At 42.3% G+C, this 72089-nt stretch overlaps 1 protein-coding gene across 1 annotated transcript; it reads left to right on the forward strand.

Annotated features, from left to right (window-relative positions):
* Nucleotides 1–24388: 24388 nt before the first annotated feature.
* Nucleotides 24389–54651, forward strand: LOC147899441 (biotin synthase, mitochondrial-like). The gene is made up of 6 exons (XM_087378015.1): nucleotides 24389–24918; nucleotides 25092–25271; nucleotides 25890–25996; nucleotides 35288–35493; nucleotides 53668–53807; nucleotides 53967–54651. The coding sequence occupies exons 1-6, from the start codon at nucleotides 24586–24588 to the stop codon at nucleotides 54285–54287; spliced, it is 1287 nt and encodes a 428-aa protein (XP_087234141.1). The 5' UTR covers nucleotides 24389–24585; the 3' UTR covers nucleotides 54288–54651.
* Nucleotides 54652–72089: the final 17438 nt, after the last annotated feature.

The following is a 72089-nucleotide window of genomic DNA, read 5'->3' on the forward strand; positions in this document are numbered from 1 at the left end:
TGACAGCGGCACCAAAAATGTAGCGGGTCTCAGTTGGTGACTTACGTTTCATGGGGTAGTTGAAGATATGCTGACGGAGTCTTCACTCCCGGCTATTCCTTGTGGGAGTAATGCATAGCACGAGCCGTTTGCAAGTGTCACTCAAGAGGCCTTCGGATTATTGCAATGTGGTTTCATGCGAGAAAGGGGGAAGAGGAAGAGGGGAGGGGAGAGGGGGAAGGAGGGAGGAGGAAGGGAAGAAGGAGAAGGGAGTGAAGGGGGATAGAGTGACAATGATAAAGGCACTACAATGGAAACAAGAGAACACCCAAAACACTCTCTTGGAAGAGAAGAGGGAGCTTGTATTCAAACTTGTGCAAACAACAATGAAGACCAAAGTCAACCATATGGCCTTTTATACAAGTCACCTTTTGAAGGGAGGGCCAACCCTTTTCCTTTTTAGCACTCTCCCTCACTTTGCAACCATGGGCTCTTGGGCTTGTAGGGCACTAAGGCATATTGCTATTCTTACCGACTCTCCCTACTAGTGAAAATAGCACTTGTATTAACCATATTAAAGCGCTTAGGACAAACCTGGTATTAGGAGGTGGTCCTAACCGGTTCCCAAATAGCGCTTGTGTTAGCCTCACCACTCCTAGGCTCGAGCGATTTGGGGCTCAAACTCCTTGAGTTTGAGCTATACTCCTTCCATGTGCACATTGCTTGTAATCATTGACCTTGGTGTATTTGGGTATCAAACTCCCTTGCGCTTGTCCTGTTGGAGTATATCATTCGGCTTGGTCACCTTTACTCATTGATTACCCTGTATTTGGCGGCTATACTCTGTGGATATTAACAATTAGGATATTTTATGAATGTATTCATTGAAGAGGTCCGCAATAACATGTTTCACTATGGGATTCTCACATCAAGGTCCTAATGAAATCTACAATTACCACTCTAGCTATGCAAGGCTTAAGTCAACATATTTTGACTTGCAAATTTTTCATGACAAAGAAAAACACCATATTGGTTTTCAAACACAGTTTGCCCTTCTCTAAAGTCTAAAAGTCCATGTAAAGGTATAAAAGAGATTTTCTCCTCCTTTGATTTCCATTAGCCAAGTACAAATAGATAGTCCATTCCATAAACATGTATTCTCTCTCACTCTCTCTCTCTCTCTCTCTCTCTCTCTCTCTCTCCCCCCCCACAAAGAAGGCTAGAAGACATGAAACGTGAATAACAATTCTAACACATACAATAGCATCAAAAATCGAATATGCACAGAAACTCATGAAAAGACAAGAGGCAATCACTGGGTACAATCTCCCCCCTCGAGGTGTGTGGCTCGTAATCCCACACCAAGAGTATTTATAATATTAAAATAAGAGCATGAGCCATTGATACTAAGTCACGTATTCATCTCTTGATCATCCCTTTTCCATACTTTTCTCTTGAGCATCCTTTTACCATACTTTTCTCTTTGTCACTGCTTTACTCATGTACTCATCGAAAATTACATGCCAAAAGTGGAGGGCTTTTAAGCACTCTCTCTTATCAAAAATGTAATGGCCCTTGGCCATTTAATACATTACATAGCACTAGCATAAAACCATGGCATTTGTCTTTATTCCCTAGAGCTTGTTTACTCCCATCCATCCATGTCATTTCTTGTACTCAATAAACTAATCCACCATTAGTCAAATACTTAGCGCAATGATATACATCAACCAATCTTGCTATAAGTAATGGTCTTTACAAACAACTATCCATTAATGTGAGTATTTCTAAATGGCATCACCCATGGTACTTATTAATGGCACATGTTTAGTTAGGCGTCCCTGACTAAACCAAAGTATTAAATAGTACCCCTACCATATCTGGTGCGATCTTATAAATACTTTACGTCAATTCAAATAAGAGCTTTGAAAAATACTTTCTCGTAACAAAACATGATTTACAAAAATTATGCCCACCACAGGGAGTTAACAGGGGCAGCTTCAAGAACTTCTTACAAACAAAGTTGTTCCAATTCAATTGAGACCGCCTGAATTGATACGCTTGTTTTCTTGAGCAATATGTGACATCTCGTACAACCATCAATATCATGCCCAAGGCAAGCCATAATTTATTTTCAAACACCCCTCATATGATTTTGATTTGTCTAAAATTTGAGTGACAGGTTGATCAACACCTCAACATAGATGTTTTCCTTCATGAAGTGCAAACAAGATCAAAATGTTATCATATTGCATTAATGACTTCCTTTTCATCATTGTTTGAAAATCATGCTAATAGATATTGCTTAAAGGAGTGAGAAAAGCTTAAGAGAATATGGCCATAGGGTTTGGATAGGCCAGATCCGTTAACATGGTCAATAATTGTTAACATGCCCCCCTTCCTGTTCACAATCCATCCGATCACAAACCAAGCTGATTAACCAATATGGAGATGAAAGTGTGTTTATATATGAAAGTTGTACTAGAACATAGAGTTTGCAAAAGTTATATTTGGCTGAAAAGTTTAGGCTCCCTAAAGAATACACATAACCAATGTCTTACCAAAGTAAAGGTACATAATGTGCTTGAACTAGGAAGCATGAATTAGGAATATGTGAGTAGCACCTCCCCTATCAATGACTCTATATTCTGAGTCACCTGCAGTAAAAGACCACAAGTACTAGCCTATATTTTATGTATCCTTGCATGCACATGTGAAGACAAGCATGTGCATGTGCACACAAGTTTGGCTACTTAAATGTGTGCAACACACACACATACGTATATAAGTCTGTATGTTTGTATGTAGCTATATCTAAGCTATACGTTAACATATACATGTATATACCTAGAAGCACCTCAATACAGATGTAATAACTTGTGGCACAAGTGCAAGTTGGATCAAATCAACCATCAAACATGTAGCATATAAATAGGACTAGTTTGTCTACTTTTTCAAGTGGGGGGTGGGACATCATTGTACAAAAATTGCCAATATCATGTGCATTCAAGGCAAATTAAAATACCTATACTTGGATATGGTCTTTCAAATATTTCACCCTAGAAAAGATAGATATTTTTTTAATGTGAATAAATATACCCCTTTTACCCTTTCTATGCAAGGGGTACTTTAAAAAACCTCTTGTTGATTACAAGTGTTATGATTACATATTTTTTAGTGACTGCCTTGCATTAGAAAAAGCGGTATTAAGAAAACCGTCTTGTTTACTGCAGGTGCTAAGGTTACATATTTTTCAGTGACCCCTCTGCATTTTTCACACATCTAAGAAAGCAACTTTTATGCTCTCAAAGTTTAAACCACCATATAGATCAACCCAAATAATGCAACAAGATCAAGCCAAGTCAATGCTAGCAAATGGCTATCTAGCTTTAAAAGGGTCATTAGTACAATCCTGATGAGTACGCTGATGGACTTGAAGAATAACATTCAAAGGTGCATTCATAGATTCAACTCTCAAAATGTACAAGGCCAAATTTGAGATCATTGAAAAGCTCAAGTTTATGCACAAAGGTCAAGAACCTAAGGACCAAGAAAGTCACCTTTATATCCAGAACACTTGAAGAATAACATTCAAAGGTGCATTCATAGATTCAACTCTCAAAATGTACAAGGCCAAATTTCAGATCCTTGAAAAGCTCAAGTTTATGCACAAAGGTCAAGAACCTAAGGACCAAGAAAGTTACCTTTATAGTCCGAACACCACCATAAGGCCATGAAATGAGGCAAAAAGAGAAGCAGACAAAGTCATAAAGTGGTAGGCAATAGTTTACTGGAGAAATAGGCCACAAGTCAGCAAGTTTAGTGCATAGTAGGAATCAAATATAATACATAGTAGAAATCAAGTTCAGTCCTCAGAGGATTTTACAATAAGGGAAAAGGCAATTTGTCATGGCATCCTTAAGGTGGCATGTAGCAATAGTTCCCCTCATTTGTAGTTATGTGTCAATGATCTTGTTAAAAGTCCCTCAAGTCTATAAAAGTAATCAAACTAGATGCTCCAATTTTTGCTTGCTTTTCTACTCTAGCCATGTTACCTATTGCTATGGTACAATTGGCCAGCATAATACATCACCTACGCAATCTTCTATTGCAACTATTGTATATAGGCTAAGGGAATAGCTGTTGCCTATGTCAAACCACTCTCACAATACAAATAGCATCATGGCAAAATGGAATCTCTTCAAGTTGACACCTACAAAGCAAACATAATCTTAATGAGCTAACATGAAGAGACTACGTACATGATGATTAGAAGGATTAACACTAGAGCTCACATATTATTCACAAAATTTATAAATTGACCTAAGCACGCATCCAGGAGGTGTTTGTGATGTACACTTTCAACTTATGCTACACTCCCCAACCACAAAGATTCCCTAGGTACAACTTATTAAAAGTTGCCATGCAACATGGTCAAGAATTTTGCTTTGGTATCTATTGTGTCAATCACATGACTACTAGCATAGCCTCAAATCTACCACATGAAAAATTTTGCAAATTTAGAACGTGCTATCTCAATATTGAGTTCATTTCTACATTAATGTGAGCCAATTAACCTCAAAAGGGTAACTTCTCAATCATGGTGTTTTATGCCATAGGACTCTAACTACTCTAGCTCCTTTGGAAGCTTCTCCATCCCAAAATTGTTACATCAACAACACTATGATGTGACATTATCCCTAGGGGGTGTCTTGGATAGGAAATTAGGAGACAAGAAAGTGATCATTACTAAGTGGGTTTAAGTAACCCTAGGGGCTAGTAGTGCCTACTTAGGACACTCAATTTAGCTAGCACTAGCCTAATATCACAAGTGTGCTAGTTTCCTAAGTGGACTAGTAGTTTGTGTGCCTCTGTGATGAACTATGGTAGTGCATGTCTTCAGGAATATAGGGTTTCAAACATAGACTTTGACACTTCTTAGCATGGGTTTAGCATAATGAGCGCGGCTTGATCATGCATTACAAGTGTGGGTTGTTCAAGCATACTGAGTGTAGAAGATGTGTAGCAATTTGTGTGGCACTAGGTGGATGCAATTTGGTCGACAAAATGTAAGCAAAAGTAGTGAATGTCAAACCACATGCTTGCGCATGGACTTCCTCAACAAACTGGACCAATAAGCAAACCAATTGCTTGATGACATCTGTGGAAAATTGCAGTTGCTGCTTTAATCACTAGTGACAGGTGGGCTTTGGCAAGTTTGCTCATGAGAAACACTTGGTTCTAGCTTTCTTCACATTTCTACTCCAGAGGATTCAATTGAAGATGTGTAGTCTAGAGGACTCATTTGAAACTTTTAAGTTTATTGCTTAATAAGGTTTTTTTAACTAAAAAAAGAATAAATGTTCAAAACATGACACCTGCACTTGTGCTCGTGTCTCCTCATGGTGAGGACACGTTTGTGTTAAGTAGTTGTACCAGAAGGATAGAAATAAAGATATGCTTTATACCTTTCTTACAAAGTTTCCCATAGGTTGAAATCTACCACTGTTGAGCTACAAGCTAATTCTTCAAGGGTACTCCGATTTATGGCAACTTAGGTTCATCTCGTGTAGTGATAGCGGCGGACTCGTACAAGGATCTTGGGTAGGTTCATGAGATCCTAGCGGTATCCCCTCACTTGTCCTTTCATAGATGCGTTCTTCCCATCTGTCCTCTGACGTTTTGGTAAGCTACGCGTCCAGTGCACGACCTCGTGCTGAGGTTTAACAAAGCATCTACATGATGGATGAACTTGCAAAATAATGATCAAGGTTCCAATATCTAGTTGGACTTTGAGAAAGTTTTTCCTCACAGATGCCCTTTCAGAGAATGAACAAATCCTGGGAGAGATGGGATTCTTTGAGTATGGGACTACCCCCACTGTCGGTATCATGAGGCCATTCTGAAGTAAGCAAACCTCACTGAGTTCCGCAACATTAGTGGTTTCATATGCAGTCAAAAATATGATTTTAAGGCTCAAGACATAGAAATGCCCCCAAGTCTTTGGAAAAGGCTATTAGATTTGCTCAAATCTATGATGAGTCTGCAGCAAAATCTAAAGTATTCTATAAAACGATACACACTAATTAGGGAAAGTGAATGGAGCAAGCATTAACACTAATTCTGGGATAACTATAGCTAGACATACCAAAAACTGATGCAGTTGTTTTGTTGTTTGTGGAAACAAGTAATCTGTCAAAGCTTGAACATTGGCCTAGTCAACTTGTACAACTCCATTCTTGGAAACGATGAGCCCCAAGTACTTGGGTTGTGTTTGTGTGAAGTGACACTTTGACTTGTTCAAGCAGAGATTGTACTTCTTGAATGATGTAACACTTCTTTTGTAAGCTGTATGTTGTACAGAACAAGTTTTTCCACTTATGAAATGGTTTTCTCTTGTTCTTAGATTGTATTTTGAGTTATTATTTCTTGTGAAGTTCCTTTAGGTGGAATCAGAGCTATGGAAATGGAGCCTAGAGATAAAGTGCCGAAACTCAATGGTGTCTGGAATAGAGAAAGAAGAGTTGGTGGATAGTAGCTCATCACAATGGGAGAATCAAAATCTACGTGCACTCGGAATAATTGACTGAGCTTTGGGAAATACCTATAATCATCATCTAGATCTATCAGAGAGCGTAGCAGAGAAGTGGGTGGCGATCGAGACACTATTTGGTCCACGTCTGAAGAATTCCAAAGTCCTACTTAAGAAATATGTTTTTGGCCTACGAAGGAAGAATGGAATCGCACGTGGTGAGCCCCTTAATAATATGCGAGCAATTCTTAATCATCTCCTTGATCATCTGAAAGTGGAAGTGGAAGATGAAAACATCAAAGCCACGCTCTTGTCTAGTATTTCCTCTGCATATAATAGTATTATGCAAATATTGTGTGTCAAAGGAGATGTCTCTCTCACAGAGATGATCGCAGTTCTCCTCGATAAAGAATGATGTCAAAAAGTGGAGCGTGATCGTGATGCAGATCGTGCTTATGCAACAACAAGCTTCAAGAGTCCTACTGGTAAAGATAGAGCATTGAAAAAGGATATTCATGCAGAATTCAAGTGTGGGTATTGTGGTAAGTCACGACATCGAGATGAGTATTGTTTCAAGAAGTGTGATGACACGGCAAAGAAAAATAGAGAGGCGACTATAGAAAAGGAATCAGCTCATGCAGGTCTATGCCTGATTGAAGAACTGACTACGTGTTCTAAGGTCATCAATAAGTCCCCAAAAATACCCTGTAGGGTTGAGGCGGAGTAGTTGCTTGTTGACAGTTGTCTTTTGAGTTTGTCAAGTAGTTTGTATTAGTCTTTATGGAGTCTTGTATTAGGTTTTCCATGCAGTTGTTTAGATCAATCATGAATAGTTTGGGTAGAATACTTTGAGTGTTTTTCACTTGGCTTTGTAGAAAACGTTGTGTATCTACTCGATTGGCTTCTGCATCAACTTGAACGCAAGCTCTTGGTTGTGAGCATTTGCAAATTTTGTTGACAGCAGATCTAGTTTGTCATTGTTGGTATTTGAAAGTCCCCATCCTCAGTGTTTAAGAGGGGGTGTTGGAGTGGACAACCTGAGGATAGAGTCCTCAGATTAGTTAGCCTCAACACGAGTCATACATGCATGAAGATCTTGGACAAAGGCATGCATGTTGTGGAGTCTACATTCAAAATTTGGATGATTCCCTCTGGTTGAGCCTCATCCATTTCCCAAGATTCCTAGCTGCACACTAACGTCTTGAGTCTTCTCTCTTCTTCTACATTAGATGGCACAAACACCATTACGTTGAACTCATTGAATGGTGTGCAAAATGCCATTTTAGAGTTGTCTTCTTCCTTCATTGGAATCTACCAATAACCCCACTGTAAATGTAGTGACATGAAGTACTTGGAATTGGCCAATGAGTACAAGGTATTCTCGATTCTTGGCAACGCATCACTGATTGTCGCCTAATTCAATGGTCTGAAATCCATACACTAAAGTTTTGTGTATCTATCAAGGTCACTAGTCGGCTGAGATTCAACCTCAGATGTCCATTGGCGACCCCCTACAACCAGGAATACCTAACTATAAATCTGGCGCCGATAGAAAAATACTAAACTAAGAGTGGACCACTCAACAGACCCAAAATTCCTAATTTAAAACCAACGCGACACCTCATCACAAAAATAGAGAAAGTCAACCTCCAAAAGATGGCGCCCACCATTGAGCACAGTTCAATCTGGGCCAAGATCTTACGGTGGAAAAGTGGCACTTATCGTGGGACATTAGATGCACTTCTAGTACTTTGGGCCATTAGATCTAAAAAGGTCTAATGGTCACGATTGATTGTACCGTAGGCAACAGTACATGTGGCATGTGAGCCCTCGCACATGGCTACGCATTCAAGACACCCCGTCGCATGAGCCACTAGGGTCGCAAAACCAGCCAATGAAAATTTGCCACACGTGCACAGGCCCGACTCCCAGGTGACCTTGATGGCTGGGAAGGGATAATCTGGTCTGGATTTGGCTCTTGATTCCTTCGGGGAAGGTCCTCCCCCTTTGTATAGTCATTGTGAGACTTGAGTCTCTTTCTCTTTTTTCCATGTATGGTTTTCTCACAAAATTCTCACCAAATGTGGCTCGCAAAACTTGCGGCTTTTAGAGTAACGAATGATGTTTTACTCTTGAGCATTGAATCTAGTTGTCTCCTCATTTCTTTCATTGCTCGAGTGATCGTCGACGTTGACCATGCAAGCATCCCCTGTTGTTAGACTTCATGAAGAATGTTGGCTGTTATCATCGTGGGACTTCCTTGAGCAAAAAGCTGTGGAATATTTTGAAAGAAGAGTGCACAAACCCACACATTTGGGACCATAGTTGCAACAAAGAACCGACGTGAAGAAATCCACCGAATGGGTTCTATGCCTGGCACAAAAGATTTCTATTTTTGAAATCTATTACAGGTCCATTTGCATCAATCCAATCATACTCTAAAGTTAGGAGAAAATTTTGGGGTCTCAACATGGTAGTCTATATGACAAATTGACTTGAACCGAATGAAAGCATCGCTAAAAATGGATGTATGGGCAGCGGTAGGAGACTGTCATCCACGAACTTCTGATGGGATATCATCAAAGAACTTCTAGAATCAATTAGAGAACTGATTTGATCACTCTCTGAATGAGATCACCAACTACCTGTGAACTCTTCATAGAAGCCAAAAATTATATGCAATATTTCTTCATGTGGCCATATTGTAACACACGGGACGCGCGGCAAGAATGCACAAAGCCAAGACTGAGAGGGAAACCAATTTGCCAAAACTTTTTTGCAAGTCCCTTTCTTCTTGTCGAGCAATAAAGCATTACTAAATCCCCCAACTAATACTCCATGTACTTGTGGCATTGGTCATAGTACCTTTTCTATCAAGCCTGTGCCTTCTTCAGATGAGTAGTTGCTTTTTGTCTTATGAATGCAAAGCTTGTTGCAAGAAATTCAACCACTGGATGGCGTCTCAATTTTTTATTTTTGAAACCTATGTCAAACCCATCTCTGCAAGGAAACGAGGAGGTCATCCGAACATTGATTCAAACAGACTTATCTATGTGGACTCTTGTAATGTTGTATTGTATGCTGCCAAAACATCGATAACAAAGCATCCCAATTTGTGTGATTTGGATCAATCTTCTTTCATAGTTTTCAAACCCCGATCATGAGTCCTTTGTGAAATATCAAATCTTAATGGAGGCCACAAGAAAAACAATTTAAGATCTTCTAATTGATGAGGACGCACATAAACAAGCTAAGCCAATAGAGCAAAACACTCACATACCATATTGCCAGAATCTGTAATCAGTCGAAGGTTACAAGCAGTTTTATAGTCTGTCGTAGGATCGTAATCCTTGCCTATGATTGAGGAATGCTAAGTGCATCTAAATCAATGTGTGCGGTGATCCAGCGACCTTCATGTGCTCCCATGCACTCAGGATTGACTTCCATGTGCTTCCATACAACAATTAAGGAAGGAGACGTGGTTGACGCTATAATCCCCCCTCAAACACGTCCCATGGGATGAAGAGAAACCTTGATTTGTTTATGTGATGCCTGTAGAGGAATGAGGAAGTACACCGAGAAGAGATCGGAGATATTCAATTCGAGGTCGAGGCAAAGGCTTAGTGAGAAGGCCAGCTAACATAGCATCTGTGGAAAGATATTGGACGTGAAGAAGCCCTTCTTGAACAAGTTGACAGATATAATGATAATATAAAACAAAATGCTTGGTACGTGCATGAAGAGTTACTGGATTTCTTGTTAGGGCAATGGCACTTTGGTTGTCACACCATAAAATCGTAGGGACAGAGGAGGGTAATTGAGATAGATCATGGAGAAGTCGTCATAACCATACTATCTCGCATGAAGCTGTAGAGGCTGCTATGTTCTCGGCCTTCATAGATGATAGAGCAACAGTGCGTTGAGGCTTACTAGACCAGCTAATGGCACAAGAAAACAACAGCTTGTGACTGACCGATCGGTGGTTTGATTGGTTCCCCAGTTATTAGCATCACAATAGCCTTCAAGAAGAATATGAGATGATGGTGTGCGTTTAAAGAAGAGGCCATGATCAGTGGTTCCCTGGAGATAACGAACGATTCGTTTGAGTAGTTGCCAATGAGTAGGACTGGGGTGAGAGCTATACTGAGAAAGAGAAATGACAGTAAAAGTGAGATCTGGTCTACAGCAAACCATTGTATAAAGTAGACTGCCAACAAACTGCGAAAAGGAAAAGATGGTGAGGCAGGGAGTGAAGGATCCAGAGGTTGATGAAGTAGAGAAAGGGTGCCAAGCTCCATAGGAGTGGCCACAGAATGACAATTGGCCATATTGAATTTTGCAAGGAGATCACATTGAGAAAGATGAAGAGTACCAGCAGTACGATCACGAGTGACCTCCATACCAAGACAGTAACCAAGAGGACCGAGATCCACCATATCAAATTGAGAGGAAAGGTGACTTTTAACTTGCTTCATAAGAGAAGAACTAGTTGCGAAGAGAAGGATGTCATCAACATATAGTGCCAGGAGAACAAAATCGGGAGGCTGAGATAATATATATAAATTGCAATCAGCAGAAGATGAAATGAACCCAAACCGTTGAAGGCAGGAGTCAATCTTTGAAAACCATGAGCGAGATGCCTGTTTCAAACCGTAGATGGATTTCTTCAATCGACATACATAATCAGGATGACCAGAACCAATGTAACCAGTGGGTTGTAGCATATGAATCTCCTCAGTGATTTCTCCATGAAGAAAGGCCGTCTTTACGTCCATTTGATCAATATCAAGATCAGCTTGAACGGCATAGGCTAGAAGGACCCGAATAGTAGTAAGCTTTACTATGGGAGAAAAAGTTTCAAAGTAATCAAGTCCAACCACTTGTGAATATCCTTTGGCAACCAAGCATGCCTTGTGTTTAGTCAGTGAACCATCAGCATGAAACTTACGTTTGAAAATCCATTTGCAAGGTATGGCAGTACGATTTGAAGGAAGAGGAGTTCAATTCCATGTGAAATTGTGAACAAGAGAGGCATATTCCTCAGACATGGCAGCATTCCATTTATCTACATCCGGGCTAGTAATAGCATCATGATAAGTAGAAGGATTAGGGCCATCGTGATTGATATTGCAAAATGCATGTGCTTGAAACCAAGGACATTCACTTGCATAATGAAGCTGAGCATTTTCAATAACTTTGAGAGATGGCTTGCGACGAGAGCCTGTTGGTAGAGGAGGAGATGGCTCTTCCAAATGAATTTCTTCAACATCTCAGTAGTCATCACAGAAAGTAATTGAGATAGGAGGAAAAACAGGGTCAAACAACCATGATATAGCACCTTGACCAAGGAAAAATGCATATCCCTATGTCAATCTCCTGGTCTCATGATCTCCGGCATAGTCACTGCTGTCACAGTATCCATGCAACCGTGGATGACTTCCTCTATATTCTATCCCAAACTGTCTTGTACCTCTGAGCAAAGAGCGATAGATCAAATGACTCAAACATCAAGGGAAGAGCAAATAATGACAAATCGATAGAGCAGGAGGGAGGCATAAGAAAGAAATGTGATTTGGGAAACTAGAAACATGCCTTGATTCTTGGAGCTTTAGTCATTTTATAGCTCAGTTGTGACAATTACAATCAACGGTTCTCTTTGCCATGTATGCATGCCGCCTTTACATCTAGTCTTAATATGAAGGACTTTTCATCTATACCAAACAAATAAGTATTAAGGAGTGTCCTTTTCCTAGGGTGACGGTAAATAAAGGAAGTTCCACATCTCTTATATGGGGCACACATGCTATGTACAATGGAAGATGCAACAGTGATGCACTCACGCCTAGTAGTGATATACGAATTCTAGCCATGTTGATAATTACAACCTAGCAGGTAACTTGTTGTGGTGTGCCATAAGCTCTCTTTCTAGGTCTAGCAAGTCACTCGTCATTGATCTTGTGCTACAAGCTCTTTTGCCAAGTGTTGCTAGGTCTAGGGAAGGTCCAATGTCACTTCCCTTTATCAACAATACCCCAAATAACATTATCATTGGATTTAAATTATTGATAAAGTTATTCTATCAAGGTTTCTAGATCTAGTGGTTTATTGTTATGGACCTTAAGCATTACCGAAATAGGAATAAAAGGTAGTCAAAATATTGCGAGCCAATGAGATCCAACGGTGTGCTGATTCTTCCAGGGCATATTCTTCCAAGAAGCCAACAGGGTGTATGAATGAGATATGGAAGAAATTGAGACATTCCTTGCTTTATGTTGAAGAACCCAAGGATGTTGTCTGAGAAATTAAAAGTAGGAGCACGACGTATAAGACTAAAGATGGCATCCCATTATGAGACTATGTTCATCCATGTAAGATGCAACCCAAACTAGAATATGATAGGGGAAGAATGGAGTAATTCCAGAAACAAGGTAGTCACCAGTTATCAAAGTGAGAAGACATACAAATCCTAGTCATTTTAAATACTATGTGAGACAAGATAACCATGGTGATGTAAAGAGCAATTATAAAGGAACACCTTGAGCCTCATGATAGGTCCATGGCATGCCACAATAGGTACTCGTTATTTTATGTCTGCCACGATATGTACTCGTTATTTTATGTATGCTCTTTTGAGCTACTTCAAATGCATGCATTTAAACACGTGCGATGAGGTTTTTTGAACAATGATTCACACCCTTCCATGGTAAATTTTTAGACATACTTCTTTGTAAGTCATCAATCACAAATATAATACGCACACTTAAGATCACATAAAGGTTCGTTATAAATGCCTAAGCCCAAAAAAGAAGGAGAATTATCATTCAAGAATTTCCAATTGTGTTCGCACCTTTTGGACTACCACTTGATCATCATTCATTCAAAGAATACATCAAGAAAGAAAGTACTATCACAAAGAGTCCAATAGGGTTCATATTGTATAAATCATGCATGTCAAAGAATTATCCAAGCAAACATCATCCATCATTTCACGTGGGCTCCTTTTTCAACCATAGATGCATGTAGAGAGCATACCAAATCTAGGGCTTGCAAAGAGGTGAAACATGGTCAAGGTTAATATGCTTCCAAATGAACACAAAGTATGCATTATGATGTGTTGTACTATGATGCAAATTTCCATGCTATTCAAGTCTCCCTTTGACTATCATTCAGCGTATCCAATGCTAATGTTGGCTTAATATTCCAAATAAGGGAGCTGTGGTCATATACACTTTAAGATGGCTAGGCCCCAATTTATATAGAGTAGTATTATACATCACCATTTCTAAAAGCATCAACTTTCATACCACTTAGGCCTCTTATCTCAAAGGAGCTTGTAAACAAAAACATTATAGCCTTTTGAAGGTCCCTCAAAATTAATTTAAAAACATAAAATTAGCCTCTATCCACCACCTTTGTTTTTAATTGCCATTTTGATCTTTCTTCATACCTAGTATTAGATATAGCTTTAAATTATTAGAACTTAAAAATCCTTCTTGCTCTTTTTTCAAGAAATAAACAAGAATAATTTTTTATAATTATCAGAGAGTTTTATGTAGTAAAATGAATAATGTGTGCCTTCATCTATGCTCTTCTTGCATATATTCCAATCCTCATATCTTAGGAGTGATATTTATTATAATGATCAGTGATCACAATCATATTTCCATTGATTAAAGGTTTCTTTGCATCTTTTTAATGATATTTTTGCTCCTCTATCAATCCTACTTTCTCCTTCTAAACTGTGCATATGGTAGGTATACTCTATTTTCTCACTTGTTTGTTGATGAACACATTAGGAAAAAAGGGAGCTCATTTTGGGGCCTTTTACGGTTTGGAAAAATAAGCTCTCAACCAATCAATAGAAGGCCAACGTAACGTTGAAAATTCACGAAAATAAGAGAAAATAGAAAAAAGAAACAATACTTTATGTAAGTACAAGCGTGCTACATTAATGAGGAGATTGGTTTTTTATTCTCAGAAGATCTTTGGACAAGAAGATAGAATCTGAACTGACATTTTATCTGACAAGATCCTTCCCGCTTCCACCTTCCTTTGAATTTTCAAATGTTGTGCCGCCTTTCGTGCGAAAGGTCTACCATTCTACACCATTGCCTCATTGTGCAACAGTCTTTCTTTTCCAAAACTTCTCCCTTGATCCTGTTTGGCGTAGAGTAAGATGTTTCTCGTCAACTGTCTATTTGCCCACTTTCTCTTTCTTGAAACTTCAAATTGTTATCTTAGTTACATTACTTTGCTATTGTTACAGATTCAGAAAATCTCCATGGTGAACCAAAACCACGGCCGTTCTTGTGGAAGACGCTCTGTGGATGATAATGCTATGAAGGCAGAATTATACCAAACATCCTTACCCCGTCGACCTGCTTCTTCTATTTCGTCGGTAGAGAATTCAAGTACAGTCAAAACGGAAGGAACTTGGGAAAGGTTTAGTGTTTTGAAAGGAGCATGGGTGCAGAAAAAGACCCCAGACAAAAAACATTTTCTTGGCATCGTGGAAGGGAAGAGTACGAGATTTTAAAATCACCAAAGGGAAGATATCCGTGAAAGAAGTTTTGATTCAGCACGTGTACATGCATAAAGAACTTGTCTTGCGAGACTATCCAAAAAATCTTCTGCAACACAGGCCTAATTGTATATTTTTCTATTGTGGTTTTTTTCTTCATGAGGTGTATGGATTTTTAAGATGAAGCTTTCTCTCTTAGCTTATTGACATTCTTGTGTTGTTTTATTTCAGATTTATATCCTTCATCGTATGAGACATGGCAAAACATCGATTGTATTCTGGGATTTATAGATGTTCTGCATGGATCGATAGGAGAACAACAATACCAAGGTCGATGTGCAACAGAGCTAGCTCAATCGGGTATATTTTTTACTGATCATTTTTATCAGTTGCTGGACAAAGCTAACACACATGGTGTATTAATAAAACAAGACCTTCCGGCGTGGAATTCGGTGGATTGGCCTCACCCACATTCTAGTGTTACAGAGGCATATAGGGCGAAGCTTTTTACAGAAGTACAGAAAGCTCTGAGGCCCAATATTGCCACTAGGATAGTAAAAATTTCTTTGTGCATGCCTCTCACAGTTTTTGTAGACTTGTTTAATACCTTTCCAGTGAAGGTTTCAAAAACAATGTTCACAGTTAAAGCAACAAATTCGGCATGCATGCCACAATTTTTGGATAAAGGTTGTGTATGTACAGTTTCATCCAGAGGCTGCTCTACATTTTCTGGAGGATCTTCTCTCTGCTGCTCCATCCTGTCCGTGCTCCATCCTGTCTCCTCCACTGCCCCAGAAGCCTCTCTTTGCTGCTTCTCCACCTTCTCCTCAACATCAGCAGCAGGTCTTTGCTCCTGTGTCTGCTCCTCCTCAGCACTCTGTGATTGCTCCTGTGGCTTCTGGTCCTCAGCATTAGGTGCTTCATCTGTGGGATCAAGGTGTATGACACCTTCTTGTACTTTAGAGCTTTCACCCAGCTCCACAGTAGCTGGTACAATAGGTTTGGGGGAGGCATAGCTCAAAAACCTCCAAATTGTATGAGCTCTAAAATTATGTACATAGTTGGGGCTGAAGCTATCCTCTTTCATCTGCAATGGTAGAGGATAATTTTGAACACTTTGTATCATTATGAATTATCTTCAAGCTAAATGAAAAGTATTTTTCCTTACCAGGTCTGGCTGTTCCTTCTCAAAGTAGCTTGAAAGTATATATTTTGCATTGATCAGCACCCTCCATCCACAGCTACTTGAATCATTTTGTTGTGGTGTCTGTACAGTTAGAAAAAAATGTTAGAAACTGTGAGCATCAGCACAAAACAAAATTATTCAATAAGATCAAAGACATAGCATTTAATAGACTTTTTACCTCTAGACTTATTGGCTCTATTGAATCCAAAAGAGAGACATTTGGAGGACAGTGATCCAATGCATCTAATAGCCTTCTAATACAACTGCAATATGTATAATTTAGTTAGTATGGTATCAAAATAATGAAGTTTTAAGTTCAAAAAGCACACACAGCACTTACAATTTCAGCTCTCTGTGTGTGTTTTTTAGAGAGTTGAATAGAAAGCATTGCTTGTGCTGGATGTCAATAGACACAAAACTCCAGTGGTCACTGCATAAGGAAAAAAGCATAAGAAAATGAAAGGCTACAAGAGTTCCCAATATTAAAGAAGAATCTTAAAAGAAGTAGTCACCCACATACCTGCTATGGTATGGAAGTAGCAAAACATCAATTACTTCAAAATTGCAGTGTTTGAACCAGCTGGAAATACTCATGGGAGTTCCTTTGCATCTCTTAATCTAGAAGAAATGGCTGGATCAACAATATGGACTGTATGCTGTACAGAGGGGTGAAGCCAGCTTCTCATCATGCTGCATAGGATCAGAAAATAATTAGGGTAGGTTATAAAGGAGTTACAAGGAGGATTGATTTGCAAAAAATGTAAAATTTATAGACACTTACTAGAGCATTGCAAGAATGATAGTATCTGAGCAATACTCATTCTTATTAGCCAATGCTGCTAAGCATTGTTTTGTCAAATCAAAATCATTGACTGAAACTTCATCCTCAATATGTACAACTACATCAGGGCCCAGCTCCTTCAACCTTCTATGTATCTGTAGCTCCTTCTTTCCAGTCTCCACATCTATAACAGATTTTGTTTCTTTTATTTGCTGCTTCAGTGAGTCCTCATAAGCAGCCTTCCCTCTGGTGTTCTTTGAGTGTGTTACCTCAACAACCTTTACCTCATCAACCTTCAACTTCCTTGTAGGTGGAATTAGCAATATATCTCTCATTTTGATGTCCTGCCATTCCACAGGATGAACCAGCTTGTCATACCTCCATCTCACTCTGGACAAAGTGTTGAAGTCTTTGGCCATCAAAGTCACCCTGTGAGCATGGGCTGCTACAAGCACTGCATCCTCAAAATATTTCTCCAGGTAATCCTCTGCCATTTCCTGTAAGGAAAGAATGGCAGTTCTATTCCACCTGAACCCAAGGTTCCAACTGTCACAAATTTCTCTCACCAGTCTTTGAAAGGGTGCTTTGGGTATTGCAAAGCCTATAGCTTTCTGTTGCCTCCTTATCTCCCTTAGCACACCTGCACCCTTATTCAATCTTTTGGCCTTTTGCTTGAGCAAGCTCATTGGCTTACCCTTCCTACCATGTGCAGCTCTTCCCTTTGGAGGCACACTAAACTTCTTGGTACCTGCCCCAACTGCTGTTGCTGCAAGACCTGGTCCTTTGCCAACTTTCCTTGCAGTTGACTTGGTTCTTGCCATCACTCTGAAAAACTCCATACAAAGGATTGGAAAGAGATCACAGACATGGAGAACATGTTCTAACAAAGAAAAGGCAATCACAGGGGTGGAAGAAGCCAAATAGAGAAATTTGCAATAAAATGCGATATGAGCAGTTTGGAATTTCAAACAGGTCCACATCGCATTTTGCTACAAATTTTTGAAATGACATGCTGGTGCACTCCTACAGTGATTTCTATGTCTCTCCAACCAAATACAGTATGAATGGAGTTTATGCAAGAAGATTACAGCTATGGAAGTCATAAAACCAGAACATGTTCTAACAAAGAAAAGGCAATCACAGGGGTGGAAGAAGCCAAATAGAGAAATTTGCAATAAAATGCGATATGAGCAGTTTGGAATTTCAAACAGGTCCACATCAGATTTTGCTGCAAATTTTTGAAATGACATGCTGGTGCACTCCTACAGTGATTTCTTTGTCTCTCCAACCAAATACAGTATGAATGGAGTTTATGCAAGAAGATTACAGCTATGGAAGTCACAAAACCAGAACATGTTCTAACAAAGAAAAGGCAATCACAGGGGTGAATGAAGCCAAATAGAGAAATTTGCAATAAAATGCGATATGAGCAGTTTGGAATTTCAAACAGGTCCACATCGCATTTTGCTGCAAATTTTTGAAATGACATGCTAGTGCACTCCTACAGTGATTTCTATGTTTCTCCAACCAAATACAGTATGAATGGAGTTTATGCAAGAAGATCACATGCAAATATCACACTTGAAGATCTGCATTCCTACAGTGATTTCTCTGTCTTGGTTTGAGTCTATGCATTTCCATGCAGGATGTATTTTTTCTATTTTAGGCAAGAAGATTGCAGAGACTAAGGGGAGAACCCATTGTTACTGACCTGGAATCTATCTGTGGATGTGCTGTGCTGCTGAGGAGTAATCTGTGCTGAGGATGAACCTGTGCTACTGGACAAGATGCTGATGCTGCAGAGTATGGAGGTAGGGAGGCAAGAGAGCAGAGACTGGAGGGCAAGAGGTCTAAAACAGGATACCACAAATAAGTGCAAATAGAATTAAAGAATCACTAAATCCCACACGTGTGGAATGTAGTCGTTTTTCACACGTGTGGATGGGACCCAGATCTCTTGGAGTTTGAAATTTGGCACGTGTGAAAGTACACTTTATTCCTTGGAACTTGTGCCATTCATGATTTCATCATCAATACCACAACCACTTTTCCCTCCTTTGGATCCCAATCTTTCATCCCTGCCACGACCCTCGCATCTTCCATTTCCTTCTCTCTGATCCTTTCCTACCCAGCACACTCCATCCAGACTGCAACCTGCCTGAAGACAGTACTGCCAGATCTCCAGGTTACCTAGAGTGCAAAGTTCAAGCTAGAGAAAGAGAAGGAGATTTACCAGTGCAACTCAATCAGCATGGAAAAGGAAAAAAAAGGTCAGAATTCTAGTTTGGTTTCAATGTTTTTCAACATTTATTTCTTCCATCCATTGGATTTTTGATGTCCCAATGTCTTCACTCAGCTCCATCCTTCTTCTTACATTTTCAATTAATACTGTTCAAGAATGTGATAAATCACCCAGAAATTAGATTGTAGGTTGATATGAATAGAAACAAGAAATTTGCAACAAAATGCGAGGAGAGTGGTTTATAATTCTCTAAACAGCCCATATCGCATTTTGCTGCAAATTCCTGTTGTTGACACCTTCCTCATGAAAAGTTTCACTCATTCCATTATTTCTCTTGCATATGAGATCATAGTGTCCAGGAATCACTGAGATGAACCAAGTGCTTGATTTGACATGCACATGAACAGAACTTGAGAATTTGCAACAAAATGCGAGGAGAGTGGTTTATAATTCTCTAAACAGCCCATATCGCATTTTGCTGCAAATTCCTGTTGTTGACACATTCCTCATGAATAGTTTCACTCATTCCATTATTTCTCTTGCATATGAGATCATAGTGTCCAGGAATCACTGAGATGAACCAAGTGCTTGATTTGACATGCACATGAACAGAATTTGAGAATTTGCAACAAAATGCGAGGAGAGTGGTTTATAATTCTCTAAACAGCCCATATCGCATTTTGCTACAAATTCCTGTGTATTATTTGTTTCTCACTTCTACCTCATTAATTTGCTATCTTTAGCCCTGTGGAAATCTTCCTTGATGATGAGAAATGTTTTTGTTTTGGAACAGCTGGCTCCCAGGCCCCACCTTTCAAGAGGAAGCTGGACTTTTCTGCTGCTATTATTAGACCACAGCAATCACCAGGTGAGTCATGAGATGTCATGAAGGAATTATCTGGTGATATACAATGCATTCACTGATTGCATATGTCAGCATATAGAATTCATAGTATATAAGTTTTTGAACAGGCAAAAAGAAGAGGCTGGAGCAGAGTGCTGATTCTTCCATCAAAAAACAAATGGAACCAGAAGAGGAAAATTCTCCAGATTTGCTCCTATTTGAGTTTCTTCACAAATGCAAGGCTCAGAGTAACTTCCATATATACCACAGTATTTTCAACATGGAGTTCACAATGAGCTCTGTACTGGAGCAGCACAAAGATTTTCTTTCAAACTATTGGGATGCCTTCAAAGAACTGACAGAGGCAAGAAGAATTGTGGGAGGAGAAAAGGTTTTTGTGCACCTAAATCATATTGTCTCCAATGACAGGCTGAGGTACCATGTGAACAGAAGATTTGACAGCCTGCCTGATCACTATAAATTCAACTGTACTTTGCACACCAGAAAGTGCAGAGTGCTGGAGGAGAGCATGGCATTTCTTATGTACATTGTCTTCAGTCAGGAGTCTTTGGATGAACAAGGGCAGGAAATAGAAGAAGAAGACACATCTGAAGCAGAGGAAAACGAGGATGTTTCTTTGGTCACAGAAATGGCAGAGCAAGAAGAAGATATCAACCTTCAGGATGAGGGGCTGCAAGTGGCTGCTCTTGACCTTGTTCAACTGAGGACAAAAACTCTGAGGGGAGCAGAGCCAGTTGAAGATTTTGATGTTCAGAGCAGCAACTATGTAGTGCCCATGCTTCCAGGTGTGTTGATTGGTGGAAAGGATTATGTTTTCCTCCATGATATAGAGTGTATGTTTGATTTGAGGGAGGACTATGCCATTTCCCTTATTGCCCAGGCTTCAAGGCTTGACAAGGAGGTTGGCATAGAGGATGACCATTCACTACTGGCTTTGGAAACAATGTTTGATCCTGTAGAGGCCCTTTCATTTTGTTTCAAAGACGCTGAAAAGTTCCAAGAGCCAGATGAAGCTGCCTTCCAGCTCACACAGAAAGCTATGAATCTCTCAGCACTATACACAGAAAAGCCTAAAGAAGAGGCTGGACAAGAAGGGAGAGGGATAAATCTTTGGAGAGATGAACTGCTTGTTGCTGATGAAAATGAGAAGGTACTTCAAATCATATACTTTGACTTCTGCTTAACTTTGTTTTTGTAGGTTGTGTATTGTCTCACTCCAATCCTTTGATATGTTGTAGCTACAAATTGAGGATGACACATTCCTCCAGAGATCAAGTGGAAGCAGGCAGGTTGGGTTTCGCAAAATGTCAGGCCTAGCTCATTATATTCATGATCTAGGCAGTGCCAAGATCTTGATTTACCATAGGCAGTTGAGCAACAATGGAGAAGCCATTGTTTACTTCCTAAAATGTTTGTCCAGGGCTTTAGGTGGACATGTTCTTTCATGGCAAAAGGAAAAGATCATTTTGATAGAGAGGTTGTCTGCCATAGATATATTTGGAGATTATGTGAATAAGCAGGCCTCTAGGGCCGCTTACTTTTTGTCTTACACTTCTTATGCATTAGCATGTGGTGTTAAGGAGCCCAAATATCTGGAGGGCTATGGAAAACACCAGCTCGTAAGGTTTCGAGAGCCACCCATGATTGCATCAGGCCACACAGTCCAAGAAGAGGAACAGGTGGAGAGAGCTGAAGAAAAGGATAAAGAGACAGTCGACATCAAGCCAATAAAGAAGAAAAAGACTCCAATCAAGATCAAAAAGAGAGTTCCGATCGGCAGGCCCTGGGAGAAATAGGATTTAGTCATCGAATATAGCACAAACATTATATTAAATTTGAACTGATTTGTATAAAGTCTTTGATATCTGGTATGATCTTGTATAAATGATTAATAAGTTGATGATGAAATGATTTGTACATTTACATAGAGTGGTGTCGTTAAATATTAAATGAACAATATATTGAAATTGTAAACAAATTGTATTAAGTTTAGATCATATGTTTCACATTGAAATACTTTTCATGCATAACACCAAGAGTCACTTGTTCCACTAAAAAAATTTCTATTGAATGAGTTTGAAAACATGTGGACATAACACCAATAAGTTACAAATGAGTCCTATTCATGTTTACTTGTCCATTTATGGTTTCTAAATATCTTCGATTCCCTCCATTGTCTATGTCTCTCTGCTGCAATTGAATTGTCTAGAGCTTGTCTTCGTCTTTGCTTTTGGGCTAGAAGAAAAGCAAGCTTGATTTTGGAGCTAGCAACTTTTCTTTTAGCATGCAGCCTCTGTAGTATGCCTCGGTAAAACCATTGGAAGACTTCCTTCAGACTATTCGCCTTCAGACTCCCTCCATAGTGTTGTGTGTGTCTAAAAAATGCATTACGTGCCATGTAGTGAGACTTCTCCATGCCTTGGGTAGACCAAATAGCTGGGCATCCATACTTTTTGACAAAATAGGGAAGGTGGTTGTATATGATATGCTGTAAGACATAAGAATGCATAGTAAGTAATAAAAAAAAAGAGGATCACACTTAAGTAAAAGAAAAAGAAATAACCTTACCATGTAGTGAGTTATATTGCAGGCTGTCCACGCATCTTTCATTGACTTTCCAAAATGTTTAATTGCCTCCTCAAAGTTCTTGTAATCACTCTTTGTCCATGTTACTTTGTCACAGAACATGAAGAGTTGATCAAGAGACCTCCACACCTCTGCCTTCCTATTTCGTGCTTCCCCATCTGCCTCATGATCTTTCACAGCATTATGGACTTGCTTCCACAATCCATAATTAATCTTTGAAACTGCTCTACCTTGCCTTACTTGCTTACTGTGTTTGGGTCGAGACAAGAATCTTCTTGCCTTAACACCACCAATAGAGGGCTTGATTGGTACCTCCTTGCCATTGGTAGACTTTTTAAAATCCTTTGTGATTTGAACATCTCCTCCATGCAGACCTATATCAGATAACACTTTTTCCAATGCTTGAAGAGCATCCTTTCTATTTTTTTCGGGACGGAGTTTCCAAGCAAATCCAATATATAAAAATACCAATTTCTCAATAATTCGACATAGACCATGCAATGTGCAGATGTGAACATTACATAATGGAATGTCCAGAATGGCCTTGAAGTCAGGGTCAACTTTATCTCTATTAGGTGCTCTCTTCCACTATTTTGAATCCATTACTTGAGCTGATTCTTTGCAGTAAAGACAAGGAGACTTTGAGTTGCCTCCTTTACTAATGTTATACATGCACTTAAGTGTTTTAAGATCCCCGGCCATGTGCCACTCTACTTGAAAATCACCTTTTCCAGCAACATGGAGATTCTCGCCTTGCACTTGTCTTTTGATTATTCTTGGTATTTCCGTGTGGTGAAACACCCAATCTAGTGTTTCATGGTCTTCGGTCTTCACTTGCGAGATTATAGAAAACAAAAGTATTACTATATCAGATTTGAAAACAATGACCAAAATCAAGTATAAAACAACCCATGATCATACCTGGAACGAGCCTAACCACCATATGTGTTTCTCTGACTGCCATATGCATGCAAACGCAATAAGGGTGAGATGCTCGTTTCCACCACAAGGCTTCTAGGCATGCTAGGCACATGTGTAGCATGAAGGCAAATTACTATGCTAACCTAAATGCATAGTTAATGACATAATTGAATCTCTTAGTTCTTAAAAGAGTGAAGGGAATGCAATGGCGTTGCGTAGTAGGTCGACAAAATACGCATTGCTTACATGTGCGGAGACGTCCACGTACACATGTAGGTGACCGAGCAAATGGACATGCAAGCAAGCAAACACAAGCAAGATATACATCTCTCTCTGTCTCTGTCTCTCTTGCACACGCGCTCGTGCGTACTTGACACTTACACATGTATGGAGTCATACACATGCCATGTACACACATACGTGCACATGTACATGCGCAAGACCTCCGGAGTCTGTCTCTGTCTCTCTTTCTCTCTCTCTCTCTCTCTCTCTCTTCTGAGTGCTCGTGCACACGCGCCCCCCTTGACACTTACACATCTACAGAGTCATATACACGCATGCGCACAAACGTGCACACACAAGCCCACGCGCATGCGCGTGCATGCATGTGGGGGAGCAACATGTGCACAAAACAGTCCCCTCACAAATGTGCACAAATAGTGCCCCCGTGGCAGGAAGCCAACAATGAGCGTTGTCGTCATGCCGCCCCTTAACGTCTAGTGAGCTACTCTTCTCTCTCTAGATATTCTCTCTCTTCGCGTTTTGTGTTTCTCTCTCTACAGATGCACTCTATTCTTCTTCTTCGTCGTCTTCGTTGTTTTTCTCTCTCTTCCTGTGTGAGCGTTTTGGAGCTCCACAGCTGAGTTTGGAAGCTCCATAGCTGAGTTTTGGAGCTCAGATATGCCTGCCTGCCTCGCCTCAGCTCCATAGCCACTCCCCTCCTCCCCTCCTCCCTCCTCCTCCTCCTCCTCCATGGCTCTCCGACGCTACCTCCTCAAATCCTCCCCCCTCCTCTCCCCTCCCCTCCGCCGCTCCTTCCCCCCTCTCCCACCATCTCGCACCACCTCCTCCTCCTCTTCCTCCTCCTCCTCCTCCTCCTCTTCCTCCTTTAATCCTTCTCCTCCTCCCATCCCTCCTTCTCCTTCCCCTTTTTCTTGCTCTCCATCCCCCTCTTCCCCCAATTGGCCCTCTCCTGCCGCTGCCGCCGCTGATCGAGCCATCCAGTCCGGACCCAGACATGACTGGCAACGGGAGGAGATCCAGGCGGTCTACGATTCTCCCCTTTTGGACCTCCTCTTTTATGGGGTACGTCATCATCCGCTTTTATGGAGCCTTTTTGCCCGTGCATTGCTGAGTTCGCAATTACGATCTGTACGCATTTGTAGCTCGAACAAACAGCTCTGCTTAAAGAAATTTCGGTGCATGCAATCTTGTGGTTGCCTTGCGTAATGTCGTCTACTCTCTCGATCCAAATTCAGGCTCAAGTACACAGGCATGCGCATAAGTTCAGGGAAGTGCAGCAGTGTACCCTTCTCTCCATCAAGACCGGAGGATGCTCCGAAGATTGCGCGTACTGTCCTCAGTCCTCTCGGTATAAGACAGAAGTCAAAGCTCATAAATTGCTTTCTCCCGAGGCTGTGCTTGAGGCTGCAACAAAGGTACGGTATCTGACTCTTGAGGACATTTTTAATAGTGCGTTTCACATCTGTGCCATTCAAAACCTGAAAATACAAGTCTTATTCCTTTCCCCCTCGAAAATACATATAGATATATTTTAGTCTGCCTCATACTATGAGTTGTGGCGATGCCCATGATTGGTTACATGCTACACTACAAATACTAAGGACGTAGCATGTGTTGTTACATTTCAGTCTTGAACAAAATAAACAAGTGAGTACAAGTACTCGTGAGCACTGCCTGAAGTTCTGCTAAATGCAAACGATTGTCAAGATGAATGGACGATGCAAACGGCTTGCAAATGCAAAGAGATTTGCAAAGTGTGTGTGCGAGAGAGAGAGAGATTCTTAAAAAAAGAAATTGTGTGAGTGAGTGTGTGTGTGTGGAAGAGAGAGAACCAAAATAGAAGGGGGCTACTTGGCAACAAAGTGTGTGTGGACACTTTTTAACAAAAGTGTAACTAGAGCTTCCAGGCAGCGCTAAACTGCGTTATTGGTTACTGGTGGGCTTTTTTATTGTTTAAAGAAGCATGCCTTTTATATTCCTGAGCTGTGGTGGTTTTTGAGTCTTTAACCCATATCATTTCCTCGTACTTCCAGGCAAAGGAGGCAGGAAGCACACGTTTCTGCATGGGCACAGCTTGGCGAGATACAGTTGGGAGAAAGTCAAACTTCAATCAAATCCTGGAGTATGTAAAGGAAATAAGGTACTATAGTCTATAACCCTGAAAGCTGAAGCGTCCACTTAGGGATAATGTAACTGTAAATAGTCGGGCTTTAATTCATTAAAGTGTGTGTGCGTGTCTGAGCAATGAAGTAAGCTGTAGTAGATTACTGCCCACCTGGCACAGCTACCTGCTTGGAAGCTGTGTCTGCAGGCTGAGCTGGGCCTCTAGGGCACACTGGTACCTGTCATCTGCCCCACAGTCACTTAGGCCAAGGCTGCAGCCCCAATTGGCAGCCTTGGCCTAAGTGACTGTTCCATGCCATAAAACCAGGCTCCATGCAAAAAACACATAAAAGAACTGGGCTTTTGCCATGTATGATGCAACGATGAGGTATTCTTTATGTGAGAAAGGTGAGGGGGGTTTCAGTGGTGACAAACCTTGGAATTGTTTTCTATGCATTCACATTTGTTGTCAGTAGGGTTTCAGCCAAAGTAACAAAGAGGAAAATTTACGAAGTAAACCAACACCTTTGTATTACTTGGGAATGTGAAGAGCCAAGGGGTGGCTAGGTGGTATGGGGGATTGCCTTAGGTAGTCTTGTGGCGTTTGTATATGCTGACCTTTAAATCTCTCACATGGTATTGGAGGTACAGGTGGCAGTTATAGTGTGTTGCTGAAGCACAGTTAGTGGTAGTTGGACTTTTCCGCATCCTTATACCATAATGTGAAGTGTTAGGCATGGGATTCCACTTGATAACTTCAAACTGGAATTGGAGGAGGAGACGAATGCGGATCATACCTCCACATTTCTAAGAGTCACAACTGTATTGAGTTTCAAAATATGTGAAGGAATAAACCTTCCTGAGTTTGTTCTGCATTGAATATATACACGGGTTTATGGTGTTCTTGAAGGACAGAACCATGCTTAATGTTGGTCAACACTCGAGGTTGATGGTCAAGGTACAGATGGCACAATCTTCTTAGTTAAGTTACTTATGACTCTCCTAGTCACAATAATGATTTTTGATACCACCCTTAGGTTAATGATACCTTTTTAGTGTTTTTAAAGATGCCATCCTACTGGCATAGGCAGCACTCTCCTTAGGATAAGGCATGTGAGTCTAATTTTCTTTTGAGGACCTTCATCAGATATGTTTCCCCAATAGTGAGGTGTCCAAGATGCCTCTGACTAAGAGCAAGTTGACGTCATTAGGAGATCTGTATTACAATGTCACCGTCTGGTTGAGAGATTATTCTATATGATGGTATTACATACTCTTATGATCTTTTGGATGGTCACTGATACTTAAAAAAGCGTATGGCTGGGTGGGGTGAGTCTGCGCTCTTTTTCCCTCGGTTAGCTGACGATCTCAGTTTTCTCCTCTTCCCTATCTTTACGTGGCTATATGCAGTAGGTACAGCTTCAACCCAAAACACCTTCCGCATTCCCATGCCTTTCAGCATACAGTGTGCTGCTTCTATGAGATCCATGCACTTTCTTTTTACCCTTACACTCTTTATAGGAAGCTGTTAACCGTTACTTGATGCCCTACATGAGACAGAAGTAGGAGCAGTCTTTATGCTGACCACAGAGCATCCAGGGCAGCGGACTGCTGTGTGTTTTGGGATACTGTAAGCGTGTTTGGCTTAGATTTGTGCAATATATTCTGAGACTATACTGTTGTCTATCTCCAGAATTTGGTGTTTGTGAGTTCTCTCTTGTGGACACAGAAAGTTAAAGCATTCCCTTTGCCTCTCTTAAAGATTCTTCCGGCGCACACACATTATCCATTTGCTATTTCTACGGCATGCAGAAACTAGCCAAGGATCTAATGATCCTCTTTGATACAAATTGAGACATAACTTTTCGAAGCCGTGACTGTTGATCTAGAAGTTGAACGTCATGAAACTTGAATTGTTGCAATCAGCCCAATGCTGGCCTAAAAAACAGAGAGTAAAATTACAATTTTTATAGCTCCTGCATAGCATGACAATGAGAATTGTGAAAAGACATTTCCAAGACAATTTAATTGTAATTTTAGCACTAGGGTGCAAGTTGAATGAGATTGTCATTTGTGGACAAAGAGTTAGTGGTCTCCTCGAGCTCTGGATCCGGTGGGCTATGTCAAGAGTGGCACCTCGTCTTTGGCGGTCCCCTCTGAGGAGGGCTGAGTTAGGCAGGACCTCTCTGGTCTCTCTCTGTGTTGGGCGAGGTCTCTGTGCCCCTTGCTCGGGAGCATCATGCCAGATCTCTCTACTGATCCATGCTGCCCTCATATCAGCTCTCTCCTCCTCCTCCATCCCACTGTGTCCTGGAGCTTACACAAATGCATAATAATTTCACATGTCTTTGTGCTCGGTTTGCCTCAGTAGCTTGTGGTGCAGTCACCTTCTGTTGCTCTCTCATCTGTCGCAATAGCATATCTCTGTGTCGTCGGATCTCAAGCAGATAGAGCCCAATGCAGACCTGGTAGCCCCCTGTGTCTCAATCCTCAGCTGATGGGACGAGACCCGCATCTGTCCAATGGCACTCCTTAAAGCATGTGAGACTCCTCTGTCAGCGAGGTACTGGGGTTTGATGATGAGTCCATCTTCCGATATTCTCAGGAAGTGGTCGTGATAGAACGATCTTGGTGGGGAACCCCTGGTCCCCTCCCCAAGTTCTAGATCTAATGTGTGATGCGGTTAATCTCATCACGTGTGATCGACTCGGCCGGTGCATCCATGCTGTACTGAAAGGGGGGAAGCCAGTCCAGGTGAATACTGTGGTCGTGATAGAACTGGATCTTGGTGGGGAACCCTTGGTCCCTTCCCCAAGTTCGAGATCTAATGTGTGATGCGGTTAATCTCATCACGTGTGATCGACTTGGCCGGTGCATCCATGCTGTACTGAAAGGGGGGAAGCCAGTCCATGTGAATACTGTGACTGGTAAACCATGTGGATATGACTGCATACAATACCGTATAAAACCTGCTCTCTGCTAGTCGTCTGGATGACTCTCGTACCAGCCTCGGTAGTCTCCAATGGGGTATGGCCCAAACACAAAATAAGATAAACACAACACCCGGTTGGGTGTCCACAAGATACACCCTCTATGAAGGATAAACCTTGGTATATTACTTTATTACAATGAAGCTTGGCTTTAATTACTGTAGCAACCTAGATCTTTAGACATAATCGAGACATAGAGCCCTATCACATATAACCGTTGTAATACAATGATCGCTCCTCAAGTAGAGTGTCCAAAATGAGATAAACACAACACATGGTGGGGTGTACACGTGTACACGAGATACACCCCCTAGAAGGATAAACCCTCTATGAAGGATAAACCTTGGTATATTACTTTATTACAATGAAGCTTGGCTTTAATTACTGTAGCAACCTAGATCTTTAGACATAATCGAGACATAGAGCCCTATCACATATAACCGTTGTAATACAATGATCGCTCCTCAAGTAGAGTGTCCAAAATGAGATAAACACAACACATGGTGGGGTGTACACGTGTACACGAGATACACCCCCTAGAAGGATAAACCCTCTATGAAGGATAAACCTTGGTATATTACTTTATTACAATGAAGCTTGGCTTTAATTATGTAGCAACCTAGATCTTTAGACATAACATAGAGCCCGATCACGTATAACCATTGTAATACAATGAATGCTCCTCAAGTAGGGTGTCCAAAATAAGATAAACACAACACATGGTGTGGTGTACATGAGATACACCCCCTAGAAGGATAAACCCTTATATATTGCTTTATTACAATGAAGCTTGGCTTTAATTATTGTAGCAATCTAGATCTTTAGAGAAAATTGAGACATGGAGCCCTACCATATACCCATGGTAATACAATGATCTCTCCTCAAATAGGGTGTCCAAAAATGACTAGTCAAAAGAAGCTAGCCTTTGACAATGATGTGGAAGTAATGCAGTGTTGGTGAAGAAATAACTCCAAAAAACCTAGAAAGGAGTCAAACTTTGCAAATCTCCAACGTCGAGATCATACGTCATGAAACTGGTATCAACCTATCTCTTAACTTCAGAAACACATGGATTCCTTAGTAGTAACAATAAATCCTTGTAGTTCAAGTATAGGAATAACTGAAAATCATAAACTCATACCCAAGATAGATAAAACCCTATAATTAGGCTAGAAACATGTTAGAAATTGGTAATTGTACCCTCAGAATAGCGTAGGAGACAAAAACGATGAAATACAATGGAAAATGAAGCTGTAAAGCAAATCACAAAGTCCAATAGCATGCTGTTGGTTAATATCAAATTTGATTGGGATTTGCATTGATCTCAATGTTAGCAAGTGGATGTAAAAATGCTCAACCTAGGAGGCCCTCCTCTAGGAACTCATTTCTCTTCTTTCATACTCCTGGTTGGGCTGAACTCCATGGCCCAGCCGAGGGGGTCTTGGAGCCTCCAAGAAAATGATTTTGCCTTAGGAGTTTCCTCTTTGCCTGCCAGCTCAGTTTTGCAAGCCGTTGCTCCTGATTGGTTTTGTCATTTTTAAAGAAATGACCATCTCTTTGAGATTCGATCGGATGCATAAGAAGGTTAAGGGAGAGATTCAAGAGAAACTCAAAGGTGAAGTGAAGAGCTCTTTAGGCTGACAGGCTTGAAGGATGTGGGAAGGCAGCTCAACGCAAAGAAGCTTAGGATTGGAGGGCCACCAGACAACTAGAATGTAGTTGAAGAATTTTGGGAAGAGACCTTAAAAAGAATCAGCAATGCCTTACCAAGACATTGAGCCGCCATATTTAGAATTTAACATTTGTTAGGATGGAGCTAATGCAATTCTTGCTCGCAATACAAGAGCTGAAAGAATGGAGGCTCTTAGATAGTTGAAATGATCACCATTGTGGATTGTAGAGGAACTCACAAAAGCTCAGCTAAAGAGCAAAATCTCAAAGCTTGCATAGGTGAAGGCAGCTAGGAAGAAAAGCAAATGGGTTGTCTAAGGCATTGATCAAGGGCTTCAAAGCTAGTAGTTGCATTCTGCTTTTTGTATTTTATTTATCAATTGTGTTGGTTGAACTAATTGCAATTGGAACTTCAATTGGCTTTCTTATGTTTAAGACATAATACAAAAAATTATTTGCCATCTTTAAAAAAAAAATTTGATTAAGTATCCAAAAGATGCTAGATGGTGCCAGCATTGGAAAAATACAGCAAGAAGGCAAATCACAACTACCTTTAGCAAGTGTGGTTGGAGATGGTGACCTTTTTTTTTTTTCAAGAAAAAGACTTCTATAAAGTATGAAAGACCCTCCCTGAGAAAGCTCAAGGGAGAAAAACATCATGCAGTATATGAAATACACCAATAGAAGGGCAAAGAATAAACTTCTAAATGGAGCAATGAAACAACCAAGGTTGAGGTGTGAAAATGCCATCTCAATCGTGCAGGTGACTCCAAGAAAAAAGGGGACCCACTTCATTCCCTGAGAAGTATCAGCCCTCTTGGTAGAGGCTGCATCTATCCAGATGCTAGCCAAGGTGTGAGCAGGACGAACCTGGGAGCCGTCCAACTTATTGGTGAATTTAAATTGTAAGCCCCAGTATGAGAAAGCAGAATTTGCAAAGAGCAACAACACGTCTCTTTTATGCGTGATTAGCCTTTGTCTACAAGTTGGATGGGAGGGGTGTTAGACATATCATTGCCCAGTTTTAGCCCTCAAGGCCACAAGGTAGTCCAATCTAGTTATGCCCATTTTTTGTAGGCCCACATATGAGAAAACACAAAGAGGCATCATAGGTCAAGTCAGGGCTAGATTTTGAGTGTTGTGGTGGTGCTACCTTGGTCCTTTTTTTGGGGGGGCTGCTTTGGGGCGATGGAACAAGATTGACGACCAATCAGCTAGGTGGCATGGCCATGGAAGGAGATTGGATGAGCCATGCCAGCTGGCCCAGTCCGCTACTGACATGGCTCAAGGACTTGGCTGATCAATCAATAGAGGTTGGCGATATGGCTGATTGACCATATGGTTGGCCAAAGGAAGGCCACTAAAAGGATGTCTTGGAGAGGGGGTTGTACTGTTGGAATACTGAAAGGAAAGAGTAGAGTGGACACAAAATCAGAATACTTGCTTATAGAATGAAGAAGAAAGAGGTCCTTAAGTAGGCACCTCATACAAGGTCACTGACATCACTGATGACCTCAAAGCTCCACAATCATCTCCTCAATCTGCTCCTAGATTCTCTCAATCATCCTATGTGGCTCTCCACCACCTAACTGTGCTTGTGGGCACCTAACTGTGCCTCTAGCACTCACACATAGAAACATAAGGTGTGCCTGAGGCATACACCTTGAGATATCGCAACAAACCCCCCCTCAAGGAAATGCCTCAGGCTATGTCAAGGATACATCTAGTCTCATAGTTTCTCATGCCATCTCATGGTGGTCAAGGATAAATCTATGGCTAGGTTCTCATGCTAGCAAGGGTTCCCTTGGGTGTAAGGTTAACAGAAAGGGATACATAAAGACCTTCCAATGGTTATCTCCCCTGCATGTACATGCACACAATGTCTGCAGGAGGTACCATGGAACAAAACATACACATGGCCTACATCATAAGGTGACCAGAGGTGTTTACAAAACACACAAAACACAATAGTTTATTTGCATTCATTTTGGAGGACTATCCAGGCTGAGTACCTTGACATAAAAGAGAGATCTGGAGCATACATAGAGATGATTTAAAATGCATAATCTTCATGGGATGCCTCATCTTGTGGAGGCAAATTCATTGTAAGTAGATTTGCATTTTCTGTCTTTGCTTTGTCTCTGCAAAACTTCTCACTATGGTTGTTTTTGCCACAGTGCTTGCATGGATTAACTTTGAAGCAGTCCTTTGAAAGGTGATTTGTCTTTCCACAGTGATTGCAAGGAGAATACTTGCCCTTCTGGAATTTCATAACATAAGCAGTGTCATTGCCTTTCCTTAACTCCATATGTCTTTCTTCTTCTTGGAGAGCTGAGATAATGCCTTCAAGGTTTGGATTGGGAAGATTCTTCAAAGTGCTAACAATGTGATCAAAACTTTCAGGCATACTCTTAAGTAACACTGCCATAGCATCATCAGGGGTGATAGGAGAGTTGATAGAAGCTAACTGAGTCATAAGACTCCGCATATAGTTGACATGAGCAGCTAAAGTAGTATCACTTGCCATCTTTAATTCAAAGAAAGAGATTTTAAGTGATAGTTTAGATATGTGAGAGCTTGCACCAAAAATCAAGTCTAGCTTCTGCCATGCTTCCGATGGAGACTCCAAGTCAGATATATGATGTATGTAATCATCACCCAAAGCTAAAGCAATTATACCATATGCTTTTTCTTCTCTTGCTGGATCCCTTGCCGGTCGTGTCGGAGTTGAAGATTCTCCAGCATTTGAGGCCGTAGAAGAAGCGGTAGGAGTAGGTTTGACAAGTCCCCATAAGTTCTCCCGCATCAATGCAAATTTTACCTTCATTTGCCATGTATGGAAGCCCTTTCCATTGAACTTCTCAAGATTATATATGGTAGCCATGAGAGGGTCTAACCCAGATATTGGGCAGTGTCTATCTCTCTTACAAGGCAAAAATAACTGAAAGACTTCCAAAATATGAGCACTTAATGTAGCAAATAGTAGTGACTAGATTTCAAACAATGATGCTTCTTCTTACATGCTTCATAGAAGTGGATGAAATAAACATTTTCCAATCAAAACCAGGTCTAGCAAGTCAAAACAAAACTGAATCCACACTTGTACTGAAGTTATTGAAAGCTTCAAAAAACCAAAAATGCTAGAGTAGCATTTTATGTAGCATCATCTTCAAAAACTTGTCCAAAACTGTCAAAACTGAAATGCTGAACTTGGAGGGCTTGTAGCTCACTCTTCAAAGCAAGGAAAAGAGGGCTTTCTGAAGCAAAAGAAAGCTCATATACCAGAGAAGGTCCAGCACAGAGGTTGGACGAAATGGTGCGCACTTTTGCCCGGGAGAGTTGCTACAGGCTGAAACTGAGTTTTGACGATTTCTCCCTCGTTACTGAACCAAATGACCTGAAAAATGGCTCAAAATCTTCGTCTTGAGGTCGCCCATCTACTCCTAAGAGGGCTCAGGCAATGGCGGAGTAGGCAGGGAGTATTGAGCAACAGAAGAAATTCGCTGTTTGGAGAATGGCAGCCACCACAGACGTTTTTTTTTTCAATTGCTTGCAGGTGGAAGTTCGCCCATACTAGAGGAGTTTCCAGCTCAGAGGGTTTGGGCAATGGCTGTTTGTAGATGGAGAACCAAGCTCTCAAAGATTTTGGGAAGAAAGAGGAAAATGGAGAAGAAGAAGATGAAGAAGAAGATGATGATGTGGCAGAAATGGGCTCAAGGGGGATCAAAGGGCTCTGATACCATGTTGGAATACTGAAAGGAAAGAGTAGAGTGGACACAAAATCAGAATACTTGCTTATAGAATGAAGAAGAAAGAGGTCCTTAAGTAGGCACCTCATACAAGGTCACTGACATCACTGATGACCTCAAAGCTCCACAATCATCTCCTCAATCTGCTCCTAGATTCTCTCAATCATCCTATGTGGCTCTCCACCACCTAACTGTGCTTGTGGGCACCTAACTGTGCCTCTAGCACTCACACATAGAAACATAAGGTGTGCCTGAGACATACACCTTGAGATATCGCAACATGTACATCCATTCCTTCATCACATTGGTTAAAGTTTTAGTGGGCGATTAGTTTGGGAGAGCTTCTGCATTTTGCATTTGCCAAATTCAGCCTATTTTGGGGAGCATTGACTTCTTCGCTTCATCTTGGTGCTATTTCTCTCGTCTTTGGAGTAGATCTAGTCTTGTAGCTGTTGTATACACTTCCATCCTTGGTGAATTCCTACAATATTAGCTAGTGTTTTGTGGAGTTGATGATTCTAACCTTGTGGTTGACCCCTCATGAGGTTGAAATGCACTGAATATTTATGCCAAATAAGATTTGGGCATGTTCATTCAATGTTGATACATGTGCTTTGCAGCAAGTCCCATTTTGGCAGCTGTTTTTATAGAGTAAAACAAGGACCCTTGGTAATGGTGACAAGTTTCACTTTTTAGAGCCAGATGTAGATGTTATGAATGGTAGATTCAAAGGGGCTTTAAAAACTTGCTACATGGGGTGTACATTTTGCATCCTTGTTTACATAGCATCATGAAAATATTGCTCGGTGGATGATAACTTAAGTGGAGGTATATACTAAGAATAAAATACATGCAGCAATCAAGTTGATATGGCTTTATAACACATTCAGAAGAGTTTGATTCTTGTCTGTATGTCAGGGCAATGGGTATGGAAGTGTGCTGCACACTAGGAATGCTAGAGAAGCAGCAAGCGGAGGCACTCAAAGAAGCTGGTCTGACAGCCTACAACCACAACCTAGACACATCGAGGGAGTTCTACCCTAAAATTATCACAACAAGAAGCTATGATGAGCGACTCCAAACTCTCAAATTTGTTCGGGAAGCAGGCATCAGTGTTTGTTCAGGTGCTTTCAGTTTGATAAGCAGACAAATTTCCTTCTGATATTGCTTTACTCAGATCTGTATTGCCATGGATTAAGCTTGGCAATGTTTTAATTTGTCTTCTTTTAGCTGCCTAAATTGCTTACCTTCATGACCTTATGATGCGTCAAACGTTCCCACATTGAATAAATTAATTCTTTGCCCACACCTAAATGTGTAAATGACTTGATTGAATGCCAGACTATTGATCTTAATGGAGGCTGTGGAGGTAATGAAGGTGGGTCTCCAGTACTTTCTTTGGATCCAATCTATAAAAAGGTCCTCTTTGGTGGTAGCCACTAATTAGTTTAAGAAAGCTGTAAGAGCGGCTAACAGATAGTCCCTCAATCTAGATTGGTGGAATCACCCACTGAAGAGGTACTGTAGGTTTTTTTCCTGAATTGATTTGCCACTGACCAGGCTGGTCAGGAGATGACATTGATTCCTCCCTCTAGTAGGTTTCCTCAGTAGGTTTCCTCGGAAGGTCTAGCCTTTGTAATAACCAAATATCCTGACTTACTGGTGAATTTGACTTTGATATGGGTTTAGTTGTGTGATTTTGCTGTTGGCACATCAGTTTACAGCCTGTACAGATTGCTATGTTTCATTCCTCTGGCAATAATGCTCATGTTATTTGCGTTGTTCAGAATAAAGTATATTCTCTGTCGTCAAATTCTACTTTCATGTGCTAATATCAAACTTATGGATAGCAACTTTCAGTAAGAACTTGGCACATACTTAATAATACATTGGTAATGTATCTCATCTTACCATCTGGAAGGCATATGGGACCACTTTCCATCCCTGTAATTGACCTCTGTTACAGAACAACGAAGGGTATGCACAGTGGAAGCTAACCCAGAAAGAGAGTTATGGAGCCCAGGAATTCACACAGTGTATATTCAAATCCAAACTTCTTATCCTTACTGTGTACTTCAATAGATGTGTAGACAATGCGCAAAAGAGAGATGTAGAACTAGCAAAATATCTTTCCGTCCAATGTGGACACAATACAAAAGCTATGTCCAGTGTACTACCCTCTATCAGTGGAGTGCTGACTAGACGTGGACCCCTATACATACACAAGGCTGTTCTCCTACCTCCTTTGGCACTTCCAAAACACTTGGTCTACATTGCCCCCTTAGGGCTTATGTGGGTCTCATAAGTTGTGCACCGCAATCACACCTCCTTGATGCTCCTTTGGACAGCCAATGAACGCAGCCCCTGGCACAAGTCACCTCGTTGAGCCCGTCTTCTTTGCTGCTGTGAGGGCAGTGTTGATGAAGACCTGTGAGCTCCCTGTATGCTGCAATCAGCCACTTCCCTTGCTGCACCCAAGTCCTCCTGGATGGCACCTTAAAGCAGGCTTAAATGCTCCCACAAAAGACTCACCAAATGGATGAAGTGAGCCCTGAATGGGCCCCTTTTATAGGTTGGAGTTCCAGCACTAAAACAGCCGACTGCAATAGCCAGCCCATCAGTCTGTAAAACCGATTGGACCACTGAGCCATTTGCTAACCTTCCTGGCCTCGTGGCAGCCTCCACTGGTCCAGGCTAATTCTGCCCTGTCGCAGGTGTTTTCCAGGTCTATACCTTGCCCACACTCCACATCTACCAGTAGCAGACCTGCTCCTGCTTCCCTCCCTTTGTGCTGGACCTGTTTGCTGTACCTGTTCCAGCTCCATACAGTCCCCTCCAAGCATCCGTACAGAGCCGTACCCCCAGGTGCCTGCAGTCCTGGCCTCTTACTGGTCCCCCATCGCAGTCTTTTCATGCTCCACCTGCTCCTATGTTCCACACAGGCTGTCAGATGCACCGCGGGTCTGTCCAGCCATCTTTCCAGGTTGTACTGATGTTGAGCACCAACCAGAGATTGCCACGTGGGATCACGGCACTTGCTGGCAGGGTTCTATGTACTGCTCCATGTCCTGCTGCTGCTCCAAGTCTGTCCCAGGTTTCTCCAGGGACCCAGGGACATTTCTTCTTTGTTTTCTGTGTGTGCTTGCTGCCCACATGGCATCCCATGTGCTGTCCATATGGCAGCCTAGCTTTCACTGTCGGAACAGCCCATGTGGCAGGCCCAGACACTGCCCCTGCCCATATAGCATCTAACAGACCCTGGTCCACCTCCCCCTTGCAGTTGTCATTTGGGGATTCACAGATGGAAGGTGACCACCTCAGGATTGTCCCACTGAATATTCATATGAAGCAACCATTCCTGGGTGCCATGTGACATGAGGCAGCTTAATCCACCATTCAATAATAAAATATAGAGTTATTTGAAAATTGAAATGTCTCATGGATGAATGTACAACACTGGTGGCTCGTAATACCAGGTAACACAAAACAAACGATTGTAGCAGATTAGAATGATTTAGAGAGATGGATGAGAATTTGCCCCAATTCCTGTAGCACTGCTTACGTCACTACTAAATCCAATGGCCACGCATTTAGAGGGCTAGTAAAGCTGGCTGAGGAGATCCAATAGATGGAATCCAACTTAAATCTAAGCTATAATCTGATAGATCGATGCAATGTAGATTAAACAGGTAGTGAGATAGTTAATAAACTTCCATAAGCATGTCCATTTTAACAATGTAGCTAAAATTGACATCTGATCACTCTGACCACATGACCTTTCTAGGGAATGACACGTGACATCTCTTGATTGCAGATAGTTATGGTGACAGATTTTTTCAGAGAAAGACAATGGCATAGGGAGCTCATGCTTTTAAAATCAGCGAGAAATATGTAGTAAAACTTGAAATATGCAAAGTCCATGGACTAAAGAATGGAACACCTAGGAATCTACTAAGGCACTCATCTTTCCATGACTGAAAAGATTTCATAGAATGTTTGTAGGCCAATTACCTCTTCCAGCCAAGAAAAAGCTTTGATACCATTTGTAAAAAAAGCCAATGAATTAGAGATGAGGGAAGAAGGAGAGAGGAGGAGGAGGAGGAGGAGGAGGAGGAGGAGAGAGAAAAGGGAATCTCAAAGTAAGGCAGGCGCCTTCTTGTGCGTTGAAGCTTTCACGCTGGCGCTTGCTTGTGAATGGCAAAGGTAGTGAGAAAACGAGGCGCTACATGGAAGAAGATGCGTCGAAATGTTTTGTGAACAAGGGGCGTAACGCGCGACGCGCGATGGTCTACAGAATTCCGTCGCCTGCACCCAACGTCTCTGACCTTAGGCTGATGTGGCAGCCCACCTGACGTGGCAGATCTGACACATGGTGCTGATGTGGCAGGCAAGGCAGCCAGAGCTGATGTGGCACATACGACACGTGGCAGTGCACAGAACAGTGCTGACGTGTCATTTTGACATGTGTCAGCTGATGTGGCAGACCCACATGCAGGGATGGCGTGGCATGCATGTGTGAGATGACCTGGCATTCCGACAGCTGACATGGATGCTGACATGGCTGACCAGGGGTTAATCTAACTCAACCTTGGTTAGTGGACTGGTTAGAGGTCCGGTTAGTTGACCCAACCAGTCTAGTCTGGTCACTGTAACCAGACTGTGACCAGCCCAGTTAGTCTAGTTGCAGACTAACCAGACCAGAACCAGTCAGTCTGGTTAGAGTAACCAGCCAGTTATTCCATATGGTTACTGTAAAAAAAAGAAGAAGAAGAAGACAGTTGCAGAGACTGTTTCTGCCAGCAGTCTTCACCTATCTGAGAGAGTATTTACTGTCAGAAAAGCAGCAGAAACACAGTAAAATCAGAGATTTGCAGAAAAAGAATATGCATGCCTTTGTGCTCAGGAAAAGATGAGTCAGATGCATTCTGAATGCTTTTTGCAACAGCCAAAAAAGGGGCAATATAGTTATTGATGCCTTGGCAGCTTTGTGGGTATATGCCTTGAGTTGACAGCCCGGTACTGGCATAGATTGTGAATGCAAGACACCTCTTGTTGAGGTAAATTTTCTCTTTGAAAAGCAAAGGCAGTGTGCATCAGTTGCATACACAGTGTGTGTGAGAAACTTGCAGATCTTAGACAAGTTGAAGGAAAATGGCTCAATCACCTCGCCAGATGGATTCACAAGATAGGGATGCACATCCAAGACAGAGAAGTGTGCAACAAACTCAGCAAGAGTTTGAGCAGATGGTACGCACACGTATGCAGGAGATGGAAAGTTTTAGAAGGGATCCAAGAGCTCAGCATTTGTTTCAAGTAGAAAATATGCCTAATACAGTGATGTGCTAATGCCAGAGGCACACTCTCGTGTACAGCCAGAGAGAGAGAGATCTCATAGGGGACGGTCTCATAGCAGAAAGAAATCGAGGCATCATCACCGATCTCCTAGTCCATCACCGTCTACCTCGAGCTCGACTTCTGTATCTTCTTCTTTATCAGATAAACCATCAAGGAAAAGAAGGAAACACAAGAAGACTAGGAAGAGTAAGTCTTTCAGAGAGACCAAGGAATTCAAAGAGGGAGGTAAATCTGTCAAGTTTATGACCTACAATGGACAGCATGGTCATACAGACAAAGCATCGCAGTTCATCAGTCAGTTTGATGCTGCATTCGGTGTAGAAAAGTTTTCAGAATCCTCCAAGTTAAGAATGGTCAGTTTGCACTTGACAGCGACAGCTAGTGCATGGTGGAGTGCACAGACCACAGATGGGTCAGCCCCAAAGAAGTGGAAGGACTTCAAGAAAGCCTTCTACCAACAGTTTATGCCTAAACAGTTTAGAGATCATGTTCTTCAAGATTGGGACAGTTTGCACATGGATGCAGGAGATACAGTGGATGTGTACAACCAAAAGTTTGGGATGCTTATTTGCAGGTTGCACCTTTCAAAAAGATCTCCAAAGGAACCCAAACGAGAAAGTACAGAGCAGGTCTCAATCCGAGAATCCAGGCAGTAGTAAATGCTTTGGGGGCAAAGAACATTCAAGACCTTATGCATTCAGCTTCAGTAGCTAGTCTGGTGCCGTTACAAGATCCATCCACACTACTATCCTTGCATGCAGGACGTGCTGAAAGAAAGAAAGCTGATTTTTCAAAATCAGAAAAGAAAGAGTATCCCAAGGTTGAAAAGAAAGGGTTTCAGCCTCAGAAGCCGAGGGGTACTCAGTTTTCAAAGTCATATAAAGGCAAATCCCCATTCACTCCTGAACAGATAGTTGAATTCCGCAGAGATGGGAAATGCTTTAAGTGTGGGAAAGAGGGGCATGTGGCTGCCCAGTGCCCAGAAAAGCCTTCAACTTCGAAGGGAAAAGAGGCAGAGAAGCCACGGGGACCGCAAAAGCCGATGGCACATACTGGGTCATGTTTCAAACCCAGAAGAATGAGAATTGCTGCTATCATGGGGCAAAATCAGAGACCAACAAGCGCTGATTTTATTTGATCCAGGGCTACTGATAACTTCATATCAGAGGACCTAGCCCTGAGGCCGAGAATAAAGATGGAGGAGTTGGGTAGGGCTTTGGATGCCGATCAGATGTTCTGTGGAAACCCTGTGCCAGTCACTCCCTTGATAGGGAAGCTCCGTCTTCATATACAGAGTTATGTGGATTAGGAAGACTTCTTCATTTCTCCACTGAAACATCATGATGTAGTCTTAGGTATGCCTTGGTTTCATCGCAAGGCAGTGAAGTTGACTCTTCCTGAAAGAGTGCTGGAGTTTGTACATAGGGGCAAAGAATATCGTGTGGTTGCTAGGAATAGAGGGGAAACTATTCCCATTGTATCAAATAGTTCTGTTGGAATAGAAATAAAGATGATTTTTGTAAAAGAGAGAGATGTGGAAATGTATGCTGAAACAAGTGAGGCAGATCATAATAAATTTGAGTTTATTGAAAATTTTAAAGATTGTTTTTCTGACGCTTTGCCTAGGGAGTTACCCCCTGAGAGACTTGAGGATCATGGCATAGAACTCATTCCTGGAAGCGAGCCACCCAATAGGCCCCCATACGGAGTTAGTGCAACTCAGCGAGAAGAGATTATGACTCAGGTGCAGGACTTGTTGTCCAAGGGGTTGATTCAGCCTAGTTCTTCTCCTTTTTGTTTCCGTGTACTGCTAGTACAGAAGAAAGATGGCTCATTCCGTATGTGCGTCGATTACCGTGCACTGAACAAAATGACCATCAAGAATAGATTCCCTATTCCGCGCATTGATGATGTGCTGGATCAGTTAAATGGAGCTTTAGTTTTCAGCAGGATAAAAAGTAGCTATCACCAAGTGAGGATATAGCCTCAAGATGTGCACAAGACAGCATTCCGCACTACTTTTGGATTGTATGAATATCTGGTGATGCCTTTTGGATTGACCAATGCCCCAGCTACCTTCAATAGGATGATGGATTGTATCTTCCGACCCTACAGACAGTTCACTGGTACCTTCTTCGATGACATAATTGTCTTTTTTAAGTCCGAAGAAGAGCACAAGGAACATCTTGCTATAGTGTTTCAAGAGCTAAGAAATCATAAGCTCTATGCAAAGAAGTCCGAAGAAGAGCACAAGGAACATCTTGCTATAGTGTTTCAAGAGCTAAGAAATCATAAGCTCTATGCAAAGAGTAAGAAAAGTGAATTTTTCCTGGAAGAAATCCATTATCTGGGGCATATAATATCCAAGAATGGGATACAGATGGATCCAGCAAAGATCCGTGCCATTCAGGAATGGCTAGAGCTGAAAACTGTGCATGAAGTTCTAAGTTTCCTAGGCCTGTGTTCTTACTATAGAAGGTTTATCAGGCATTTTGCGGATATAGCCGCTCCACTCCACGATCTTACTAAGAAAAATGCAGCTTTTAGATGGGGAATTCCTCAAAAGACAGCCTTCACCACACTCAAGGAGAGGCTGACTACAGAGCCAATCTTAATCGTTCCAGGTTTGTATCAACCATTTGATGTGGATTGTGATGCTTGTGGGGAATGTGTTGGGGCTGCATTGCATCAGAATGGTAATGTAGTGGCTTATGAGAGTAGGAGACTCACGGGATGCAGAAAGATATTTGGGAATCTATGAGAAAGAGTTATTGGCTGTAATTCATCCATACATGGAAGCACTATCTTTTGGGTGCAGATTTTACTGTTAAAACAGATCACCAAAGTTTGAGATACTTTTTGACTCAGACCAAGCTTTCCGAGAAGCATATGAAATGGGCAAACATGCTGTCAATGTATCATTTTCAGATTGTCCATACCCCAGGAATTTGGAACAGAGTGGCAGATGCCTTGTCCCGAAGACCCCAGGTCAATAATGTGACTATTGCTTATCATCAGGACCTAGAAGGCATGAGGGAGCAATATGCTAGTGATGCAGATTTTGGTGAGATTTTACAGCGAATGCAAGAGGGGCAATCCACCAGTCACTATTCCTTGAAAGATGGGTATCTAATGAAAGATGATTGCCTATGCATCACCCAGGAGATGAGGAAAAAGGTTTTGGAGGAATGCCATGCACCTCCCTATGCTGGACAGAGAGGAATTACAGCAACAACTCTAGCACTAGAGAGGTATTTCTTTTGGCCAGGGATGCGGAAAGATATACATCAGTTTGTTACTGAATGCCTTACGTGTCAAAAAATAAAGTATGATAGATGGAAGGCACCTGGCCTACTTATGCCTCTTCCCGTGCCTCAGGCACCATGGGAAAGTATTACAATGGACTTTATTTTTGATTTGCCAAGATCAAAGTCAAGGAATGATGGGATTTGGACTATCATTGATAGATTCAGCAAGCAAGCTCATTTCATTCTGGTTCGCAAAACCATAAAGGCAGATCATATGGCTAAGCTTTTCATGGCATAGATCTTTAAGCATCATGGTATGCCTAAGTCCATTGTTAGTGATCGAGATCCTAGAATGACCAGTCTATTATGGAGAGCTTTATTTGATAACATGGGGACGAATCTGAATTTTTCTTCTTCTTTCCATCCCCAGACAGATGGTCAAAGTGAACTAGCAAATTCTACAGCATTGGATATGCTGAAATGCTACGTGGGTGACCAAGGTTCAGACTGGGAAAAGTACCTACCATTGGTAGAGTTTGCTTACAATAATATAGTACACAGCTCTACAGGGAAAGCCCCCTTTGAGGTCATTTATGGAAAGGTGATACTGCCACCTATCCTGAGGACCAAGGATGAAATATTTGCAGTTAGATCTCAAGGAAGGGGATTGGGTACTTTTGAAGTTTGAAAAAGCTAGGCTTAGCAAGTTTAAAGGCAAACAGAAAGTGTATGCAAAGTTATCTCCCAGATACTATGGCCCTTTCAAGGTTACAGAAAGAATAAATGAGGTTGCATACAGGTTATCATTGCGAGAGCATTGGAGGATTCACAATGCATTCCATGTGAGTCTTCTAAAGAAATTCCAGGATGTGCCAACTTCGGTTGGAGAGTTGTGCCAACTTCGGTTGGAGAGACTTGGCTATAATTAAGGTGCCTCGACCCTTGGTCAAAGCTCCTTAATTATGATCAAGAGCGTTGACTTCGGTCAACCAGAGAATAAATATATATTTTTATATTTGTTATGTGTGCACATGTGTTCAGTGGGGATGCCCACCGTGACTAGAACTAGTCCACAATGTGTTGTTTGCATGCAAAGCGCTAACAATTAATGGGTGCCATGGTGGTGCGCTTTAATTAATTGTTGCAGGTACTAGGAAGAGTTATTTTCCTAAGTGCTACGGGAGCCTAATTAGAGTCTAGGAGGCGGTTCGCGTGACCAAGTGCTTCGAAGACTCCAGAGTTTCCCTTAGTGGCATGTAATAGGACTTAGTCTAGATTTTAGACAAGTCTAGATTTTAGACAAGTGGCATGTTGCCAAATTGAAATGAGCTTGAAGCTCTTGTAATATTGATTTTTCACGTTGGATTTTTGTATCAGGCAGCTCTATGCTGAACTCTTGTAACAGATTCTCTCTTCAAGAAATAAAATACCTTCGGGGGGGGTCCAGCTGACATGTTGTCCTGGGCCCTAGCTGTGTGTAGAGAGAGAGAGAAAGAAAGAAAGAAAGAAAGTGTATTATTGTCCACTAAAGGCCAAAATGGGCCCATGGGACATCAAGAACTCTGCATACAAGATAGCACAAAATCAACGTGCCACAAAGAAGAGGCATCGTCGAATATCATCTAAGTGCTATGCAATACAATGCAAGTGAAAGTACATAATGTCAAATCTGAGCCCAAATACAAAGTAAACTAGATGCAAGGAAACCGCCCCTGGGTGCAAAATGGGGGGATGAGTACAATATGCCAATGCAAAGATACAAGTCCAGGTGTCACGGAGTCTGAGAACCAAAATAATACTAGAAATCCTGTCCATCGACTCTGCCTCCTGCTATGAGAGTACAAATCTGAGCAAAGGTGAGGTGAGCGGCTGGTGGGGCGAGATCTCCATGAGTAAGTCTCCTCCGAAAAGCTGCCATCATCCTGGATCGTCTGGAGATGAAGCGACGAGTACGTCCCCTATGTAACAAGATCCTGCGGCGTCTACAAACCATCTCATATGTACATCCACAGGGTGGAGGCATGTGTCCTGTGTGAGCTCTGACCTCCTCGTGCTCCTCCTGGTCTCTGTCCTCTGGTATAGCGTGTGTCTGAGCTCTATCAGGCTGGGCTCTATCACGCTCCGCTCTGTGCTGATGGTCTCTGAGGTAGTCTCGTCGAAGCATAGTGGCCTCCCTGACATAAAGAGCTAGGCAATGCTGATCCTCGTAGTCCATCACTCGTATGAGAGAGAGAGAGAGAGCTCTTATGAGTGTTTCTGCAGTAAATTATGAGCATGAGGCTCCATGAGAGAGCCAGCGATTCCACAACATTACAGCTGATCTAGCTGCAATCCTTACGAAGGAATGGCATGCCTTGGTAACAATGGAACTTCTACGCTCCCTCTGGGGCCTGGCTACCATCCCACAGGTGAACACTTGGCGTGTGTTTTGGAGTCGGGAGACTGTTTTGAGTGTGCACCTTCAGATGTCCTGGGCTGCCGAGCATCACTGTACATCATTTTGTGTCGACTATTGAACCCATCCTATGCAACAATCATGTGTGTGATCTTGCCCCATCTGCTCAAGACTCCATGTGTTACTTGCCAAAGGGAGAAGATCCTCCATGGCTGGTGACTGGATCCACCACATCATTTCAGCCTTCACCCTTCAGGCCCCTTATGAGGAGCCTTCATATAGCATAGATGGAGGGCTTAGGGAGGAAGTAGCCATGAGCAGTGTTGTTGCAACTTCATGCAGGATGGGGATCTTGCAGTCTCGAGGCCTCCATTCATCTTTGGGGATTGTGCACTATGTGGGGCTCGCAGTCTTGAGATCTCCATGATCTTGGGGATTTTCCTCTCCAGCTGTACCTGTAGACCACATTGTAAGGGGGCACCATCTGTTTCTCATAGGAAGGACATACTGATTCAGCGTGTCTGTACATCATGGAGGCCTTGGTAAGAGTAGTGCCAACCAGTTGCTCCAAATAACTGTAGCAGCTGTGCAAAATAGGAAGGCAGCTGTTCCATTGTGAGGGGCAGCATATCCACGAGGTACTGTGCTACCTACCTGCGCTCAGCTTCACATTAAAGCCATATGTATAAAGCTCGTAGTTAGGAACACCTAACAGTGCAGCAGCGGAAGACTAGCGCACAAGTAAACTCCAAGCAAACATATAGATCTGCAGAGGTAAGTATGGAAATGTAGACAGCCAAATACCATGTAATATAATGCTCCAAAATAGGACACAAATGTTAATTCGCGAGTGTCTACACCTGCAGCATAGAACTGCTCTTGCCTGGCACCAAGATAGGTTTGCTATATTGCTCCAACAGTCTGCCTCCTCCTCTGTTCTGCTGTGTGCTTCATAGAGCTTCTGTAGCTTTCAGTGGATGAGGGGAGGGGCTTTCTCATGCCCTTTATATTAGGGAGGGGCTGGTCTGCAACCCCCGCCCCACCACGCCCCCCACCATGTAGTGCCCCTATATCTGGCTGGCCCAGAGGCTGTAGATCTTTCATGGTGGCCAGCCCTGGTCTGGCCTCGCACTGATCTTATGTGAACCTGGCTAAGTAGACTGTGGCCTAGGTCAGGCCTGGGCTTTTTCTTTAGCCCCTGCCATGGGGCTTTCCTTGCCACTAGGGCTTCCCCTTTCCATGCTCACTCAGCCCTTTATGCTTGGACAAGTTTGCAGCCTCACCCAGCCATCTATGCTGGGCCTCAGATGCCATTCAAGTGGCAGTCTGCTTGCAACCCATGTGGTAGCCTTCCTTCCATGTTGATCTGCCCACGTGGCACCTTGACAACATGCCCACATGTCAGCCCACGTGGCACCCCTCCTTCCATGTTGATCTGCCCATGTGGCACCTTCAGAACATGCCCACATGTCAGCCTCATCACACCTTTTCCTATTGCAGAAGTCGTGCCCCCTTGTCTTCCTCATATGGGAGCTCATAGGTGGGGCACTGACCCAGTGTTACGCTCTAGCTGAGGTGGCATGACCTCGGAAGAATCAGTCGACATTTCCCTTAAGGATCTACGTTTGTAATATATTTGTTTGCGCTTCATGTAAATGATCGGGAGGGAATTAATGTCAAGGTCCTAGGTGAGGGCTGATAGCACCAGACTAGGTGGATTTAAGGCTAAGGGCCTAATGCAAGAAATGTGCCTAGGGGCAAAGGATTTCAAAGTATCCCAAGAGAGGGGTAAAAAAAAAAGATGCATTAGGAAAGGCCCTATAATGATGGCATGTGGCATCTAGATCCATCTAGGGAGATGGGGCTTGTTGGAGTTAGTGAGAGAATGAGAAGGGACCTTCACGTATGTTTCAGATTTTGATTTTCTCTGTGTGTACTCTCACGCTCCAGCAAGGTTGGCTGGGTGGAAAGTTATGGTGCTAGCTCCCGTGATTATCAGTAGTTAGTTGAGAGTATGTAATATTTGGTATCAGAGCTCGGGGAGGCGAGCTTGGGAAGTGATAGCGTGAGGCTTCACGGTAGCCAGCGTGACGGGTTGTGAGCGTGGACATACGAACTGAGTCGCAGGATGGTTGACGAGAGTCGAGCAATAGCCAGCAGCGTCGTGATCTCGGTATCGGTGAGCAGAGCGTTTGACGTGACGTGAAGCTCGTGGACGATGTGACGACGTGACTGCATACAATTGACGCACATCTGTGCGGGAGGCCCGTATCCAAGGCGTATGTAGAGCGCAGGCTGCTAGTTGATGGCAGCGTAATCTGAAGCGATCGTGTCATTTGGTGATGAATTGATATTCGGTGGTCCTCCCGCGCTGGTAATCAGATCTCGGTGGCGGTTGACGCAGCAAAATCCTGATAGCTAGTGCGAGCTGTGTGCAGAGGCGAATCAACCACGGAGCTTTCTTTGGCATTCGCCAATTCTGTGTTTTTTTTTCCCGACCTTAGTCTTTGTTGATGCTCCGCTTGCATGAAGAGGTTCTCGTGGAATATTTAGTCTGCATGAAGGTTGGATGCCATAGCAGGGTACATAGCAGACTTGGGATTCTTTTGACTTCTTCAAATTCCTGTGGACAATCTAGGAGATTATGCTTGTGCATATGCCTTTGTGATAAAGCCAGTTTGTTTGCAGGAATTTCCCTAGTATAGGGAAAGGCGGTATTTGGATATATGCCTGTGTCAATTACCTAGTCAGTATAGTTGTCAGATTGCAGGTATTCCCCAGTATAGGGAATTGTGTCAGTTTATAAATACAGTGTCTAGCGGTGTTTATTTATTTATTAAAAAAAAAAAAAAGCAAAACACCCATTGACCTGAATGGAAGCAGAAGAAGCAGCTTCCAGGATGGACCCTGTAGGGTCAGGAGTCTGGCCGACCCAGCAGGTGTCGCGCCCAGTAGTTCACACCTTATCTGGCAGGATTGCATTACTTGAGGATGCCTTGCAGCAGATATTAGCGCAACAGTTACAGGCAAATGCAGGGCAGTCTGAACTTAGAAGAGTGATACACAGTATGTCTGCCAGACCTTCTCGAGATGAGAAAGGAAAGGCTCCGATGGAACCGGAGTCTAGTGTCTATACGGTCGAGCCTAGGAGGGCTAAAGTACCTAATATTGCCAATTATAGGCCGGAAAAGTATTCTGGTCGTTTGAATGACCGTAGTTCTGATGTCATTGAGACCTGGTTACACAAATGGGACGAGGCGTTCGCCATTTGTGAAATCAGAAATGATATCAAGAAAATCCGCGAGGTCATCTACATGTTTAGTGAGGCAGCGGATCGGTGGTGGATTAAACAACAGAAAGATGGTATTGCATCCACTACCTGGGAGGGGTTTAAAAGGGAATTTAGGAAATACTTCTTACCTCCTGACGAAGCATCCTGAGCTTGGGATCAGTATAGAAACCTTCGTCAGAGAAATTTGTCAGTGGCAGAATACACTGATAAGTTTCGAGAGAGCGTAATGAAGGTTGATGAACCCCTATTCCAAGTGAAAGATTTCATATTTGGATTGAATGATCGGATTAAAATGGAAGTTCGGGCTAAGTATGCGAACACGTTGGATGATGCAATAGCCATAGCCCTGAACTATGAAGATGCCAAGGGCAGCAGGCCAAGTGGGTTTGCGCAGGTCGGAACCCAGTATGGGTACCAGAAGAAATCTGGGTTTAAGAAGAAGTGGATTAGTAAAGGGAGTGGTTCTCAGCCGAGTGGTCAAGCTAAGCACGCGAAACCAGCTGAAACTCCTAAATCAAGTACCACCATTGGAGTGAAGAGGAAAGTAACACCAATGGCAGCCCGGGCTTGGTCAAAGTCTCCCTTAAACCCAGAGCAAAGAGAAAAAGCGAGGAGAGAAGGCTTGTGTTTTGGTTGCCTTCAGCCTCATCAGTGGAAAGATTGTCCACGAAATAAGGATCGTTGGATGGTTGAGATGGTAATCTTAGAATGCGACGTGGAAATGGAGGGAAGTCCCAGAGCGGAACAGATGTAGATTCCGCTAGCGGGATCTTCTCAGAGGTCAGTACCTTGTTTGTTATGTGTGTCTGTTGCTAAGCTAGTAACGAGTGCACCTGATAACATCCTATCTAAGCCCGCAGCAACGGGGTATACAGCCTTTAATGATACGGAGTTAATTAAGATGAAAGGGCAAGTGGCCAATCATGATGTCATTGTGTTGTTTGACTCGGCGTCAACTCATAATGTAATTAACTCTAAGTTCGTGAAGAGGCTGAAGTTAAAGACTAGCCTATCTGACTATGCGTATACAGTCAGGATGGCAGATGGAAGTTCAACTGAAGTATGGGACCAAAGGGTTACCCAGTCGGAGCTTCGTATTCAGGACTATGCTGAGAAGCTTGATTTTGAAATGACTAAGCTTGCTCATGCGGATATAGCCCTGGGTAAGGCGTGGCATTCTAGAAAGAATCCAGCCATTGATTAGAAAAAGCACGTATATCAATTCAAGATGAATGATGTGCTGTATGTCTTACGAGGTGAGAAAGATGTATCTCAGGGACCGTTGGTTTCCGTGATGGAAATCCGAAAAGCTCAAGAAGAGTTTTTATTCCTTTGTACAGCATCGGTAGAGCCGGTTGATGATTCTTCGCCTAGCACTGATGTTGCGCAAAGTGGTGAAATGGCCAAGCTGGCTGATCTTACAGCAGAGGAGTACTCTGACTGTTTTAGGGATGAGCTACCTTATGGATTACCTTCAGAGCGGAATGTTCAACATAAAATTGAGCTTATCCCGGGGGCAGAACCTGTAAATAGACCTCCCTATAGATTAAGCTTTACAGAAGACGCTGAGGTGCGAAGACAACTGGAAGAATACCTCAAGTTGGGGCAGATTCAACCTAGTTTTTCACCTTTTGCTTCCCCAGTGATATTAAAGAGGAAGAAAGATATACTTTTCGCCTCTGTATAGATTACAGAGCATTAAATAATATCACTGTTAAGCACAGGTATCCGATGGCTCGGATCGATGATTTGCTAGATGCATTGCATGGGGCCGTAATTTTCAGCAAGATAGATCTTAAGTGTGGCTACCATCAGATCCGTATTAGAGCCGAGGATGTGCATAAAACCGCTTTTAGAAGCAGGTTTGGTCATTATGAGTTTTTGGTAATGCCCTTTGGACTTACCAATGCTCTAGCTACATTCGTCATGCTTATGAACGATTTACTACGTCCGTATATCGGAAAGTTTGTAGTACATTTTATTAATGATATTCTGGTATTCAGTAAAAGTATTATTGAGCATCGCGAACACTTAAGAATAGTGTTGAGTACTTTAAGGAAAGCTAGTCTTTATGTAAATCAAAAGAAAACTATAGTGTGTATGGTTAGACTTGAATATTTAGGATTCATAATTACTCTAGAGGGGGTAGAAATGGATCTAAAGAAAGTGGCTGCGATACTAACTTGGCCAATCCCTCAGAGTCTGACCGCTTTGCGATCATTCTTGGGATTCGTCCAATTTTATAGAAGGCATATCAAAGGATATTCCGAAATAGTATCGCCATTGACTGATCTGACCTCAAATAAAGTATCTTTTATATGGGGATAGAATCAACAAGAAAGTTTTAACACCATAAAACAAGCTGTGGTCACAGGACCGGTGTTAAAAATAGTTGATCCCCCAGAAACCGTTGTTCTTGGAAACCGATGCAAGTGGCATTGCGGTAGGAGCAGTTCTCCTTCAAGACGGAAGGCCAGTAGCCTTTGAAAGTAAGAAGCTTTCTCTCTCAAAGGAATTGGCCAACTCATGAATTAGAGTTGTATGCTGTTGTCCATGCTTTGAAAACATGGTGACATTATTTGTATGGATCAGAGTTTTATGTGGATGTTGATCATGATACTCTGAAACATTTTTGTAAACAACCTGACTTGAGAGGCCGCCAAGCTAGGTGGGCAGAGCTCATGCAGGAGTTTAATTTGACGATTCGGTACCGAAGAGGAAAAGATAATAAAGTTGTTGATGCGTTGTCACGCATTATGCATAACATGAGTTTCACGGTATTAGAGAGTGCTCTAATGACCGAGATTAGAGAAACTCAAAAGATGAACGAGTTTGTCCAGAGTCTTTGGCCTAAGGCTCATGTGTTAAAACCCGGGGAAACCGAAAAGGATGACCTGGCATCCAGAAAAGGCCCCATAAGGGATGGTATGCTGAAAAGAAATGGCAAGGTAGTAGTACCTAATCAGAATGATCTCAGGCAGAGAGTCATTCGACAGTGCCATGATAGCCCATGTGCGGGACATCCAGGAGTTGAGAAGACATATGATCTCGTGAAGCGAGATTTCTTTTGGCCAAAGATGAAAAAGAATATTCATGAATATGTGACACGTTGTTTTTCGTGTCAGGTAAGTAAGGCTGAGCGGGTGAAGCCACCGGACTTTTACAGCTCTTGGAGATACCACTAAGTAAGTGGGAGAGCATTTCCATGGACTTTATTGTAGGTCTGCCTACGACACAAGGTGGATATGATTCTATCCTTGTGGTGGTTGATCGTCTTACCAAGATGGCTCACTTCATTCCAACTAGGGAGTCAGTTAGTGTCCCGCAAGTGGCGGATTTATTTATTAGACATATATTTCGTCTGCATGGATTACCCAGATCCATAGTGTCGGATAGAGATGTCAAATTTACCGGTCATTTTTGGACTGCGGTATTTGAGACACTAAGGACTGAGTTGGGAATGAGTAGTGGGGATCATCCAGAAACGGATGGTCAGACAGAAAGAATCAACCAAAATTTAGAGGATATGCTTAGAGCATATGTGTCATTGAGGCAACATACATGGGACAAGTGGTTGCCATTGTTGGAGTTTGCCTACGATGATAGAAAACATTCCTCTACAGGGTTCAGTTCGTTTGAACTGAAATATGGTTATAGACCTGCAAATCCAACCATAGTTGGAGTACCTTAGAAAGTGCCTAGTGCCGCGAACTTTGTGGTTCAGATGCGGGAGATGCTAGCACTTGCGAGAGCTAATATCCGCCAGGCTATGGATAGAGCCAAGGCGTATGCGGATGAAAACCGGTCTATAAGAGAATTTAAGGAAGGAGAAAAAGTTTTTCTCAGAGTTCCTTTGCACTCGAAGTCGTTAACTTCAGGAGAGTGTGCTAAGTTATCACCTCGATATTGTGGGCCGTGGTTAATTCTAAAGAGAATAGGCAAGGTAGCCTATAAATTAGAATTGCCACAGGGTTGTAAGGTGCACCCAGTGTTTCATGTTTCTCGTTTAAAGAAATTTTTGCATACTGGTGACTCACTAATTGAAGGTGTGGTTTTGTTTCAGGAGATAGAGGATAATGCAAGACGCAAACCAACAAGAATCCTGGACCGAGGAACAATGCAAGTGCGAAATCGGAAGATACCCACGGTGTTGGTTGCATGGCATGGTCAGCCTCTATCAGAAGCTACTTGGGAATCCGTATACCAGTTGCGGAGAGTGTTCCCAGACTTTATCATCGAGGACGCTGATGTTTGAAGAGGGAAGGAATGTTACGCTCTAGCTGAGGTGGCATGACCTTAGAATAATCAGTTGACATTTCCCTTAAGGATCTACGTTTGTAATATATTTGTTTGCGCTTCATGTAAATGATCGGGAGGGAATTAATGTCAAGGTCCTAGGTGAGGGCTGATAGCACCAGACTAGGTGGATTTAAGGCTAAGGGCCTAATGCAAGAAATGTGCCTAGGGGCAAAGGATTTCAAAGTATCCCAAGAGAGGGGTAAAAAAAAAAGATGCATTAGGAAAGGCCCTGTAATGATGGCATGTGGCATCTAGATCCATCTAGGGAGATGGGGCTTGTTGGAGTTAGTGAGAGAATGAGAAGGGGCCTTCACGTATGTTTCAGATTTTGATTTTCTCTGTGTGTACTCTCACGCTCCAGCAAGGTTGGCTGGGTGGAAAGTTATGGTGCTAGCTCCCGTGATTATCAGTAGTTAGTTGAGAGTATGTAATACCCAGCTTCCATTACACATCCATATTGGTTAATGAATGTGCACGGATTATTGTTCTTGGGTTCCATGCATGCTACATGTCTCATTGAATAGCCTTCTATGGGCTTGAATAGGTTCTATTAAAAAAAAAAAAAAGCTTTATTTCCTCGCTGCTGCAGACGTGCAAACAAAACCTTCAGAAACCTCAAATTTTTAAAACCTGAAGCATTGCGGTTCTTGGATGTCTGGTTCTGCTTTTTGCTTAGTTTTACTTGTCTTGTGAACCTTCCTGTTTGCAGGTGGTATAATAGGACTTGGAGAAGCGGCAGAGGACCGGGTTGGCTTGCTGCATACTTTGGCAACTCTTCCTGAACATCCAGAAAGCGTGCCCATAAATGCCCTACTTGCTGTAAAGGGAACTCCACTCCAAGATCAAAAGGTTATAGTTCTCCTTGCTTTCAATGCTGCCTATGTGAAGTTGCAGCAATGATGTTAATCTCGTTCCTCTTCTCTTGAGGACATGTAATGTAGATTTCAGCATAACAATTCATTTTTTTCGGATTCATATAGACATCTAATAATTTTTTGGGGGTGACAGCCAGTTGAGATCTGGGAAATGGTTCGCATGATTGCAACTGCCCGTATTGTAATGCCTAAGGCCATGGTTCGGCTTTCTGCGGGCCGAATCAGATTCTCTCAGCCAGAACAGGCATTGTGCTTTATGGCTGGTGCTAATTCAATCTTCACTGGAGAGAAGCTCTTAACCACTCCAAACAATGACTTTGATGCTGACCAGGAAATGTTCAAAATCCTGGGTCTGATTCCCAAGGCGCCTAATTTTGATCAAGGCAAAAGAGCATCTCCGGAGGTAATGCAAGGTGATGAGGAAGCAAATGTTTCTGTTGCAGTAGCACAGTAATGTGGGCTGTCCAAGCTGAAGTTGACACTAACCCACTGAGGAAGCTGTTCACGACATGTGGTTATGCTTACACCTAATGCATCATGCAAGAGTCTCTCTTGGGAGATGAATAGCTGAATTTTGAGGGTCCCCATTCGCTAGTTTTAATTTTTGTCCCTGATTGGAACACCACATGCTAATGTTACACTCTTGCAAGATGCATTGGCAAAGTGGTACTTACTGTCCTTCGAAACTCAAGGAGCTTGAGTTTCTGATTGATTTGTTTGAATTGGGTGGAATGTATTATGGAAGTACACAAAGAATTGTTCACTATCCAAAGAACTAAACAGGCTTACGTTGTCTTGAATAAAGTTTCAGAGCATCATTTTGGCTGATAAATACCTTTCTTGGTGTTTTAATCTTTTGGAGGTGAAATTTTGGGAAAGCAATATTTGTCTAATGGGTTCCACTCACTTAAGCATCCCCAAGCTATTCGGCCTTGCTCACTTTGAATTGTGCTGGTGATAAAAGTGATGGCTGATCTTTCTACAGGGTCATCATTGGAAGCAAAGGATCATGCTTCCATGGTCTCAGCCTCAAACTAATGTTCATCGATCGAAAATTTCTGTTGGTTCATTCTCGTTCCTTGTCTAAGCTGACCACCCTATACTGTTTCTGGTAGACCGTCAGGTACCACAGCCTTTTGGCCTGCTCAATACAGCACCCTTGTGGTTTGCTCACGTTGTCCCCAGCCCCATTTTCTGCTCCAAGTTCTCCATCCCTGGCTTTTGGGCCCTTCAAGGACTGCTTGCAATCACAGCACATCAAGCTCAATTGTGTCATCCTTGAGCTGCCCAGATTGCAAGAGCTGCAGGGATCATGAGTTTCCTACTCCAGGGTGGTGCTTCGAGTTGCTCGGGAGGTCATGAAACTGAGATTTGTGAGACCATTTAACACACCAAATACTTTTTTTGTTTAGAAGTCGTTTTCACTGGCATTGAAGCACCCGTCAAGGTGTCAAGGTGAACTGTCTTAGATCAAATTTGGGCATTTCAAGACATCATCTACAAAAGGAACCAAGCAAACACTACTAAGACAAACACAAGCTTTGTAAAGCTGGTTTTGAATCTAAACAAAAGCTGGTTCACGCCACCAACTTCAGGTCGAAAGCAATTGATGTAGAAATGTTAGTTAAGCTAGGCAATATGAATTTTGAGATGTGGAATTATAAAATGGAAACAAACTTATTTTGCAAGACTTGGTAGGAATGCATCGATGGTCCCATCTAGAGACCTAAAGACCTGCAATCATCTAAACAAATAGAGAGCGAAATCATCTAAACAAATAGAGACCAAACTAACATATTGCGGATAACAAAAGTGAAATGGGATATATCTACAACACTATGAGCATGATATATTCAAAGACACCAATGATTAGTTTTTAAGGATGATGGCATTACATTTTTGTAAACTTATAATTTGATTTAATTAAGTAGAGGATCTCTTACCGTAACAATGGAAATTCACATAGAGGATAATAAAGTCTTAGAATAGGTTATATTTCAAGGCCAGCGCTGCATAAAGAAATTGTATGACCACGGTCAATGTTGGCAACAACTTCATGGGGGGACTTTGGATTACGTTGGCTTTTGCTGTTGCACAACGTTTGCTGAAGTTTGATTAGGCGAGATGGTGTGGTTTGCTCATGGTGAGTGTACAGGTGAAGGCTATAGATGGTCGTGAGCAGAGGCTTCGAAGTATATGGAAAGAAGGTAGTTCAGCAAATTCTTTTTTGGCTCATTCAGTCCTTATGAGAGTTTACTCTTTCTAGTGCTTTACTTGTAGTGCAAGCTTTATGCTTGCTGGTCTTTAGGGTCCATGGTTGTGTCGATTCTTGACTCATATTTTTGGTATGCAGCAACAAGCTTGTAGAGGTGTCGGTGTGAGTCTTTTGTTAACAGTTCAAGTTAATATAGTGGAGTCTTTTACGTCTATTGCAGTGCCGACCACTTCTCTTCCATTATTTCATGTGATATTTTATGAGAGCAAAGTAAATATCTCGAGTTGTAAAACGGATTGCATGCATTGATTTCTAAGAGTCAACATCATCACAACACCATAACAAACAATATAAATTTGAAAAAAGAAGAGGCTAATGTCATCATGGTCATCATGCAAATGATGAACACAATTGTGATAAGAACAAGACATGTTAATCTCAATTAAAAGCATGGAATACATTAGGGAAAAAGGGAACTCATTTTGGGGCCCTGTAAGAAATTCACTATTTTTTGATTTATTTCTCTCCTAAAAGACCTCAAAAATAGTAAAATACGAAAACGTGGCTCAAAATTGTCAGTAAGGACTACAGAACTGTCAATTCAAAAAGGAATAAGATAATCTTTTGTCTGACTAACACGATTTTGTATTAAATATCCTCTTAGATTTTTTTTTGTTTACCAAAGATTCCGCATCTCTTTGGCCGACGTGTGCAGGCCTTTCATAAAGAGTCCATCACTGAACTTAGTGATTGCAAGTTTTCAAAATATTCACATGGATACCGCCACACTTCCACGATTCATGTTACAAAACGACTATGAGATTGAAAAACAAACTTCGCAACCTGAGAAGCACAAAAAATGGCCGATACTAGTGAGTCACTATCTGAGAAGAAGCGATTACACCATCTTCACATCGACTTAGAAGAACAATATGCTCCAGCACAAAAAAGACGAAAGGATACGGTGCTGAATGCTCAATAGCGGGAAAATATGAGAAGAGAAGGGCTTCAACATATTGACTTATGGTGCGATGGAAGCATATATCCAAAATGTCAAGTAAAAAACTCTACACCTCCATTTGTCAATCCCACCACATTACTGAGGTTTGCCGGCGATGGACAAAATGGACTTCTTGGTTATATTTCAGCGCAGTCTGCATTTGCGGAAACGTATAAAATGATGTACCTACAAGAAAAGGGGGCCAAGATGGAGGAGATAGCCATTCGTGCAAAATTGGAGCAGCAGTTGCAGAATGAAATTGAGGAGCATTCAAAGAGTAAAAAAGAGTTGACAAGAGCAAGAAAGAAGAGAACCGTGCTTGGAGACAGACTACGTAGCAGGAAGATTAAAAACATTGCAAATTTGAAGGCTGGGACTGGTGGATGCAAGCGACGAATTCAGGAAGCAAGGTTAGATTGAAATTTATCATTTTGTATACTCAAAAAGGCTCTCTTCCAGACTATATCTATTTCGTTGATTGTCGCAAAATAAGAATGGAGGTGCTGAATAATATAGTCATATTGTGTTGTTACTACAGGAAATTATTGGAGCCTGCAAAAGAAAATATGGACCCGAACCTTCTTCCTGTTAAACAAATGAAAGGATTGCTTTCTTGCGGTGTAGCAAAAGGTTTGATTGAGGAAAAAAAATACAAAACAGTCAAACGCAATGTTGTAGAGGACTTTGTATCCAATAATCAAGTTGATGGCACTATAATCCAAGAGGCTCTTGATGTTAGTGGAGTTAGCAGGAAGGGATATAGTTCGATTTTCCATGCGATATCCTCAACTTTGAAAGATCAAAGGATTAAACGAGTTTTACTGCCAAATCCAGCAACCGTGTGGAGGATAAGAGGTCATTTGAATGAAAGTATAGATAAATTTATTGGGCAATATATCCATATTGAAGAAATATTTCATGGTGTTAAAGGAACCACTGTGTATGATCCTTGGAACAATATATTTTTAGATGTGCAACAACTTCAAAAAAGAATGGTCGAGTTTTATGGAATAACATTTGAGGAGTGCAAAGGCATTTTGAAATTTGTTATCAAACTGGATGAGTGTGAGGTTGTAAAGGAAAAGAAAATGGAAAGAGTTACTATTACATTGATGAATGGAGCAATTGATACATCATTGACTGAAGCGAGTTCGAAGATTGCTTGCCACATGTAAATGCATGCATTGAGAGATCTCAACAACGGAAGTGGAACGGAAGAAGGTGAGAGAGGGAGAGCCAGAATAGAGAGCCACACAGGTTTTGGTGGGTGCAGACACCATAATCCTAAATCAACACAATTCTGTGCGTGAGACATCCACAACACTGCACGACTAGCAAAGGTGAACACATAACCAGAAGTGGATCTCCTACTATCCACATGCCCTGCATAGTCTGAATCTGTGTACCCAAGTACACGCATCTCTCCTCTACCAAAGCAGATGCACATCTCCTTGGTACCCTTCATGTACCTCATGGTGCACTTAACTACCTCCCAATGCCTTTTTCCTGGATTATCCATATACTAACAACTCCCACTACAAATGCAATGTCCGGTCTAGTAGCTATCATAGCATACATAAGACTCCCAACCGCTGATGCATAAGGAACCTTGGCCATCATGGCCCTCTCCTCATCTGATTTGGGACTATCCACCTGACTCAGTTTCACATATGGAGGCAATGGAGTACTTACTGCCTTCCCCCCCTCCATATTGAAACTTTGCAACACTTTTGTAACAGACTCCTTCTGTGAAAGCCAAAGGAGTTTCGTACTCCGGTCATGCATGAAGCGCATACCAAGAATATGACCTGCAGGTCCCAAATCCTTCATGTCAAAAGCCTCATGCAACTTGGCCTTCAATGCATCGAGCTCATAAGTGTTCTTGCTAGCCAATAGCATATCATCCACATAAAGTGCCAGGAGTATCAGGCTATTATCCTTAGCCCTTTTAGTGTAGAGACAATGATAAATCTCGCTTCTTCTGAAACCCTGGGACCGAATGAAAGCATCAAACTTGTGATATCATTCTCTAGTTGCTTGCTTAAGGCCATAGAGACTCTTTTTCAGCTTGCAAACCAAATTCTCTTTGCCCTTTTCTTCAAAGCCTTCCTACTGTACCATGTAAATTTCTTCATGCAAATCCCCATACAAGAAAGTTGTCTTGACATCCATCTGCATAAGCTCCATATCCTCTGTTGCCACAAGTCCAAGTACACATCCAAGTGTGATCATCTTCACAACTGGAGAGAAGATCTCATCAAAGTCCACACCCTTCTCTTGCTTGAACCCTTTAGCAACCAAACGAGCCTTGTACTTAGGCACATCATCACCTGTTACCTTCATCTTGTAGACCCATTTACATGGCAAAGTGTTCTTTCCTTGTGGCAAAGAAACCAAGTCCCAAGTCTTATTTTTCACGAGTGAATTCATCTCTAATTGGATAGCATACTCCCACTTACGCTGATCCTCGAGCATCATAGCCTCTCTGTAGCAAGAAGGTTCCCGGCAATCAATAAGCATCACATAGTCTGCCCCTGGAATAGATCTCTCAGGCGGTCTAGACACTCTAGATGTTCTTCTCAAGGGCATTTCAACTTGTTGTCCCGCCTGCATATCAACCACATTTGGCTCATCATTGTTGCCACCAATAGACAATACATTATCTGCCCTTGATTGTGTACCTATGGGAGTACCTGGTGGCACTATTTCCTACACATTCGGTGCATGGACAGCTTGATGTCTATCAACATATGCGGGTGGATTCACATCCTAAAAAGTGATTCTCCTCATTTCCACATCTCTCATGGGTGTCTTATGCATCTTCTTCTCATTGAAGACCAAATCATGGCTTCGTATGATTTTGTTTGCTTCTGGATCCCGGAGATGATAGCCCATCACTCCACTTTCACCATAACCCAGAAAGATGCATTTCCTAGATTTGGGATCTAATTTCTTTTGAAGCTCTTTTGGCACATGTGCATATGCCTCACACCTAAATATACGCAAATGAGAGTAAGAGGGCTTCTTACCACTCCATGCCTCTTCAGGAATACCACCATCCAAACTCTTACTAGGTGATCTATTGATCACATGCATTGTAGCCTTCATTGCCTCAACCCAAAAACCACTAGAAAGACTTGCATTAGAAAGCCTACATTGCAACCTTTCCTGAATGGTGCGGTTCATCTGTTCTGCAAAATTGGATTTTGCTCTAGAGTATGAGGAGACATGAGCTCCCTCTTGATCCCACGTGTATCACAGAAATGCTGAAAGTCATGAGAGATATACTCTCCACCATTATCAATCCATAGGCATTTAAGTGTTCTACCTGACTAATTTTCAGCCAAAGCGAACCATTTTTTAAATACCTGGAATACATCGCTCCTCCAAGCTATAGCATAAGCCCACACTTTTCGAGTTGGATCATCAATCAGTCCTGCCTAATGACCTTGCAGGCATGGACCACATACATCTGAATGCACCAAATCAAGCCTTTCAAGCTCTTTCTTTCTCATAGAGACAATGCTCACAAAATTCAAAGTTAGAAAAACTCAAATGTGGTACATACCCAAACGGCATAAAAGTTTCATTCCATTCTAGCTCATCTCAACCGGCAATGTCACAAAGAAGTACTTGGTTCCTCGGTTATTGCAACAACAATTAGACATCCGTGATACATGTCCCACAGCAACAACATGATTAGACACCCCTAATACATGTAAGGGATACAATGTCCCACACTTGGCACCCCTGGCCAAAACCATAGAGTCCTTCTGAATTTTCCAACTCTGAAAGCCAAAAGTGGTATGAAAACCTACATCATCTAGCTGACCTACTGAAATGAGACTCTTGGTCTTCTTAGGCACATGCCTCACATTTTTCAAAACAAACACATACCAATTTGCAAAAGAAAACTTAATGTCACATGCTCCCACTATGTCACATGCATAGTTATTTCCAAGATGCACACAACCTGACTCTCCACTGTCATGAGTGGAGAACCATTCCCTATGGGGAGTACATGGAATGAAGAACTAGAATCCAAAATCCAATGTTGGGAATATGCATCATCTAAAAGTGGTAAGCAAGTTTGCAGGTAGACTAGTTATGAAAAGAATGTCACTGTCACTAGTATGAGTGATTGCATTAATCTACTCGATCTTCATTTTTCCTTTGTCCTCCCTTGGACTCTCTTCCTTCTTATTTGCATCCCAATTTGCATTCCTTTTCTTATCCTTTTGCTCTCTTTTTAGCTTGTAGCAATCCTTTCTGGCCCTTCTTGCCACAATGGTAACACTCAATGTTCCGTGCCCTAGATTTGCTATGAGACTTCTTTCTTTCTTGGGACTTCCCCCTGAACTATGATCTGCCCCTTTGCACATTTAAGACTGCATCCTGCTTGTTTCCATCCATAGACTTCCGTCTAATCTCCTCAGCCAACAAGCTACCCACAACATCATCAAACTTCAGTACTCCACCAGGTATAGAGTTACTGATGGCTGTACGGAAGGTATCCCATGAGAATGGCAATGAACACGAGGAATATTGCCTTAGTCTTTGTTTCAAAATTCATCTTTTGAGCTTGAAGTTGTGGCTGAAAATAATATTGAATTCATTCAAGTGAGAAGCAATGAAGACCCCTTCCTTCATCTGCAGCTCAAACAACCTCTTCATGAGGTAAATTTTATTAGAGGCAGTTTCCTTCTCATAAGTGGCGCATAATTTCTACCACAAATCTTCCATAGTCTACTCATTTACTACTATGAAATAAACTTACTCTGCAAGATGAAGTCTAGCAGTAGACTTTGCAAATGCATCCAACTCATTCCAATCATCCTCAGACATATCTACAGGCTTAGCTCCAATCCCTACCAAGGATTTAATCTGCTTCTTTTGAATAAGCACATCCCTTATCCGTTCTTTCCATAAAGAAAAGTTTGTCTTATCAAACCTTTTAATGCTGAAAAACTCCTTTTCACACATGGAAGAGGATGCCATGATGCAAATGAAACAAAATCCCAAATGCTAGTACCTGCAAGAGAGAAATCACACCAAATACCAAGTGCACCCAAATATGTATGCCTTAATGAAGGATAGTGTCACCAAAACTCAAGGTTCAAAGCATCAAAATGCATTTAACTCATATGCATATACTATGCATCAATATAAGCAAATCTGGCCCAAAAGAAAATGTCAACCTGCAATGACAAAACAATGGCAAACCCAATGCCAATAAGAGCCAAATGCCTCAAGCATGATAAGCATCAATAATGTCTCATCAAAGAGAGCATAGCACTATGAGTGCATCAACTGCAATGTGTCAAAGCCTTCCCTCAACATAAAATAGTATCTGTGTGCTAAACGTCCGTCAATAAAGCATCCCACAAGGTAATCTTGTCCTATCAGCGCATCCAACAAGGATGACAATGCATCCAAATGGCCTGTAAAGGATCCACTGTAGCTCAATGCAAACCACGAATGAGCACACACGACTCAAACTACAAGCAGAGTGATTTGCATAAGGTATATCCAAAAATCACGGCCCTATGGCAATGATCGGTAGTGAAAATAGAACTTGAGATGCCTCAAAACATGGGCATTACTGCATAATCGGACTTAGCAAGACAATCCCTATAATCCAAAAATCAAAGGTTTGAACCTTTGAATGGATTTTTGACAGAGAAACAAACGATTCGGCACCTCAAAGAGATGGAACTTCTCCAAATCTACACGGAATCACGCAAGAGCTGGCAAGTAGGGGTTTTTGGGCCTCCGAAACACAAAGGAATAGACGGTTTTGAAAACCGTGATCCCAAATCATCAGGTCCAACACACGGACTAAAAAACGTGTTTGCAAATAGGCCTTTTTGTAAACACCACCAAAGTGCGAACGATGAGCAACACAGAAGTTTTAGGACCTCTTGAGTCTAGTGAAACTGATAGATCTACAAATGGTTGCTTCAAACTCGAGTTCCAACACACTGGCTAAAAAACGTTGAAGAAGAGACAATGAGTCAAAAATCCAACAAAATGATGCCAAATTCAAGAATGAAGGTGTTTTCAAACTCCCAAAGTGCAATGAACACCAAAAGCAGGCAATGGTTGCCTCTACAAATCATTCCGAACTCTCCATAGTTGAAAGGAACAAGGGAATCATAAAAAAACGTCTTTTTTGCTCCAAAACCACTCAGAGAACTTTCCAAAGGTTTCTGCAAGGTCTCTGCACACTAGGATGTAGGTAAAGTCACCCAACAAAGGTTCTCCTTCCTCCCATAGAGCTGCACCAACAGCAGACTTCGAGCTCCAAGCTCACACCCGGGATCAACTAGAACAACCGCGCTTTGATACCAATTGAGAGATCTCAACAACGGAAGCGGAACGGAAGAAGGTGAGAGAGAGGGAGAGCCAGAAGAGAGAGCCACATAAGTTTTGGTGGGTGCAAAACACCCTAATCCTCTATGTCATCCATATATATATGTGTTTGATTATTGTACATAATCGGGGTTAAGGTACAGTGGCCTTTAACCCCCACGTGCATTCATGTATACAGATATGCACATGTATTGTTATTGTTATAGACTATTCTTTTCTTGTGTAAATGCTAACAAAGATGGAGTGTCACTTCCAAGTTTGAGTTTTTTTGGTTATTGACTGAAAAGTTTGAACAAACTTCGTGTTTGTACTCATCACCTTTGTGAGAATCTTGATGCTTATTGAAAGGTCACTCTTTCAAGTATCCTCGAACCCAGATGTTGCGTTGTTTGTTCATTCGTATTTCCTCATAGCGTCTGTGTTGTATTATGACGCTACACATTGGTGATCACGATGCGCATTTTTACTATGCACGAAAGGAATTCACGATTTGGTGATTAACCTACTTCTGGTAGGGCGTTTGCGAGCTCATTTCGTCCTCTCCCTGCTGCAACTATGGAGGCACGTCACATGTAAGGTTGCATGCATCGGAACACACTCAAGCAAAGGTGCAAGAGGAGATTTCAACAATAGAGAGGCGTCACATTCACAGCTTTCAAGATGAGATCCATCAGATGCAAACAGATCCCTAACACCCTACTTACGGTCAAGCAAGTGTGGAAATCCCCGTGAAGAATCTCATTTGGTGGTCTTGGGAGCACATTTTGGACTTGCTATCTTCATAGTAGGCATGCATGCGAACACGTTTGCAGGGTCCTTCTGATCCTTTGACACCAACAGCATGGTTATGACGACGAAGGAGGAGTGACCCCGAGCATGGAGACGGTATGTCTCAGGGTTCCCAAGGCGGAGCTGACCATCGTCAAGGAACACCTTCACATTCACACTCACCACCTCGGTTGCATTCAGGGCAGCGGGTACGGGTTTGGTTGGATGGATGTAGGGTGTTGAGTGCATCTTCATCTTTGACAACGGTTTTAGCTACTTCACACAACCTCTTCGATCAAGGAGGGCTATCAGGAGGAGGAGCACCAAATGTTGGACTGCCAACTTTTCGGGGGGAAAATCCGATGACCCGGACGCTCATGTCCGATAGTTTGAGAAGGTGTATGCGGTCAACAACCCGCCACTCGTGGTAGCACTCTGACAGGAGGCAGTGTTCAAATCAACCTTGGTAGCCAAAGCATCAAGGTGGCTTGCAGAGTATGTGGTGGACCAATTCACCTCATATGATCTTGTCCGCATCGCATTCTTGAGACGGTTTTGTAAAGAGAATACGATACCGCAAACTCTGGAAACACTGCGGCGGTTGGATCAGGGAGATCAAGATGTGGAGGATTATGTGGCCAAATTTCGTTTACTTCTGCAACGTGTGCCATGAGCAAATTGGCATGCTGAGGAGGTGCTGAATGACTACTTCATTTTGGGGTTGTCTCGGGAATTGCGGATGGCTTTGGCTACAATGGATCAGACACAAACGGGACTCACTGCGATTGTGGCACAAGCGGTGCAAGGGGGAAAGTCTCTGCATGATAGAGTGACCAAGAATCGCAAGTCCTAAAAAAGCAAAGCCAAGAAGAAATCGGCAAAATCTAAGAAGTCAAATGATAGCGATCAAGATTCGGCCGATGAAAGTTCCAAAGAGAGCCTTGAAGAAACCAGTACGGAGGAGTCTGACTCAGAAGTGGAGAAGAAGACTCGGAGAGCCTCTAAAGGGGGTAAGGTCGCTCCAGTGGCTTTCGGAGATGGATCAGTTGTCAAAGGTTTGAAAGGCTTATGGTGCACTCAGTGTCAGAATCCAGGTCATTCAACAATGGAGTGCGCCCTCAATGAGAATTGGTGTGCGATCTACTTAACCAACACCCACAACACAATGGGCTGCCACTATAACGATTGCGGCCAACGAGCAATTGGTCAACCGCATTGGCTAACTTCTGATAAGCAGGATCCGGGCACATCTTACGTGTAAGAGGAGCAACCCCAATCGATGTTCCAATGAGGCGATGGTGGCGGTGGCCACGGTTGCAGATGAGGTGGTGATTGTGGCCAAAATAGACCGAAAACATGCTTGTTTTGCTTGGGAGAAGGCCATTAGTGAAATGAATGCCTGGATGCTCAAGAATGGGATCGACAAACGAACGGAGCCGCAAAAGTTGACAGGAAAAATGCCAAGTACCTCCATGGTGCACATTGTGGAGGATGAACTATCAGTATGCCTAAAAATTAATATAATCACCCATGCAAGTATAAAGCTTCATGGGCCGACCACAAACAAAGGCGACAAGATGTTGGATTGGCCAGTACAGGAGAAGTGCATCGACAGGTCCAAGTTTTGGTGGCAGAGGAGCCACCTTTGATGAAGTCAGTTGAGCCCGAAAAGGCGCCCAAAGGATCACGCAAGGTGCAATTTGCAAAGCCGGTTGTTCAACCGGAGTTGGAGATTGCACAAGGGAAGTTCAAACTTCACTTATCGAGAAATGGTCCGAAGGTTGTTGAAGCAGCTACATTGTTGGTGGCTAATCAAGCCAAGAAGCGGACAATGTCTCCACAAAGGGAGCCAAGATTGGAATGCAGTCTAGAAGCACCAATCCAGATTTCACTTGGTAGATTGCTCAACTTGGTACCCGGATTCCATCGTCAATTGTTGCACTCCCTCTACAAGGACTTAAAGTCGGAAGAGGTGGATTTGTGCCAAACTGATTCTTCTCTCGGTACTAGCAGTTTCTCTCATGGACATGAGAATTCTGATGATAATAGCAAAAGCACAAGGCCAGACGTTCGCACAAGTTCTGGTGGATGAAGGTTCGTGAGTCAATATAGTCACCTTGAAGACATGCCATGAAATGGGATGGATGTCCTGGGAACCGATGCCATTCCTAGTCTGCATGGTGGATCAACATCGAGTTAGACCACTCGAAATCTTACGAGCAGTAGTCTTCGAGGTGGCTGGCATCTTGTTCGTGGTCTCATTTGTGGTGCTAAATATGGAAGCTCTGACACCGGAGTATAGTGTACTCTTGGGCAAGCCCTGGCTGCGGTAAGCAAAGGTCAAGCAGAACTGGGAGCATAATGTCATCTCCGTTCGGAGAGGCAAGAAGAAGGTGTGGGTCACAATGGGAGTGGCAGCACCCTTAGCAGATGCGGTTTGACTAGTATTGGCCAAGAATGTGAACATGGCAGTTGAACTGGAGGATGACGATGAGGAGGCATTCCTCAAAGCTAACCCAGAGTTGGTCCCAATATTCACAATTGATGTGGAAGGCATTACAGAGCATTATCTGCATCAGAATCTTTTTGCGGGGTCCATCAGCACAGTCCAAGAGGAGGTGGCCAAGCAGCAACAAGCAGCAGTTGACATGGATTTACGGGATCTCCTACAACAAGAGAGGGAATTCGAGAAACGAATGAGCAGAATCACACGGGTGCAAGAAGATGCACCGGACACGATCTTTTTGGGGGATGATGGTGCATTCAAGCTAGTCAAAACTAGCACTTTGCTGACATCCAAATTCCGAAGCGAACTAATAGCACTGCTGAAGGATTTCTCCGAAGTGTTTGCTTGGGACTATGTTGATATGAAAGGATTGGATCCAAAATTTTACCAACATCAGGTCAAGCTGAAGCCGGATGTGACTCCAACCAAGATATAGTGATATCACATGAATCCGCATGTGGACAAACAAATGCAAGAGGAGTTGGAGCACTTACCGCGAGTGGGATTCATAGCACCAATTGAGAATCTGGAATGAATCTCACCTATTGTCATCATGCCAAAGAAAAATAAGAAATTATGGATTTGTGTGGATTACCACCGCAAGTTGAATGCGGCCATCGTAATAGATCCTTTTCCTCTGCCGTACATGGATTCCATGTTGGATGAAGTGGCCGATCATGAGGTATACTCATTTCTGGATGGGTATAGTGGATATAATCAAATCAGGATGGCTCCAGAAGACCAGCAAAAGATAGCCTTCATCACGTCATGGGGAGTCTATGTGTGTACGATCATGTGGTTCGGATTGCGGAATGCTCTCTCCACTTTCCAGAGAGAAATGCAAGAGATTTTTGGCTCGTACTTGATGGAGTTCATGTGGATCTTCTTGGATGACCTCAACATGTTCGAAACCTTCACCGAGCACCTGGAGCATTTACAGAAGTGTTTCCAACAATGCAAGGAGGTGTCTTTTAGCTTGAACCCTATGAAATATGCATTCATGGTATGTAGCGGGCGACTCCTAGGTTACGTCATCTTGACGAAGGGAATTGCGGTGGATCCTGACAAGGTGGCTATGATCATGCAAGCGCCTGCACCAACAATGCCTAAGGAGTGCTTGCGCTTCCTGGGGCAGATCTGATGGTATGGCAAACATTTGTGGTTCTTGACTCATATGGCGATTCCCTTGAATGAACTTGCTCATGTGGACCCGAAGGCATTTTTGTGAACCGCAGAGTGCGATAAAGCATACCAGCAACTCAAATTCCAACTCTCAAGAGCACCGGTGTTGATGTCTCCCAATTGGGAGAAGAATTTGTATGTGTTTGTTGATGCTTCAAATAGGGCTATTGGTAGTGTCTTGATGCATGAAGATACATGCAAATTGTTGGAGTAGCAAGAAGGATTCAGCAAATGAAGCAAAATGGAGAGGTTTATTCATAAGAGATATGCCCAATATATAGGCACAAGTTAGATCCAAGAGTGACCATATGTGAGCTTAGTGGAGCATCTAGATCCACAAATCACTCCACTGATTTCTCAATCAAGCCCATGAATCTCTCAATCACACCTAATGGAACCTTCTACAACCAAACCTGGTCACACTAACCACCATGTGGTGACATACACACTCACACAAACCTTGTACCCCTAGGTACACCCCATTACATCAATTTGTCCTTCATTCCCCCCCACAAATTGATGACCTCATCCCTTAGCAGTAGTACATGGGATGCTCCATAGCTTGCCCACCATCATGTGGCAACACACATGGCCCCAACCTATGACTCACTCCTAGGACTCTTGGTTTACAACTAGGAGATAGACAATGACTATGTATGGAAATCCTCATGGGTCCAACAAGGTAAAACTCAAACAAAGGACTAACAATCATTTAAGGATGGACTATCCATGGCAGAGAACCGTTATTGACCACACACACAAAAAACTTAGAAAATATATGGGTCATCACCCTTGTCAAGATTGACTTGGGTGGTGAAAGCAGTGAGAGCCTTAACATCCTCTGGTTCTTCTTCTTCTTCTGTTTCTACTTCTTCCACAAGGTTTGCTAAACATTTCTTCTTTGCATAGCATTCTTTCTCAAAATGTCCAGTTTTTCCACAAAAGTTGCACTTCAACTTGCTCTTGCCTTTGAAGTTGCTTTTCGCCAAATATGCCCCATGTTCTTTGTAGTCATTCCTCTATTTGATTTTCCTTTCCTCTTCCAAGAGGGATGTCTCAATTTCCACCAAACTAATCTCTGGTATATTGGTAAGAGTAGTGACAATAGTGCCATATTCCTCAGTTAGGCTTATGAGTAAGATAGCAATTACAATGTAATCATCAAGATTAAACTTGATGCCAGATAACTGAGTCAGTATGCTCTTCATGGAGTTTAAATGTGCTCCTCTATCCAATTTCACAGAATTTGATGAGCAAGCTAAACTTGGAACACCTCTCCTCTGCTCCAAAGGCAAGCTCAAGATGATTCCATGCAGCATGAGCAGTCTCATAGCCATCAATGTGGTGGATAAAAGAATCACTTAATCCAAGCGCAATTATGGCTAGTGCTTTTTCATCCTTAGGGAGCCATAAAGATTCTCCTTCCCTAGTGGTTGGTTTCTTTTCTTTTCCATTAGCCACATTCTAGATCCCCTTTTTCATGAGAATAAGTTTCAGTTTGGTCTGCCAGGTATGAAAACCCTCTCCCTCAAACTTGTCTATCTTGATTTTGGAGGCCATAGGGAAGGTCTTACCACTGATGTGGCAGTGTCCGGTCCCTTACAATTCAAAAAGAACCATCACCATATAGATGCATGTTACAAGCAATGAAATCTGGAAAGCCAAGGTCCTTTGCATATTGATAATAGTGAGGGACTTGGGATTTGACTTGGAGTTTATTGACCTTCGTATTGTTATATCTTAGAGTTTTCTTCTTCTTTATCTTCCTAACACATGGAGTGTTGCTAGAACCACAAGAAGAAGGCATGTTCAAAGACTATCTTTCCATGAATACAAAGCTATGAAGGAAAGATTGCCAAGATACCAAGTAGAATGTTTGCAGGTGAATGAGAGTCCCACAAGTCCAATGGCTCAACTCTAGCACTCCAGCATAGTCTATAAAAAAAATTCTTGCAATCAAACTGAGAAGCCCCAAAACTTAGTTGACTTGGTCAACCTTTTCAAAGCTAAAACTGCCCAAAATAGCAAACAGAGATAGCAACAACTTGGAGGATGAAATTCAACCAAATGAGAGTAGCTCTTTGAGGGCTTTTGATGCACAATGAGAGATATACTGATAGAGAAGACCCAGTATCAAGCTTGGGCAAAATGTCACATCAGGTCGCCATAGCCAGAAGCTCAAATGTTGATTGGTTTTTTTCATCACCATGCCTCAATTACTGGAGCATTTGTCTGCAAACTTCATCAACAGTAGGCTAGCTCATAAGGTCACCTAACTTCAGCTCAGAGCATTTGATGAATGGTGGCTCCAATAGGCGGAATTACGTGAAACTTTGGCGTAATGTATTCGTGTTGGCACGGGCAAACCACTCAAGCACTTGTCAATTCCTCCTAGCCAGGGATTTACCCATCACAAGGAAGCTTGGGCTCGGAGGGCATAGGAAATGGCTCAGAGATGGAGGAGAACAAGCTTAAGGAAAAAATGCGGGAAGAGAGGGGAGAAATCCTTCATTGTGAAGACGATGATGACATGGCACTCAAAGAGGGCTCAAGGAGGGTGAACATGGATTTGATACCACATGTTGGAGTAGCAAGAAGGATTCAGCAAATGAAGCAAAATGGAGAGGTTTATTCATGAGAGATATGCCCAATATATAGGCACAAGTTACATCCAAGAGTGACATCATATGTGAGCTCAGTAGAGCATCTAGATCCACAAATCACTCCACTGATTTATCAATCAAGCCCATGAATCTCTTAATCACACCTAATGAAACATTCTACAACCAAACCTGGTCACACTAACCACCATGTGGTGACACACACACTCACACAAACCTTGTTCCCCTAGGTACATCCCATTACATCAATTTGTCCTTCACAAATGGTATCGCCCAGTCGACTATGCAAGCCAACGGCTTTCGACTGTTGAAAAGAATTATTCTATCACAGAGAGATAAGGACAACACGATTTATTCAATCGAAAAATCCTGGCATTACCTGTTGGGATGACCTTTCATGTTTCATGTTGACCATTCCGTGTTGCTGTACTTAGTAAAACATCAAAATCTTATGGGTTGGTTGGCATGTTGGGTGTTGTTTTGCTACATGAATATGACTTTAATGTCATTTATTGGCTTGGCTCACAGCATGCAATAGCAGAATACTTATCTCAACTAGAGTCTGGGGAGCTGCCAACGGGAGTGGAAGATGAGTTCCCTGATGCAAAGCTGGTGGCTATTTTTTGGGTGGATCCGATCGAGGTGGAGCCTGAAGTGGTTCCAAAAGGCCCGTGGTCATGGTATGATGAGATGCTCTCATTCCTGACTACTGGAATAATGTCCAAGTACATGAATTGAGACCAAAGGAAGCGATTGGCATTGCGAAGCTAACCTTTTGAAGCAGTGTTGGGCCAATTGTATCGACGACATCTGACGGAGGCTTGCTATGGTGTGTCCAGCCTCATGAGCAGGAGCCAGTGCTAATGGAAGCCCATTGTGGGGTTTTGGGTGGTCATTTTGTGGGGGAAACTAAAGAAAATTTTACAAGCAGACCTATGGTGGCCAACCATGCAAAAGGATGCTCGGTGGTTTGCAAAGAGATGCGATCTCTGCCAATGATTGGGTCAACCCACAGATCACGATCGGATGCCTCTCAACCCGATATTACCACTGGAGCCATTTCAGAAATGGGGTTTGGACTTCATGGGTCCATTAAGGCCAGTTGCTACCCACACATGGAATAAGCGAGAATGAAGCCTTGCAAAATCAAAATGCATCTAAGAGTGGGTTGCGGTCCTAGAAGCACAAGTTCAAGTGGCTGAAGCACATTTAAAGGCTACCCAGTAGTTGCATTCGGAGTATGTTTTTGGCATTCAGGAGGAATTGTTACATCGATGTACTACCGATGGCTGGCTGAGTACTTGCGGGCTTTTCCAGGCACAGTCAGTGTCAATATGGAGCAGATGGGTTCGCTCCTTGATGCTCTCCAAGGGGATGTCCGTGCGGAGTGGGATAGGCAATTTGCATGTCGACGTGATGCAACTTGTTCTACAAACATGTCAGGATGTAGTTCCACATCAATGCCGACTCGAGATTGCTAATGGTGATGCTAGTGCTAGTGCAAGGTCAGGGCCACACAGTGTTCCTCATATACAGACAGTTTCTGGGCCAGTACTTCCACAAATGGGAGTGATAGTGGGGATAAGGGTAAA

Source organism: Dipteris shenzhenensis, chromosome 8 (assembly GCF_047967505.1).
Source record: "Dipteris shenzhenensis isolate YYH24624 ecotype China chromosome 8, Dip_SZ_1.0, whole genome shotgun sequence".
Lineage (NCBI taxonomy): Eukaryota > Viridiplantae > Streptophyta > Polypodiopsida > Gleicheniales > Dipteridaceae > Dipteris > Dipteris shenzhenensis.

What these genes read in the sequence shown, in the direction of transcription:
- LOC147899441 (XM_087378015.1), top strand. Translation starts at nt 24,586, where the DNA reads ATGGCTCTCCGACGCTACCTCCTCAAATCCTCCCCCCTCCTCTCCCCT. An exon ending in TGGACCTCCTCTTTTATGGG is followed by an intron (nt 24,919 to 25,091) that starts GTACGTCATCAT and finishes ATCCAAATTCAG; the next exon opens with GCTCAAGTACACAGGCATGC. An exon ending in GAGTATGTAAAGGAAATAAG is followed by an intron (nt 25,997 to 35,287) that starts GTACTATAGTCT and finishes TCTGTATGTCAG; the next exon opens with GGCAATGGGTATGGAAGTGT.